This window comes from Erigeron canadensis, chromosome 2 (genome assembly GCF_010389155.1).
Source record: "Erigeron canadensis isolate Cc75 chromosome 2, C_canadensis_v1, whole genome shotgun sequence".
NCBI classification, from domain to species: domain Eukaryota; kingdom Viridiplantae; phylum Streptophyta; class Magnoliopsida; order Asterales; family Asteraceae; genus Erigeron; species Erigeron canadensis.
Genome location: NC_057762.1, coordinates 17031820 through 17103908, shown reverse-complemented (window position 1 = coordinate 17103908; position 72089 = coordinate 17031820). Strand labels below are relative to the sequence as shown.

Genomic DNA, 72089 nt, shown 5'->3' with positions numbered 1-72089 from the left:
AACCAAGGATAAAGGAAACACTCCAACCCACCACTATGTTTGATAAAGGTCTAGCCACCACAAACACAGATAATGGAATTGAAGATTTAAGATCTCACCACTATAATTGATAAAGGACGAACCACCACAATTATAAATAAAGGGGTCACTCCAAACTACCAAGATCAAAGATCTATTAAGGTAAATAAAGATTTTTAAGAAATAGAGGCTGCTCTATTAATTTCATTCAATTCAATATCAAAAACTAATTTTACAATGAGAAATAAAGCTTCTATATATAGCCACGGAAACGATCTCCTAGGAATTAACGAAATAATAATAAAATAAACAAAAGGCTGTCATGGGTAAAGGACAACCACTAATTTATTGGCTAATAGGAAATGGACAGACAAAGCTTCTAGAAAGATTCCTTCTGCGCATGGACCCACAAACGGTTAGAAATAACGTTGTCACTCCTTCCTTCCTTATTCCTGTCAGCAGCTATCATTCCTTCTTTATTGGACCACACGAACACGCGCAAGGACAAACTTTATTAAGGTAACTGGAAAAACTGAAATCTGGACTTCCACTGGTGACGTACATCTGGAGCATCCATCTGGAGACTGGAACTGGTCACCGGAGAGCTTCAGTGGAAAACTTCACTGATGGAATCTGATGGTTGTATCTGGAGTTTCTTGCCACTGGAGAAGTGTTACAACTGATGGCTGAACTGGTTCAGCGAGCACTTGTCTGAAGTGGGCTATCGCTGGCAGAATAAGCATGGCTTGTTCAGATGGCATCACTTGCTCAGAATATTGATCCAGTTCAGATGACCCCTTCAATTCAAAATGGACTTCAGCTCAGAATTTAACTTCATTTCAGAATCTTCTTTTATTTCAGAAATTCCGATCAGTTCATTTGACTCGCTCAGTTCACTGGTATCGATTAGTTCATTGAATCTGGTCATTTCTACATCAGCATTCTTTAACCTTTTTCTTTTTAGACTTTTGTTTATTCTTTTTTATTTTCTTTGAAAAAGTTTTTGAGTTTTGTTTAGGTTAAAGAGGAGTAGTTTCAACATTTTTCAAACGAGCATTACAACTCTGCACTTGTCTAGCTAATAGTTGAAATTGACTTTCTAACCTTAACAAAATTGATTCTGCATTAGACACCTGAGCCACCTGAATCTGAGGTAGATGGCTCAGTGGGGGAGACATTTTTCTTCTTCTTTTAATTCTTAGGAATCTTGGATGAAGACTAAGAGGATGACTTTTTAGATTTTGCCTTCTTGTCTGAAGCAGTGGTCTGAGCTGCTTCAGATATGCCTTCAGATTGTTCCTGCGCCACTTCAGTCGTAGTTTTCAGTTTGCCAACTTCAGGAAAAATAATTTCTGGTTTCATTTCTTTTGGAAGGGCATCTAAATCAGTGAATATAGATGCCAAATGAAGATCACCAAACTCATAAGATGCCCTTTGGTTTGCAAACGTATTTTTAATAGCAGCATCTGGGTTTGGTGCTTTCATCCAAGATTTAATTATTTTCTGTTCTTTTTCAAGGATGGTTTTTAATTCTTCCTTTTCCAATTCTAATCCTTTTCCAATTCTAAAGTGGCAACCATAGACTGATAACTTTTTAGGGCCAACTGAACATCCTTCAATTCTTTTAATCTAGCCTGACTGGCATTCAGTTTAGAAGTATTATTCTCAAACATTTGTAAACTTTTTGAACCGCACAGTCTCGACAAATGAAATGTCTACCTCTAAAAGAACCAAAAGTTCCAGTTTGTGTTCCTCATTACTTCAAAACATAAATCACTAACCTTCTTCATTATTATGTCCTCCCAACGACCGGATTCAACATTAGATTTGACCAAATGACCTTGATCTTCTCAAGCCTTGAAACACATGTCCCTTACCTCTTCTTCATCATCTGATGAATCATCATAATCTTCCCATTTTTTAATTTTGGCAATCATGCAGCTATTGTTGCTTGAATCTTCTTGTGCCATGAGAGCTATGTGGGCCTTCAGCTTCTTGTACTTAGCCTTATAACTCTCATTAGAATTTTGAAAAATAGAATGGTTAGGAACAGATTGTGATGATGAGGGTTGACTAGATCTGCATTCCTTCATGAAATGTCCTTTCTTGCCACACTTAAAGCATTCAAGATTGGACTTATCAATCGAAGCAATGGAAGCATTTTTGCCAAATTTATTAGATTTAGCCTTAAAACAATTGAACGTTTTAGCCAGCATGGCAACCAGATCATCATTATCATCTCCATCACACTCATTTGATGCAAAATTAGAAATACCAATTTTCATTAATTCAGCCACCATCCTCTTCACTGAGTCAGAATGATCACTCTCAGAAGATAGTAAAGCAGTTCCATGTGGCTCAAAATACTGAACTACACTTGAATTGGAAGAGGCATGATTTTTTGCATCTTGCTCAGCCACAGCTCCCTCATCTTTATTCTCTTCAGTGTATCTGAAGGCTCCATATAAGGAAGCAAGAGTGTAACTGTGCAAGGCTTTTCCTTGTCTCAAAACCAAGATCAGATTTTCCCATCTGGAAGGTAAAATGTCACAGAATTTTTCCAACAAAATTTCTTTATCTTTTTCAACACCCAATGCTTTCAATTGGTTCACCAGATTTGTGAATCTGATATAAGTCTGAGTTAAAGTTTCATTTGGGTATGCAAAGAAAGATTCATATTTTTTATTCAAGGCAACTTTTCTTGTGACAAAGGTTTCCTTTGTTCCTTGAAACTGTTATCATCGAGGTTGCATATCCATTTCCACGAGGGTTCTACGTGTTCATTAAAGCTAGGTTCGAAGACTGTTCGTTCTCCAGTTGGTAACCATGCTTGTGATGTTGAAGCGTCACTAGAATGCACTACATTAGAAGGGAAATCTAGAATTTGTGGAATCATTTATTGCGAGGTATTTGGCTCGGTTACTGGTTGTTCAGGAAAATGACGCATGTAACCGTTAAGTGCTAACTCATCCAAAATGTTTGTTAAATTGCCATCATCCTTGCTCGACAGCTAGGATTCATTGTTATCTATGATCGGTTTGTTTTTAAAAGTTATTAGTGTGAATGTGAAGAAATTAAGGGATAGAAAATGCGAGAAATTCAGAAGAAGGTGAGAAGACTAGTTCTTTAAGGTTTGCTAGTTGAAAAGACCAACAAAGAAAAAGATAAAGAAATGAAAAGTCGGGTTGCCTCCCGCAAGCGCTTGTTTTTGTTAGAGTCACTAGCTTGACTCCAAGGTTATTTTTCAGGCATTAGCAAATCCTCTCCCATACTTGAGTTCAAGTGGAGATCAAAAAGATGATTTGCAAAGATTTTCTTTGACCAACAATGGCAAAGGATGTAGTTGTGATTTAGTGTGCGTAACACATGATAGACCATTCCTTTCAATTTCTTAATTTGAAAATGTAAATCGAACCATTCATTTTTCTTTAAAATGAGAATGGGTAAAGAGTTTAAAATGTTTTTCTTTTGAAACAAATATTTTAACGATTCTGATTTTATTTCAATTTTATCCCACCAACATGTTATGGAAATCATTTTGTGTAATAGGTAATTGCACATATTCCAAATTTTTCTTTAAATCCGGTAAGATTTTTGACAATCTCACATTTGAAATATCAGGTGGTCTAAAATGTATTGGTGAGAAAATCATAAATCTAACCTTTGTCATGACCCAATGGTTATACTTTATCTTCTCAGGATTCGAGCATTTGTCAATAAGGAAAGTAGCCAATGCTTCCTCTAGCTTACTTTTGGGTAAAGGGATACCCCGCTTAAACTTTCATTCCAACAAACAACATATAACAGTTTACATCAAGTAACATGGTAGTGTACCTTGTTAGTTCCTCGTATGACATGCCATACAAGGTTAAACAAACAAAATGCATTATAAAAATAAACCAAACAAAGCCAAAGCGTCTACAAGAAAATTAATTAAATCAAACAGATGACTCAATCATAAGACTTTGTGGGAGCTTCCACTTAGCGAGCAGATTTCTAGTCTTGTCACTTCCTTTGAACTTCATAGATGCGAGCTTGAGCCGAACTGAATCCAGAATGATGTTCTTGAGTATCTCTGGAGGTCTCATAATATGACCAAACATATGAGCATTGCGTTCTTGCCAAATATAATAAATCGATGCAGCAAAGACAAGTCTTCCAACAATACTTTTCGTGCTTTTACCTTTGCAGATTGGACGAAGAGTGTTAACAATGTTGACCAGCTTATTAGGCACTCCATCCAATGCCGCCATGCTTTGTACTAACAGCCAAACTTGTGCAGAATATGGACACTCAAAAAATAGATGATCATGTGAGTCAGGAACTGTTTTACACAAGGAACAAACAACCAAGTTAAGATTAACAGCCCCCCCCCCCCCACATCCCAGGGACGCATTATCATGGGTTTTCAGTTTTCGCTTCATAACCAGCTAAAGGAGGAAAGCGTCTCTAGGTATACATTTAGCAAACCAAACAATATGAGCCCAGTCCACCACCTCACCCTTAGTATGAATGGTATCCCAAACAGAAGTGGCAGAGAATTCCACTTCCGTTCCATCACCATTACACCATATAGCCAAGTCATTACACATGGGATAGATAGTAGGAACATTACAATCTATAAGGACCGGAAATAAATCTAGCTTACTTTTTCTACTCTCAACTTCATCATATACCTTGACAGTAGATAATAGCTAGAGTTGTTATGACAGGAATAACTTGAATTTGAATAGATATTAATGATAAAATAACGAAAGGTAAAAGACACTCGCCTTGAAATTTTTGACTTCCAATGTTGATGGTTCTTCTAAGGATATTTTTATCATTATGTAAGTCCCAACTCAAGAGATGGTACTAACTGAAGGCACTTCTATGTCGATGGTGAGATTACTTAGCAATATAAACACTGAACTGGAGATGACCAGTTGCAATGAATGTATACCAAGTTCTTGGAAAGATTACTTATGGTGACAATAAGTAAAAGACAATGCAATATGTAAATACAATAAAGTAAATATGGTGAGACCAAGTTGTAATTTTTCTAGTGTATTTTATTTATTGATGTTATATAAAATACAAGGTTGTTGCGGAACCAAGATAATACATAAATGTAATTATCCTAACAACCTATAAAATACAATCAATCTAATACTTGGAAATTCTCTTTTCAATTGAAACACTTAAAGTTGTGAAGTGTTCCTTTTTGCGATTGAGAAAATATTGCACAAGTTCACCAAGAAAATATGCAAGTCTGGTTTTTGTATAAGTTATTTCTTGGTTGTGCAAAGACCTCTATTTATAGGCAAAGTTGGTACTGGGATTCCAGCTTTGCCGCCTAAATATGGTTACTAGCATTTAAGGATTCAATTTGAAATACTTTGAAAATGCTAGATAAAGTAAGACATAAAGTCACTTTATCAACCTACTTTATGCACTTTAATCGAAGAAAATTGATAATGTCAGTATAAAGGTGCATAAAGTGAAAATGTCTTCCCCGTAGTCAGTGTAAACCTTTGTAAGTTTTTTACACTGACACACTCCAGTCTTGATCTAGGTAGAAAGTCAACTAGGTTTCGCTGCCATTGACATTCTCTTTCTTCCACTTGATGTCTTTGACTTCAACTGGAATGTCTTCAGATATATTGGTCAGATCTTCAACTGGAGGAAGTCGTTAGTTGCATAAACTGTACATTGCAACTGGACTTCTATATATCTAGACAAATCTTCTGGTCTCCAGATGCAACTGGAGACTGGCCAGTTTTAAGCAAAACCGGTCCTAACACATTAGTTCATCTTTCTCCTTCAATTGTTCAGCTGACTCGTCCGACAGAAGTTCATCAAACCATTGCTCGAACTTATCAATGCTCATCTCCAAGATTTCATCAAGCTTCATATTTGTGATTTCTTGATGATTATTTCCAGCTTCTTCCAAATCACAATCAAGTAATTCTTGAAATTGTATATCCAACTCTTCATCATCCACAAAATTTTCATTTGCTTCAAATGCAAATTCCTCTACTGTTTCTCCATCTGAAAAGTCGTCTTCAACCGGTTTATTCATAAGCATATTATATTGAATGATGCCAGTTGGTTGATAATTTATTTCACTTCCTTCATTTTCACTATCTTCATGAGTGAAGTCATAATCAATAGGATTTGGTACAAGTTCATCTTCTTCTTCGTAGATGGTGTCTTCATCTGTAGAATCATCATCACTGATAAAGCCGATTCTTTGAAAAGTTTTTACGAATATGCCTTGATTAACTAGAAATTCTTCATCTTCACTATCTTCATCAATATCTTCCGACATCACATTTTGAAGTGAAGTTATACTTTGCTTTTCTTGAGTACACCATGAATTATTGTGGTATGAACTTGGACTTTCATTCCATGAGTCATATTGATAGGAATCGAATGACGATGTATTTATATTTTCGGGACATGGTTAAATATTTGGTAACGGGTCGTTTTTTATTGAATCATCCAAACTTAAAAACTCTTTATTTTCTAATATTTGAAGTGACTCCTCATAAGAGTTAGACAAAAAACTTCTACATGATGCATCATCTAGAATATCCTGTGAATATTTGTAAGGACCACAGTAAAAGTTTTTGAAAATATCTTGTTTGCGTAAACTATGGTAATTACAATTTACAAGGAGTTCTTTCATAAATAATCATGCTTCCTCTAGGCTCTCATCTTCCCCTTTTAGAAAAGAGATCACGTTAAGTGTATGTATTTCTATGAGCCTATATTGTTGGTATTCCATTGCTATGATTATTTTGAAAAATAATTTTTTAACAGAAATTTTGAAAGTTGTCCTAACAATTAAAAGTGATCTACTTAAACTAATACGTATTTTATTATTATTTTATTACTATTATTCTAACTAAATAGTTTTAACTACTAATAACGTGTTGATGGTGTCGGTGATGTCCGATTCTTTTTTCTTCTTCACATATGATTTTGTAAAAGAAAAACAAATAAACCTGTGAAAAACACCTATTCTACACATTATAAATTATATTAAAAGTAACTAAAACAAAAATTGAAATAACGAAAAGCAAAATCATTAAAGTTGAAGTATTGATTTATTGTTAGAGTTGGTCATACATATATATATTTTTAGTCCAACAGTCCCTAGTCCAATAATCCAATTTTATTTATTTATTTATTTATTTGTGTCTACTTGAAACTCATAGGTCAAGAATCAGAATAACTCAAGTAAGCTTAACCACAATCCTAGTCAAGGTTAACAGGATTCGAGGTAACCACTCTGGTCATGTCTCATTTTCCTTACCACAATCACCCAAACAGTCTTTATTAAAAGTGTAACGGAAGAATATTATTTATTATTTATGTCTTACATATTTATAAAAATAAATGAAAATACAACTACTTAATATGGATGAATTAATAACTACTTTTAACAGATTAAGTTTAATTAAACTAAATTACACTATTTTTTTTTCCTTTTCAATATTCAATATGAACAAGATTATATAAACAAACAAGTAATGTAACTTTTCAGAAATAAAATTCTAAAAAGGATCGATTAAATTTAATAATATTAAAAACGACTAATAACTTAATTCCCCGGCAGTGGCGCCAAAAACTTGGTGCGTGCATTTTAGTGAATATTTTATTAAATCGTTTTGCTCGTAAAAATCACCCAAGTTTTAAATTTATAAAACAAGGATATACTAATAAATATATTACACACATGGGCAGTGTACCCCGTCGCGTATAGTATAGCTAGTAGTAAGTCCAGGATCGTCCAAGGGAATTAGTTTAGTTGTTAATAACAATATTAAATTTAGTCTAAAAAAGAAAGTGTAAAATTGGAGGGTTTGTGACCGAGTTGTCACGTTGGTTAACAAACTACAAGTGATCTTTTTGAAAACTTTTAAATGACTGAAAAGTAAATTTTGGCGTAAGAGGAGCAAAAGATAAATCTTAAGGTCATTACAGAATTATAACTTGTTTCAACTAAGTAGTTCAATAAACATAATTGTAAGTTGTTTCAACTAAGTATTTAGATTTCATAGGCGCTTCCGTTCCAGAACTACTTGTAATTCTTTCCATTTGTGAATACAAAAATTAGTTGAAAATTAAAACTTCTGATCTTATTCTATAAGTATTTAGATTTCATGTCACCTTACTTATTTACACTAGTTACTTATTTACACTAGTTATGGAGGTTCTTTATTTGCTTCTCCAACGAGCTTCTTTGGAGAACCCATTTAAGTTCCACGCTCAATGTAACAAGCAAAAAATTATTAGTGTTTGTTTTGCAGATGATCTGTTTCTGTTTGCTAGGGGTGATATTAATTCAGCTAAGACCCTTATGGACGTTTTGAACCACTTTCAAAGGATTTCTGGCCTTTCTCCGAGTCTTACAAATAGCACAACATTTTTCTGTAATATTGCTGATCATACCAAGCAAGCAATTTTAGCTATTATGCCATTTGATGAAGGTAAGCTTCCTGTTCGTTATCTAGGTGTGCCGCTTATCTCGACTAGACTGGTTTACAAAAATTGTAAGGTTTTAGTTGAAAGAATGGAAAAACGTATTGATGATTGGAAAACTAAAACCCTTTCTTTTGCTGGAAGACTCCAACTTATCAACTCGGTTTTAGCTTCAATGCACATTTACTGGGCATCGGTCTTCATTCTTCCTACTCGAGTTATTAAATAATTAGAACAAAAAATGAGAAACTTTCTATGGGGTACGGGACCTGGTGGGAAGGTTAAATCTAAAGCTTCATGGAAATTAGTGTGTCTACCAAAATATGAAGGCGGGCTGGGAATCAAAAGAATTTTAGATTTTAATAAAGCACTCATCACTAGCCATATTTGGAGCATTGTGACTGATAGGGAATCATTATGGGTTCGGTGGATACACTCCTATAAACTAAAAGGTAGAAACTTTTGGGATGTTACTCCTTGTGGATCAATGAGTTGGGGATGGAGGAAGATCCTTCCATTACGGGACACTATCCGCCCTCACATATGGAAAAAGATTGGGAATGGTCTATCTACTTCGGTATGGAGTGATACTTGGAATGAGCGCTGCCCCTTAAGGAACTTCATCTCTACTAGAGACATCATGCGAGCTGGCTTTCGATTAGATTCTAATATTACTGATGTTCTTAGTAATGATCAATGGACCTGGCCTCAAGAGTGGTATAATACTTACCCTGTCCTCGATCAGATTCATCCACCCGTGCTTCATCATAACATTCATGATCGAGCTGTTTGGAAGGATTTGGATGAAGTGGAGCAGGAGTTCTCTGTTAGCGAGGTTTGGAATGATGTTCGGTATAAACAGGATAAAGTACCATGGGTGAACAGTGTGTGGTTTTCTACATGTGTACCAAGGCACGCGTTCCATCTATGGCAAGTTTTTCAGAAATTGAAGACCCAAGATAGATTGAAGGCTTGGGAAGTTGGAAGTGCCACAAATCTCAACCTCATGTGCTGCCCTCTATGCCAAAGAGGAATAGATTCTCGCTCACATCTATTTTTTCAGTGCTCTTTTTCTTTGCAGGTTTGGGGCCAAATTAAGCATATGGCAAACATGTCAGCAGTTGTGGAATCATGGGATAGTATTGCTGGATGGCTAATTTCTAGATCTAGCTCTACTCAGAACTCAGCTGAAAGTGTAATCGCAAGACTCCTTGTGGCTGTTGCCTCATATTTTTTGTGGCTGGAACGTAATTCAAGATTGTTCTCTAATACCAAGTGCTCTGAAGCTCAAGTAAGAGAAAAAATCGTGACCATCGTGCACCTGAAGCTTCTCTCACTCAAGTTTAAGGCTACCAGTAGTAATCGTCAGTTATTGAAGATGTGGGACATCCCTACGTCCAACATCTTACATGCTTCGGATTAAGATCTAGGAGGAACTGTCTCATGTCTTGACTAGTTCTAAGTTTTGTATGCGTGACTCACTACTGTTTGTAGCTTGATATCTTGTTTTTTTTTCTAGTTAACTTGTTAAATATATGGTGTGCCATATATTTTTTGAATGTGACAATCAGTCACATTATTTTGTACCTAAACAGTGATTATTGTTAATGTGTCATCAGGGGTGACGGCCTTTTACGAAAAATAAATGATTGTTAAATCTTGTTTTGGATTTGAACAATACTTCTTAAGATAAACAATATCTTACTAAAAGTTTAAGAGTCGTATCAACCCCACCCACACTCTAGAACTTTGGGTTGACTTGTGAAAACAAGTCATCATTTACCTACAAGACCTATCAGGTCGTATAAGAGCGGTTGGTTTTGTGATATACTAGATCCTCAACTTTATTTGTAGTCTTGTTTTCACTATGTCTAAATCGATAATGGTTCTTCAATCAGATCAACCATGTTTGACAATAATGATTTTAGTGGGTGGAAAGGAATAATATTTATGTTTCTTGAGTCCATTGACATTTATTTGTGTGCACAACGTTTTTTAAATAACCGGAGTTGGACCCATGTTAAATAACTATTTTCTTATATACCACTATTCACTTTTCGTTATAACTTTTTTTTTATAAAATGTCATTTACGATGAATTACATAGAAAATAAAATAACTTGGTGTAGTTAACAATAATATTAAATTTTTGATACCTATACCTCAAAATGCTCATTTTTTAAGTCCTGTTCCATATAAACATAAACTTAAAACTAAAAATATCCAAACTCAAAAAACAAAAAATTGAGACTCTTAACTTGTAAAAGCCTTAAAGCAATGGTCTGACCCATTAAACTAAACGACCACCACACCCTATTAAAGGGAACGTATTTAGTTTTTGTCTATTTAAAGGACTCCATTTGTAAAAATTTCTCAATATAGGGTATCTCGTTAGTTTTGGACAAACGACCCCCATTAAGTGTCACGTCACTAACGCCACGTCATTAGTTTTGCTAACATGGCAGTTGACTTTGACTGACATATATATATATATATATAGGAGAGAGATCAAATAAGAAGGTGTCTTAAGGAGAGAAGGAAGAGAAGGTCTTATGAACCAATCAGAATGTGACATGTGGATTTAAAAAAAAATGCGGTGGCATTTTTGTAAATAAATCAAACTTTTGTCAGCCTGGTTCTGGATCAGCCTGGGTCTGGGTCAACTTGGGTTATGATCAGCTTGGTTTGTCAGCTTGGTTGGGTAAGCTTGGTCAGCTTGGTTGGTCAGTTTGGGTTCTGGGTCAGCTTGGGTTCTGATCAGCTTGGTTAGTCAGCTTGGTCAGCTTGGTTGGGTCAGATTGGTCAGCCTAGGATATGAATCAGCTTGGTCAGCCTGGAATCTAGGTCAGCTTGGGATCTACATTTATGTAAATTATGTGTAGTTTTGTGTCAAGCTGACACAACCCAAGCTAACCAAGCTGACCTAACCTGACCCAGACCCCAAGCTGACCCGACCCAACCCAACCCTAAGCTGATCCAAAACCCATTATCTACATTTGTGTAAATTAATCTACATTTGTGTAGATTGTGTCAAGCTGACCCAACCCAAGCTAACCAAGCTGACCCAACCTGACCCAGACCCCAAGCTGACCCGACCCGACCCAACCCTAAGCTGATCCAAAACCCATTATCTACATTTGTGTAAATTAATCTACATTTGTGTAGATTGTGTCAAGCTGACCCAACCTAAGCTAACCAAGCTGACCCAATCTGACCCAACCAGAACCAGACCCCAAGCTCACCCAACCTGACCCCAAGCTCACCCAAAACCCATAATCTACATTTGTGTAGATTAATCTACATTTGTGTAGATTGTGTCAAGCTGACCCAACCCAAGCTGACCCAACCTGACCCAGACCGCAAGCTGACCCGACCCAACCCAACCCAAAGCTGATCCAAAACCCATTATCTACATTTGTGTAAATAATCTACATTTGTGTAGATTGTGTCAAGCTGACCCAACCCAAGCTAACCAAGCTGACCCAATCTGACCCAACCAGAACCAGACCCCAAGCTTACCCAACCTGACCCCAAGCTGACCCAAAACCCATAATCTACATTTGTGTAGATTGTGTCAACCTGGCCCAACCCAAGCTAACTAAGCTGACCCAACCTGACCCAGACCCCAAGCTGACCCAATCCAACCCCAACCTGACCCAACCTGACCCAACCCCAAGCTAACCAAACCTGACCCAACCTGACCACAACCTGACCCAATCAGACCCTGACCCCAATCTGACCAAACTGGTCATGCTGACCAACCAAGCTAATCAGAATCCAAGCAGACCCAAACCTGACCCAAGCTGACCCAACCCAGAACCCAAGCTGACCCAAAACCATGTGTAGATTATGTGTAAATTGTGTCAAGCTGACCCAACCTAAACAGACCCCAACCTGACACAACCTGACCCAGACCGAAGCTGACCAAACTGATTATGCTGACCAACCAAGCTGACCCAGACCCAAGCTGATTAGAACCCAGGCTGACCAAGCTGACCAACCAAGCTGATCAGAACCCAAGCTGACCCAGACCCAAGCTGATCGGAACCCAGACTGATCACTTCTAGAAAAGTTTGATTTATTTACGAAAATGCCACCGCGCATTTTTTTCATTTTGACACATGTCACGTTCTGAATGGTTCATAGGACCTTCTCTCCCTTCTCCCCTTAAGACACCTTCTTCCAAGATCTCTACCCTATATATATATATATATATATCTGTTTTTATATATCAAAAAACATAATTTCATTATTCTGTTTCTCAATCCCCGCTTCTTTTTTCCCTCTTTTCTATTTTCCTCCCAAAACATAAAAACCCTAATTTTTTCATTCTCAAATTCATTTGATTTCTTATCAACTAAACACTATTAAATGTCTAATATATTTGGACGACGTGTTTCTCGTTGTTTTTGTGGCGATGTAGCAAGAAGATGGATGTCGTGGACTTCAAGCAACCCAGGTAGACGATTTCTTGGTTGTCCTAATCAAGAGTCACTGGTTTGTCACAATTACTGCCAACCCCATCTTTGGTTACCACTTTGGTTCCGAGCTTCTGATTTATAATCCTTTCTAAGTTCTTTCTTGGATAAACAAATGGTCTCCTTTTTGGTGTCATTTTCTGTCTTGGAGAATAAGAGGTCCAATAGGTGCAGATTGTTGTATAAGTTCATCTTCATGAAGATTAGTCACATTTTTCATCAAGCCCAAATTTTTGGTCCACAACCCCAACTTGAACAGGTGCAGACTGTAGCAAAGGTTTACTTTGACCTTCACCACTTGGACCATCACCTCTGCCACCAAATGTTATAGTTCCACCACCCTTGCTTCCACCACCCTTGCCACGACTACCCCTGCCACCACCACCTCTGCCACCAACACCTCTGCCACCAGCCTATTGACTTGGACCACAACCTCTGCTATTACTGTAACACCAATCGTTTAAAAACTTGGATTTTTAAAACTTTGCCAAACGGCACTTAAAATAAACGGAAAGGATCACTTTTGAAATATGCCCCATCCGTAACCGATGGTACCTTTAAAATTGGTGTTACCATTAATCATCATCAAAACAATAAAAGTAAATCCAAGTATAGCACCAATATAAATGCCCATTATTACAAGTCATAAACATAATTAAAATAGCCGAAAACATAAGGCTATAAGGAAGTCTATGCAATAAATGTCTTTGCTAAGCTTCTTTATTCTTTCTACCCAAGTCTCACCAAGCTAACCTTCGCCTAGCTCAATCTTGAATATCCTGAAGGCACAACATTTTCAAAGAACAAGTGTTAGCTAATAAAATTAGCTAAGTAAGATAACATAGATTTGAAAATATTTGCCAATTAAATATATTAACAAAATCTGCGTTTTAAGTTAATATCACATACATACATAACAACATAACATACACTTTAGGTTCATCATGTCCTAAAATGTGCCTACACTTTCTTTCTTTATCTTTCTTTATTTCTTTGCCAAGACGTAGGCTAAGTGACTTACGCCACTATCATAGGGATGTGGGGTTGTGTGTAGGCGGTCATAGACCATACATGGAGTCCTCACACCCGACATGATGGATAAACTATAAGGTGGTCTATCAGCGTCGTTAAGGAAAGACGAAGTCATTTCCAACTAATTAAACCGTTTATGCCTTTAAGCATTGGTGGTTAGTTACTCCACCCGAAATACTCAAACGTAACTATGCTACGGGAGGTATCATGATTCCCAAACCGCGTGACCACGTACGCACCAGCCCCGAGGAGCTATCACGGGTTAAGCTTAATACAAGACTTTATATATTGCTCGAGACTTTAATCTTTATATTAGTTTAGGTTACACTTTCACTTAAGCTAATCACATATCATCTTTTACTTTAGGGCCCTTAACGTGCATGTGACATGACAATCCTATCATAAGTCTAGTGACTAGGTGTTCAAGCCATGTATACAAACATATAGCATTATCACTTCATCTTTTTCATGATCACATAACATAAACATTTCATCATTTCATAACATGTAGACTTACCTCACACCTTTTCAACCTGCATAAGTATGTCATACATCTTTAATGGTAAGTATAATATCCCTTAGCAGCCTCCCATAGTCACCCATAAACATAAACATGCATTCATATTCAATTGGAAGGTTTAACTTATGAAAACGTGTTTTGTTGTACCATCAGGTGACAAAAGATGCTATTTTACCTCGGTACAGCTTACCAACCAATTATGAGTATCTTACAGTGCTTGCTAAGTGCTCCTGACAACCTAGAACGAGTATAAGATTGAAATATAAGCTAAAAGAAGTGTTTTGTGCAATCTAGGCATCAGGTGCGTCGCACCTCCCTCGTAGTGCGTTGCACCAATCAACTAAAAACTCAGATCAGATACAGGTGCGCCGCACCTCCCTAGTAGTGCGTCACATATCGGGCATCGATTGAAAATCCCTTTTCCCATCCTGGGCTATGGTGCGTCGCACCGGGGTGTCGACTACCAACTCAATTTTTAAACTTGCTCTAAATGATTCCCATTCGATCTGAAATCCTTAGCCCGACCTGAAGACATAAAATTGACCTCTTTGACAACACTTTTGATGGCTTTAATCCATCAATCAATCCTTAAATCCTTTACAACATAAATCATTCATTGAATCACCCGAAAAACATGAAATCGGTAAACGTTTAATCGATTAACCCAACCTAAACCCCATGACCTGGATTGAATACTCATCTATGACTCATAAGATCAGATTTCAATGGGAAGATTACCTATATTACCTGTAGTTGACTTAGGGAATTCAAGATCTTAACAAAACTTGCTAGAAACACCACGAAACAGAAGAATTCGATGAAGGATTGCTATGGAAGAGGGAAGGGGGCGACTATGGGGTCTCAATCACGTAATGGTGCAGATGAATGACAATTAGGGATGCCTAATTGCCACTTAACCCTTGGCCATCAACTCCTAAAGTTCTACTTTAGGTCCCTCAACTTATAAATGTTACTTTCATAACTTAACTTTCTTACCGGGAGTCTTAACATTCTAACAAGCACTTAATTACTTAACTTTACTTCAATTACTTTCATTAATCATCACATTGATCATATCATAATAACCACATATGCATTTATTCACATAATCCCTTATAGGGCACATAAACATAACGGACCTAACTTTAACTAACAGAAAGTCAAATAGTCAGAACCTGCTACTTGCATATTACTTGAGAACCCTTATTCTCTCCCACCTTACTATGGGCGATTTTTTCTTCTTTCTATTCCCTGCTCGATCAACATACTTTCTGATCTCCTGATTATGATCATTCATGATTATAGTTAGGTGTCTAATGTGTTTGTTTCGATTAGGTCTTATTTTGTTCGCCACCTTTTCAATCTTTCTTATGACTCTTGTTGATTAATTGGGTTCTGATCGCGGCTAATTGTTTAGTTCAACTAGATCACCTGAATTCTCTTAATCGATTTAGACTTTGTGAGTTGTGATTGTTACGGTTTTATAAGGTGCTAGGGTTTTTTTTATTTGCTTGTTCCGTATTTTAATTGGTGTTTTCTATGGTTTTTGATAATTAGGGCTTGTGTTTCTCATGTTTAATTAAGTTATGGAGGGATTGAATGCTAACAAAAACACTAATATTGGTGCTGGGTTAGCTAGTAAAGTCAAGAAAATTGATGGCAAGGTTCCTGCTCCGATACGTGGTATATCGAAAAACCCTAAAACCACGTCTGGCAAAAGTAATACAAGTAATAGTGACAAGACAACATCTATGCGTTCACCAGGTGGTAGCGTGCATGCTACTGTTCGCGATGTTAATCTTAGCAATAGGTCTGCTGATGAGGTTAATGAAGCTAGAAAGGAAAAATCTGCTAGTGATAATGTGGAAGTTGTGAAGGAATATGAGAAACATGGTTATCCCAAGATTCTTGTTAATAATGTCTCATCGGATGTAAACACTGAGTTTGTTATTCCAGCGAAGGTAGATGATGATTCTGGATCGGCACCTCTGAAGGAGGATCGAGATAAACAAGCAAATGGAGCTGCAGCAGCTCCTGTTGGTAAGGATAACAATAATAATAAGTCATATGCTTCCATGGTTAACTCTGGATCACAAAAACAGCAAAGACCTGTTAATTTTTGTTTTCTTGAAACCAGTGAGCAACAGAAGAATGTAGACATAGTTCTTCCAAAAGAGGCTGTACGAAAAGTCCAAGATAAGTATGATAATACTCTTTTCGGGTATTTTCTAGGGAAACGTATTGCTTTTCCAGTAGTGCAAAACTTTGTCACTAATAATTGGGGTAAACATGGTTTGCAACGAATCATGATGAATGCTAATGGTTTTTCTTCTTCAAATTTTCGAACTCAAAGGGTTTAAAGGAAGTATTGGAAGGAGGACCGTGGATTGTTAGATATTCGCCTATTTTTTTTTAATGTATGGACACCTTCTACTATATTGAAGAAGGAAGAACTTAAAAATGTGGTGGTTTGGGTTAAAATCCATAACGTTCCTCTAGCTACTTACTCTGATGATGGTCTAAGTATGCTAGCGTCAAAAATAGGCAAACCAAAGATGTTAGACTCTTATACTACATCTATGTGTAATGAGTCATGGGGTCGTAATAGCTTTGCAAGGGCCATGATTGAAATTTCAGCGGATTAAGCTCTTAAAGATGAATTAAAAATTGCTATTCCTATCATGGAGGAGGAAGGATTTGTTAAGGAATCTATGCGAGTAGAATATGAATGGAAACCTCCGCGTTGTGCTAGTTGCTGTATTTTTGGTCATTCGGATGCTCAATGTCCACGAAATGTTAAGGTTTATACAAAGGGTTCGGATGTGGATTCTGATGGTTTCAAGGAAGTTAAAGGGAAGCGTAAAGCTAAACAAGGAGTACCTATCAAACAACATAAAACCAGATTTAAATACAGGCCAGTGAACAAAAATAATACTACAAGTGTTGCTGACCCAAGTTCCTCAAAATCAGCTGTAAAAACGTCTAATGCTTATGAGCTGCTATCTGATTTTGGTGAAGGGGTTAACGAGCCAGTTAACACAGCTGCAACTAGTAGTGAACAACGAGATAAACCAAAGGCATCGACTGAAGATGAGGATGATGATGAAGTCGAGGTTATTTGGGACGAATCGGCTCAATATATGGCATCTAATACCAAACCAAACAATTCTTCTGAGGGGGCAAGCACTCCCGGTTTAGATGGTTTTAATGGGTAGTTTAGCCGCTTGGAATATAAGGGGTTTGAACCGACCCATCAAACAGAAGGAGGTTCGGCAGGTGGTTAGTGAGAATCATTTGAATTTGTGTACTATTTTAGAGTCCCATGTAGATGTATCTAAGTTGTTTGATGTCTGTAAAAAGGTGTTCAGATCGTGGGACTGGACATCCAATGGTAACGTTTGTGATAAAGGTACAAGGATTATTATGGGTTGGAATACTGATGTGGTAGATGTCATGGTCATTGCTCAATCGGATCAGGTTAAGCATACTCAAGTTATTTATAAACTTGATAATAAATCTTTCTTTTGCTCGTTTGTTTATGCTGCTAATCATTATAAACAAAGAAGGGATCTTTGGGCTGATCTTTGTAAGCATAAATGCTTTGTTGGTGATAATCCATGGGTTTTACTCGGGGATTTCAATTCCGCCTTATTTCTAGAGGACTCGGTTTTTGGTTCTTCATGTATGAGTATTGGAGTGCGTGAGTTCAAAGAATGTGTTCAAGACATTGAGGTCATGGATATCAATAGCTCGGGTTTCCACTATACTTGGACTCAAAAACCCAAGCATGTTTCGGGAGTCTTGAAGAAAATTGATAGGGTCATGCGTAATATCCAGTTTTGTCGAGATTTTCCATCATCACATGCCATATTTCAGCTGTACAGAATTTTGGATCACTCCCCATGTATTTTGAAACTTCCTAATGTGCAAAGAGATCGACCCAAACCTTTCAAGTTTGCTATTTTTTTAGTTCACAAGAAAGAGTTTACTGAGATCGTTAAATGTAATTGGAATGTAAGTGTGGTTGGATGCAAAATGTATAAGGTGGTAAAGAAACTCAAAAAGCTAAAACATCCTATACTTAACCTTCTTTATAAGCAAGGAAATTTGCACGAGCGTGTTACCAAACTCCGGATTGAACTGGATCAGATTCAAAAAACTATTGATTTAAATCCTAGTGGCGAGAGGTCTAGGGAGCTAGAAACGGAGGTTTTGAACAAATTCAGGGAGGCGGTGCTTGATGAGGAGAGATTTCTTAAACAAAAATCCAAGATTGAATGGCTTGAGGTTGGCGATTCCAACACAGCGTACTTTCACAATTCTGTCAAAACTAAACATCATAAAAGTAGAATCATGTCGATTAAGGACAACCATGGTGTTACTCATGATGGAGGTGGAGTCGCAAAGGCACTGGTTGCACATTATGAGGCTTTTCTGGGCCCGAATGGTCCTGAAACCCAATTTGATCCTGGTGGGGTTTTTAACAGTAAAAGAACTTCACAGAAAGCACTTGAAATGGTGAAAAATGTTACTGATGATGAGATTAAAGATGCAATGTTTTCTATTGGTGATAACAAAGCACCGGGGTCGGATGGTTTTTCTTCTCTTTTCTTTAAAAAGTCTTGGGATATTGTCGGCGGTGAAGTTTCCAATGCTATCCATGACTTCTTCAAATCTGGTAGATTGCTTAGAGAGGTTAATCATATGTTTTTGGCTTTAATTCCTAAGGTTACTACCCCTTCTACGGTTACTGATTATAGACCAATCTCTTGCTGCAATGTTCTTTACAAATGCATTAGTAAAATCATAACTGATAGAATTAAGGATTGTCTTGATGATATTGTTGACATAAACCAATCAGCATTTATTCCGGGTAGAAGGATTTCTGACAACATTTTGCTCACACAAGAATTAATGCATAATTACCATAGAAATGTTGGGTCGCCTAGGTGCGCTTTTAAAGTGGATATACAGAAGGCTTATGATACAGTTGATTGAAATTTTTAAGGGCTATATTAGAGGCTTTCGGTTTTCATCAGGTAATGGTGAACTGGATTATGACGTGTGTAACTCACGGTATCATTCTCTTTTAGCATAAATGGCAATATTCATGGGTTTTTTAAAGGCAAAAGGGGGTTAAGACAAGGTGACCCTCTATCACCATACTTGTTCACACTCGTGATGGAGGTGCTGTCTTTGCTATTAAAGAAAAAGATCAGGGAGTCACCTCAATTTCGGTATCATAACCAATGTAAAGAGGAGTTTATTACTAATCTTTGTTTTGCAGATGATTTGTTTCTCTTTGCTCGGGGTGACTTGCATTCGGCCAAAGTCTTAATGGAGGGTCTTCGTTCTTTCACTAAGGCTTCTGGTTTAACGCCAAGTTTAGCTAAGAGTACATCTTTCTTTTGCAATGTTCCGGAGCATACTAAGCAAGCAATCTCGTGCATTATTCCTTTTGAAGAAGGACAACTTTCGGTTCGTTATCTTGGTGTTCCTCTAATCTCTTCAAAGCTGCTGTATAGAGATTGCAAAGTTCTTATTGAAAGAATTGATGCTAAAATTGGTGATTGGAAGAACAAAACTCTTTCTTTTGCTGGCAGGTTACAACTTATAAACTCTGTTTTATCTTCAATGCACATATACTGGGCGTCTGTGTTTATTCTACCGGTTAGCATTGTTAGGGAGTTGGAGAAAAAGCTGCGTGGATTCTTATGGTGTCAGGGACCCATGGCTAAGGGTAAAGCAAAAGTCTCATGGAATGATTGTTGTCTTCCGAAATTTGAAGGGGGTCTTGGCATTAAACGTATCCGTGATGTTAATAAGGCCCTAATGACTTCTCACATTTGGAGTATCCTAACTAAACGTCGCTCTCTTTGGGAGAATTGGGTATACTCTAATAAGCTCAAAGGGACGTAATTTTTGGGACATAACTCTTAAATCGGGGAGTGCATGGGGCTGGTGGAAGATACTTCAGCTTAGGGACTTGATTAGACCCTTTATTCAGCATCGAATTGGTAATGGACAGTCTACATCTGCATGGTTTGATACATGGATGTCGACTGGTCCATTATGTAAATTTATCTCTAATCGGGATATTATTCGCGCCGGTTTTAAGGTTGATTCCTGTGTGAGTGAACTGATTTAGGATGGTAATTGGATATGGCCTACGACATGGCTTGACTTGTTTCCTGTTCTTATAAATGTGCAACCACCGGTTATCAAATCAGAAATGGATTCTATTTGCTGGCGGATGGGAGATGGCAAAGATGAAACATATTCATCAAGTTCTACTTGGGAATCGTTACGTCTTAAACAAGATCAAGTTCCATGGGTTGAGATGGTGTGGTTCCCTCATTGCATTCCTAGGCATTCTTTTCATGTATGGCTTATAATGAAAAAGAAACTGAAGACGCAAGATAAGATGCAACAATGGGACACCAGCGGTTCAACGAACTTTAATTTGATGTGCTGCTCACTTTGCAAGCATGGCCCAGACTCTCATGAACACTTATTTTTTGAATGTGATTATGCTATGCAGGTTTGGAATCTAGTTAAACCCTTGGCGGCGATGGAACGTGTTTCCAACAGGTGGGACGACATAACGAGGTACTTATTGTCTCTTACAAACAAGAAAAGTGCAAAATATGTCATTCGAAAGTTGCTGGTGGCTGCCACAGCTTATTTAATTTGGCAAGAGCGCAATAATAGACTTTTCTCTCCTGTTGGGAGACCTGCTACCCAGCTTCGAGATATTATTGTTTCCACGGTTCGACTTAAACTTGTGACTATGAAGTTCAGACGGAAGACTAGTGGAATGAGCATCCTGGAAGACTGGAAGATACCGAAGTCTTAGTCATTTGCAGTACCTATGTAATCGAGTCTCATTTGCATATTTATGTTATAGTAGCTAGTATGCGATGCAGTAGCTTTTTCTTGATAGCTTTTAGCATGATAACATACATACGGGCATGTCGTATGATGTGAATTAGCATAGTACTCTATTATGCTACTTGTACTTAACAGTTTTTGGGTGATATACAAAGCTTACCGGGGTTTAAATTCCCCTTTACCCAAAAAAAAAAGTCAAATAGTCAAACATAAAATGTTTGGGATGCTACAATTACCTCCCCCTTAAGAGGATTCCGTCCTCGGAATCTCCTCAGAAATGAATAGATCTGGATACTTCTCCTTCATCACGGACTCGGTCTCCCAAGTTAAGATTTCTCCATGATTATGCTTCCATTTAATCAACACGAGATCAATCACCTTCCGGCGAAGTTTCTTTGCTTTCTTCCAAGTATTGTTGCTGGTTCATCAACTATTCTTCTATGCGGATCAATACTCACATCCTCAATTGGAATAACACTAGAATCCTAAGGCAAACACTTCCTCAAATATGAAACAGGAAATGTGTTGTGAATTCCATCCAATTCTAGAGGCAATTCCAACTGATATGCTTCAAAACCTTGAAAGGTCCAATGAAACGTGGACTTAGCTTTCCTTTCTTTCCAAAACGAATCACTCCTTTCCATGGGGAAACTTTTAGCATCACCAAATCACCAACTTTAAACTCAATTGGCTTCCTTTTCTTGTCGGCATAAGCCTTTTGTCGTTCTTTTGCTACACGAAGTGCCTCCTTCGCAACATTAACTTTTTCAGCTGAGATTTCAATGATTTTAGGACTCGTAAACTGTTTTTCACCGGGTTCCATCCAACAACTTGGAGTCCTACATATCCTACCATAAAGCATTTCAAACGGTGGCATTCCAATGCTTGCATGATAGCTGCTATTATAAGTGAATTCAATGAATTTCAAGTGTTCATCCCATGTTCCACCATATTCCAAAACACAAGCTCTTAACATGTCTTCTAATGTTTGTGTAGTCCTCTCGCTTTGCCCATCAGTTTGAGGATGATAGGCGATGCTTAAGTTAACTCTAGTACCCAACTCTCGTTGAAGACCCTTCCAAAAGCTAGACACAAACCTTGTGTCTCGATCGGAAACAATGGATAAAGGAACACCATGCTTTGAAACGGTCTCATCTACATATATCTTTGCCATCTTGGTTAGTGATACATCTTGTCGTGTTGCCAAGAAATGAGCACTCTTCGTCAACCTATCCACAATAACCCATACCATGTCGTTTTCCCTTGCTGTTCTTGGTAGCTTGGTCACAAAATCCATGGTGATATGATCCCATTTCCATTCCGGAATCTCCAACTGCTGTAACAAACCATATGGCTTTTTGTGATCAGCTTTCACACGTGCACATGTCAAACATCTTTCAACAAAATGAGTAACTTCTCCCTTTATGTTTGGCCACCAATAGATAGACTTCAAATCTGCATACATCTTTGTAATACCGGGGTGAACCGAATATCTTGACCTATGGGCTTCTTCAAGGATCAACTCTCGATTACCACCAAGCAATGGTACCCAAATTCGACCCTTATAGGTTTGCAATCCACGGCGGTTCATTTCCATGACAAGGCGCTTCGTCTTCTTACCGATACTTTCTTTGTCAACATTCTCTTTCAGAAGAGCCTTAGCCTGGGCTTCCTTGACGCGCTCAAGCAAACCAGACTTGGCTTGGACAACCATACTCATCAATTTGTAAGAAGAATTCTGTACCTTCCGACTTAAGGCATCTGCAACAACATTAGCTTTACCGGGATGATATTTAATCTCACAATCATAATCTTTCAGAAGTTCCATCCATCTTCGTTGTCTTACATTCATATCTTTTTGAGTGAACACATATTGTAAACTTTTATGATCAATGTACAATGTACACTTAGTGTCATATAAATAGTCTCTCCATAGCTTCAATGCAAACACCACAAAAGCTAACTCTAAATCATGTGTCGGGTAGTTCTTTTCATGAGGCTTCAACTGACGTGAAGCATAAGCAATGACTTTGTCCCTTTGCATAAGAACACAACCCAAACCTAAAATAGAAGCATCACTATAGACAACAAGATCATCGGTACCTTCAGGTAAGGCAAGGACAAGAGCTTCACATAACTTTTTCTTTAACATTTGGAAGGCCTTTTCTTGTGCTTCAGTCCACACATACTTCACTCCTTTCTTTGTCAAGTCGATCATCGGTTTAGCTATACGAGAGAAATCTTGTATGAACCTTCGATAATAGCCCGCTAAACCAAAAAAACTCTTGATCTCCGTGGGTGTCTTTGGTTGTTCCCATTTGGAGACAACTTCAATCTTTGCGGGATCAACTTTAATACCTTCAGATGAGATGACATGCCCGAGAAACTAAACTTCTTGAAGCCAAAATTCACACTTTGAGAACTTTGCATATAACTTTTTCTCCCTAAGAACCTCAAGAATGGATCTTAAGTGCTCACGGTGCTCAGCTTCAGACTTTGAATAGATAAGAATATTGTCTACGAAGACAATCACAAAATGATCTAAGAATGGATGACATACCCGATTCATTAGATCCATAAAAGCGGCAGGAGCATTTGTCAACACAAACAGCATGACAAGGAACTCATAGTGCCCATAACGTGTATGTTTTTGACAAAGAGAACCGGAGCTCCCCAAGGCGAGGAACTTGGACGTATGAAACCCTTGTCAAGTAGCTCTTGGAGCTGAGACATAAGCTCCTTCATTTTTGTAGGAGCCAAACGATATGGTGCTTTTGCAACAGAAGTAGCACCGGGTACAAGATCAATCTGAAATGTAACCTCACGGTCGGGAGGAATACCGGGAAGATCATCAGGAAAGATATCGGGAAATTCATAAACCACATCAACATATGAAATAGGAGATTTTCCTTTTCGTGCATCAAAAACATAAGCAAGGAAGTGGTTCTTATTCTGTCGAATACATTTGAGAGCCTTCATCAAATTAATGATTTTTAAGCTCCCTTTCTTCTTATCTCCATAAACTGAAATAACTTTACCATTTGGAGAAGAGAAACGCACGATCTTTTGGGAACATAAAATATTAGCATTATGTTGAGATAACCAGTCCATGCCAATCACCACATCAAACCCAGCAAGAGTAGTAGGCAATAGCTGGACCGAAAAGGAACGACCCTCTATCTCTATGGAACAATCATCATAACCCTCATGAATGTCACAAATAGTACCGTTAGCAATTTCAAATTCTATAGAACAATCTAGGGGAGTAGTAACTTTATCGAGCTTAGGGGCAAACAAAGTAGACACCATAGACCTATTTGCACCCGAATCAAAAAGAACAGAAGTAGGTTTAGAATTAACAAGAAAAGTACCGCTTACTACCTCATCGTTATCCTTGGCAGCTTCAACTATCATCTGAAAGGCTCGAGCTTTAGGCTTTTGGGTAGCCGTCTTCTTTCCATCATTTTTTTCTTGTGGGCAATCCTTGATGAAATGACCAGTTTGGTGACACCGGTAACACTTTGGCTTATCTTTGCATTCTGAAGCAGGATGACCCGTACCACCACAAGTATCACACCTTTGGGTTTTCTCTGAACATGGACCCGAATGAGGTACTTTACAAGTATCACACCAATTCTTCGGCTTTCCATTATTGCTGCCCCCACCCCTTAAAGATGAACCTTTCTTGAACTTCCTATTCGACCCATTTGATCCATCATGCTTCCTTTTTGAACCTGATTGCTTGTCATCATTAGCTTTTACTGCAACCTTTTCACTCTTGAAGTCATCATCCAGCCTCTTGGACTCCTTAATCGTAGCAGACAATGTAATATGTTGCCTACAAAGACCACGATAGCTAGCAGGGAGACCATCACAGTAAGCTTCAACCTGATCAACATCTCTACGAACCAAATGACCAACAAACTTAAGCTTTTCCATAAATGAGTGAGCATACTCAGTTATGGCGTCGGGCTTAGCGGTTAAAGCTCTGAATTCCTTCTCAACTCAAGAGTACCCACATATTCTTCCAAAAAATTCTCCTTAAATGTTCCCCAAGTCATAACAGCTAGCACCTCGGGAGTCAAATAAACGGTAGTAGCCCTCCACCAATTACGAGCATTCTTCATTAACATACGGGAAGCACACAATACCTTCATATCTTCAGGGCAATAACATGAAGCAAACACATCCTCGATATCATCCAACCATTCCATGGCACCCACAGCATCTTGAGTTCCATCAAACGCTTCAGCACCACACTTCTGAAAGCTCTCATACTTAAACTTATTAGCACGAGGAGCAACCAAAACACAAGGCTCCACTACATTTCCAACACTATTTCCATCAACAACAACATTTTCTGGAGCAACCGGTGACCTTACAATGGATGGTTCGGCACGGTTTGAGTGGTTGGAATAGTTTCCATCAGTATGCTCATCCCGATGCAAGCTAGCTTCCTTTTCAGCTCTCACTAGGGCAAGTTCTTGTTCAGTTCTTTTGTAGTTGAGCTCGCATTGCCCTTATTTCTTCAAACATTTGGGCTTGAGTCAGAACCTGCTCAATAACCGGGTTTGCTCATTCAATTTTGGATCTAGTGGGTTGTTCACCGGGATAAGGCCTTCGAATAGGCGGTTGGTTGCCCGGATTTCCAACCCCGTTTTGGTTATTAGGAGCATTACTAGTGACAGCTCCATCACGTTGACTATTAGCACGAGTGTTAACCATTTTGTCTACAACAAAATGACGATGATTAGAGATGAATCGAGTGAAATCAAAGAAAGGTAAAGGCCTACTTAGCAACATAAATACATCATAACATATTCAAGCCTCTAACCTACACTCACATTCATCCCAACCCGTCCTAGAGGCATTTCATCATAAAGCTGAAGCATCACTACTTAAGCCTATCATATCTCATACGGTTGAAGTCCAAAATCCTAAGGTCTTGGTCAAATTTTGGTTCACTTAAACCATTTCTCTGATACCAACTTGTAACACCCGTCGTATAAAAACTTGAATTTTTAAAAACTTTGCCAAACGGCGCTTAAAATAAGCGGAAAGGATCACTTTTGAAATCTGCCCCATCCGTAACGGATGGTACCTTTAAAATTGGTGTTACCATTAAGCATCATCAAAATAATTAAAGTAAATCCATGTATGACACCAACATAAATGCCCATTATTACAAGTCTTAAACATAATTAAAATAGTCGAAAACATAAGGCTATAAGGAAGTCTATGCAATAAATGTCTTTGCTAAGCTTCTTTATTCTTTCTACCCAAGTCTCACCAAGCTAACCTTCGCCTAGCTCAATCTTGAATATCCTGAAGGCACAACATTTTCAAAGAACAAGTGTTAGCTAATAAAATTAGCTAAGTAAGATAACATAGATTTGAAAACATTTGCCAATTAAATATATTAACAAAATCTGCGTTTTAAGTTAATATCACATACATATATAACAACATAACATATACTTTAGGTTCATCATGTCCTAAAATGTGCCTACACTTTCTTTCTTTATTTCTTTGCCAAGACGTAGGCTAAGTGACATATGCCACTTACATAGGGATGGGGGGTTGTGTGTAGGCGGTCATAGACCACACATGGAGTTCTCACACCCGACATGATGGGTAAACCATAAGGTGGTCCATCAGCGTCGTTAAGAAAAGACGAAGTCATTTCCAATTGAATAAACCGTTTATGCCTTTACGCAATGGTTAGTTACTCCACCCGGGATACTCAAACGTAACTATGCCACGGGAGGTATCATGATTCCCAAACCACGTGACCATGTACGCACCAGCCCCGAGGAGCTAGCACGTGTTAAGCTTAACACAAGACTTTATATATTGCTCGAGACTTTAATCTTTATATTAGTTTAGGTTACACTTTCACCTAAGCTAATCACATATCATCTTTTACTTTAGGGCCCTTAACGTGCACGTGACATGGCAATCCTATCATAAGTCTAGTGACTAGGTGTTCAAGCCATGTATACAAACATATAGCCTTATCACTTCATCTTTTCATGATCACATAACATAAACATTTCATCATTTCATAACATGTATACTTACCTCACACCTTTGCAACCTGCATAAGTATGTCATACATCATTAATGGTAAGTATAATATCCCTTAGCAACCTCCCATAGTCACCCATAAACATAAACATGCATTCATATTCAATTGGAAGGTATAACTTATGAAAACGTGTTTTGTTGTACCATCAGGGGACAAAAGATGCTATCTTACCTCGGTACAGCTTACCAACCAGTTATGAGTAGTATCTTACAGTGCTTGCTAAGTGCTCCCGACAACCTAGAATGAGTATAAGATTGAAATATAAGTTAAACGAAGTGTTTTGTGCAATCTGGGCATCAGGTGCGTCGCACCTCCCTAGTGGTGCGTCGCATATCGGGCATCGATTGAAAATCCCTTTTCCCATCCTGGGTTGTGGTGCGTTTCACCACCCATTTGGTGCGTCACACCTGGGGTGTCGACCAGCAACTCAATTTTTAAACTTGCTCTAAACGATTCCCATTCGATCTGAAATCCTTAGCCCGACCTGGAGACATAAAATTGACCTCTTTGACAACACTTTTGATGGCTTTAATCCATCAATCAATCCTTTAATCCTTTACAACATAAATCAATCATTGAATCACCCGAAAAACATGAAATCGGTAAACGTTTAATCGATTAACCCAACCCAAACCCCATGGCCTGGATTAAATACTCATCTATGACTCATAAGATCAGATTTCAATGGGAAGATTACCTGTATTACCTGTAAATGACTTAGGGAATCCAAGATCTTAACAAAACTTGCTTGAAACACCACGAAACGGAAGAATTCGATGAAGGATAGCTATGGAAGAGGGAAGGGGGCGACTATGGGATTTCAATCACGTAATGGTGCAGATGAATGACAATTAGGGATGCTTAATTGCCACTTAACCCCTGGCCATCAACTCCTAAAGTTCTACTTTAGGTCCTAATGTGTAAAATCTAGTCTTAAATTTATAAACAAGAAATACCCTCGAACTGACTACTACACACTCTCGGGCAGTGGACCCGTTCGTATGCAATATAGTTTAAAGGTAAGTCCAGGTCGAATCCATAGAGACTAATTAAGAGTAAGCGAGTTTTAAGTAGTTTAAAAAAAACTTTGGATTTTAAAGACTCCCGTCATATTGGATTTTGAAAAAGTTAGTTAATTAATAAAATTAGTAATTCCGAAGAATTAAACGAAAAGAGAGTTTTTAATATCAATATTAATTAAAAGATCATCTACTTTCGACTCCATGACACATTAACTCCGGTTGCATTTAAATTAGGACCCAATTCAAATATGTTGACAAGATAACCTAGATTCGAATAAAGAAACTTACTTGGTGGCCGACAAGCTTATAAATCTATTCAATTCTATTAACTAACTAGTTCAGTCATAGAAAACTGGCAGCACCAACGTTTAATATAATCTACCCAATTAATCAATTTGTTTTGGCTATAAATTAACAATCATGCCTACATGAAACTAACGTGACACCATCAACCGCTAATCCCATTTAACAAATTACTTCCTATTATTACTATGTTGTTTACTATCACACCATGAACTAGCACCAACTACTCATAGACAAGTAATTGAAATCATACTTATATACTTCCGACACCATCGACAAAGCATACATATATCACCAACAAACATAATAATAAGTGACAAGAAAACAATTCATTAACGTCGCGGCATAACGTTAATAAAATCAACTTGGATTAAAATCATGCAACCATCATCAAAGTATCACTTCATCTTAGTAGATGACAAAAGATTTAGCTACTCATGACAAGATTAATAAAACTAACAATCATTATATAAATAAAATCCATAATAATAATTGTATAGTGGTATAGTCTAATAATAAGCAGCTAAAAATATAAGAGTTTAAGAATCGAACGAGAATTTGTTGGCTGTGATATCGAAGTCGAAAAACAGGTTGATGTCGCTGCTCCTTCAAATTCGACCGACCCCACTTGCGAATAATAAATCCCCCCAATTAAGAACTCCAAAGACCTTTTTATTATTTATTATTGGTAATAGATTTCATAATCCCTTTGAACATATATTGACTATATATATATAGGATTTTCTTGCTTAGAGCCCACGTAAGACAACAAAGGCGATGTCCCCGCTCTTTCCTTCTAATCCAGCCGACTCACAAACAAAGGCCCACATGACTTCTTTCTTTCAGCATTAGCCCACGAAAATTATGGACTTCACTATTGTTGTTTCTTGCTTTGTTGATTTCGCCTCTCACATAGTACCATTGCTCCTTAAATTACAAAACTAACAGATAGGACACGTCCACTCATTTTAGTCTTTAAATCTTGCAAATAATATTTATGGACATTATAAAGTGTCACATTCTGCATCTTTTAAGCTCCAATCTTTTTTTCTTTATAAATGATCTTTATTCAATATGTTTTCATCAACTTTCATCTCGTAGACCTATAATTATATAAAATCATATATTAAGTATAAAAGTCCTGAAAAGTGACAATAATACAAACATAAAATAAATAAAAAAAACGATATCGCGTAAAATAAATATATATAAAATAGGCGATATCAAATTCCCCAACACTTAAGCCTTGGTTGTCCTCAAGCAAATTCAAGAATTCAAATCAACATTCCTTTGGTTTAAGATCGCAAAAACATGACAATTATCAAAAAGAAGCTAAACCATGAAAGTTAGAAAACAAATGAATAATGGTTAAGTAGTTTTAATCTTAAATGAAAATTGAAATGTTTGACAATATTTGAATGATCTACAAGTCTCGAAAACACGACTAAGCACTTTAATCAAATGAGAGAATAATTTCTCAACTAACCTACTCCAACTAACAAACTATTAGGGTTGAAATATTGTATCAATCACTCGAAGCCTAATCGTGATGCATATATTTTAACCATAGGCTTGTAATAGAATCATCCCTACGTTACCATGGCGCTAGCACCATATAACGTCTATCAAAAGAGGTAAATAACACGGCTGTAACATACAAATCTGAAGGCTTACAAGGGTCATTAAAATTGTGTATGGACGTTTTGGGATATAATTGGTGTTAAAAGGAAATAACACAACAATTAATAAAGTTTTTACATATAGTCTAGTCCAACACAACCCATATCACTAGTTGCCATCTAACCACAACCCAAAAGACGTTCTCCCGACTCTACTCCCCCAATAGACCGATACAAACCGACACCATTATGGTGTATTACCTTCAAACGACTTCTAACCACCATATCTTACCAATATTGGCTTACATGTACTTGCCAACTCCAAATGAAGAATACCACCATATCTTACCAATATTGGCTTACATGTACTTGCCAACTCCAAATGAAGAATATAAACAATTTAAGAACATTTTGTTGGTTTTAAACACATGTACCAACTCATCTACCAAAAGATTTAATCAATGAAGCAATTGTTGGTCTACTAACTTACCAACTTAACTTGATTTGACAAAAATGAGGGAAAATACCCAACTGACAATCCAAGTTCTTTTTCATTCTTTTTTTTATATATATTATTTACTATTTTTAAATTCTTTTTATTCTTTCTCTTTTTTTCTTTTTTAATGAACTACTTTTACCCTGCGTAATTGGTACCCCCTTTTTATAACTTTAAAAGACGTTAACAAATCATAACTCATACTAATTAGAATAATCTAGACTTTATCCATAATCATGACGAAATCAATCTACCCCCAACAAACGGAAATATACCAACCCGACACAACCAAGACAACCCCAACTCATCCCACTAGCATAGGCAACTAATGACCAACCAAGGATTTCGACTATCGGTATGGTGAAGAAAAGGTTATATATTTAGGTGGATTTAAACACAAACGAAAAGGTAAGGCTTAACAAGTTTTCTAAGTGTATCTTGCATTAAAAATGAGTGCAACAAGGGTTAAAACAAGGAAATTCACTAACCGATGTGATTAGTTACTAAGCACATGCACATAAACATGGTTAAGCAATGATGAACATAACAAAGGGTGAATAAACAAAGAAAAAGGGTTTAATCCTAAATTTACCTCTTTATCATCTAGCAAACTACTGGACGATCAACTAAGACAAATTCTAGAATCAACGCTATCACCGGTACACTCATATCAAAGAAAGAAATGCAGAAATGGAATAAATTAACCTCAAACTTGCACGTCATAGTTCAAAGCTCTAAAAGAGACTCTTATTTCCGGATAAATCCAAAAGTCTATGAGAGGGACAAATTTACAAGGCAACTAAACCAAAACCGTAATACGTATCAAATCTATAAATGAATCAAGATCTCACATATTGGGTGTTTTGTGGTAGAGTGTGCTAGTAATGTTATCAATCCAGAAGGGATTTGCTTGATTAATCATTCAAAACACATTTCATAAATTTAAAATTTTGACCAAAGGAATTATAGTTCAATTACTTACTAAATATGATTAAATCTAGGTGACAAAGTAATTCAACTATAAGGACAAGCAAGCAAAAGTTTCAAATTTACCCAAAATAACCCGGCTTTTTCCTATTGACCTCTCCCCCCACACTTGAATTGTACAATGTCATCAATGTACAATGAACTAAAACAAAACTATGGGAAATAGGAGAAAGAAAATAAAAGAGTAAAAGAAAGTGAAACTTCCCAGGTTTAATGGTTGCTCCATGATGCTCGGTTGATTTCAAAGATAAAATAAGTGCTAACTGCATTTCAACCGCATTTAAATCCTTTCTTTAAAGCTCTAACACAAACTCAACAAACACATTAAAAATACTAAAATTAAAATAAAAATAAAAATAAAAGATAAACTAAAAACTAAAATAAATGACTAAAATCCTAAATACCAAAAAGAAACAAACTAAACTAAAAATCAAAATCTTTTTGGATTTTTTATGTTTTTCAAATGTTTTTGGATTTTTAAACTTTTTCAATTTTTTTGGATTTTTTATATATAGAAAAATGACATTATGCTAGACAAAAATTTAAAAATAAAATTACCTAAATTTGCATCGTTTTGACTTACCTCCCCCACACTTAAGACATACCATAACGTGTGTGGGCACCTCGAAACCTGCAAATCTCAACAAAAAGCTATAAAAATGCAAAATAACAAGCAATAAAACTAAGATAAACAAAAACAAAAAATAAAACACGAAACACGGGTTGCCTCCCGAGAAGCGCTTAATTTATTAACGAGTCGTTAGCTAGACTCGTCCCTACAATCATTGATCAAACTCAAAGAAAGGGAGTTCGTCCACCACAACTCCCATCACATCCTCTTCCTCATGAAAAACTTTCAACCTTTGACCATTAACAATAAACGACGTTCCATCCGACCTAAATAATTCCACATAACCCGTAGGATAAACATGCTTAATCATAAATGGTCCGGTCCATCTAGAGGTCAACTTAGGTTGTTTAAACTTATATCTAGAGAGGAATAACAACACTTTATCACCAACCTTAAATTCTTTCTTACGAAGCTTACGATCATGCCAAACCTTAGTTCTCTCCTTATAGAGCCTAGAATTGTCGTAAGCTTGTAATCGAAATTCATCAAGTTCATGCAATTGTAAAAACCTTAACTCACCTGCTTCTATCAAATCCATATTACAATTCCTAAGAGCCCAATATGCTTTATGCTCTACCTCTATCGGCAAGTGACAAGTCTTTCCATACAACAACCTATAAGGTGTAGTCCCAATTGGAGTCTTATACGCGGTTCAAAACGCCCATAAAGCATCATCTAACTTACTAGACCAATTCTTCGGGTTGTCACCTACGGTTTTCTCCAAAATTCGATTTAAAGCCCTATTTGTATTCTCTACTTGACCACTATTTTGAGGATGGTATGAAGTCGAAAACCTATGCTCTACCCCATATTTCTTAAGCACCTTAGCAAGTTGAAAATTAGCAAAATGACTTCCTCTATCACTAATCAAGGCTTTAGGACATCTAAACCTACTAAATAATTGCTTCAAAAAGTTTATCACTACTCTAGCATCATTTGTTGGCAATGCCTTTGCCTCGGCCCATTTTAAAACATAATCTACCCCCACCAAGATATACAAATTCTTATTGGAAGGTGGAAATGGCCCCATGAAATCAATACCCCAAATATCAAAAATTTCGCAAACCTGAATATAATTTTGAGGCATCTCATCTCTCCTTGTGATAGTACCTTGGCGTTGACATGCATCACAAGTCTCGACCAAAGTTTGAGTTTCCTTAAAGATTGTTGGCCAATAAAAACCTGCATCAAAAACCTTTTTACCGGTGATAGATGGTCCATAATGACCACCGGTAGGTCCATGGTGGCATTCATCCAAGATTTTCCGGGTTTCACCACCGAAAACACATCTTCTTATCATTCCATCTGCACAAACACGAAAAAAAAAATGGTTCCTCCCAAAAGTAGTATTTCACATCGGAAAATAACTTTTTCCTTTGTTGATGTGTCCACCCCTTTGGAAGTATTCCTGCAACAAGATAGTTAGCCAAATCTGCATACCATGGAACATTAATATCATCAACACTCATCAAATATTCATCCGGGAAGGCATCATCTATATCCTCTTCCCTCAATTCCTCACGGTGAGGATTCTCAAGTCTACTTAAGTGGTCGGCCGCTAAATTTTCAGCCCCTTTCTTATCCTTTATCTCGATGTCGAACTCTTGCAAAAGCAAGACCCAATGTATGAGACGAGGTTTAGCATCTTGTTTAGAAAACAAGTACTTAAGGGCTGAATGATCAGTAAAAACAATGGTCTTACTAAGCACCAAATATGACCTAAACTTATCAAATGCATACACAACAACAAGCAACTCTTTTTCAGTAGTAGTGTAATTTTGTTGAGCACTATTAAGAGTCTTGCTAGCAAAATAAATAGGACGAAAATGATTACCTTCTCGTTGTCCTAAAACAGCTCCAACTACAAAATCACTCGCATCACACATTAGTTCAAAAGGTTGAGACCAATCAGGAGAAACCATAATGGGTGAGTGAGTTAAACAATCTTTAAGCAGTTCAAATGCCTTTACACAATCCGAATTAAACTCAAAAGGCACATCTTTTTCAAGCAAACGGGTCATAGGTGGGGTTATCTTAGAAAAATCCTTAATAAACCTACGGTAGAACCCGGCATGACCTAAGAAACTTCTAACGGCCTTTACATTAGTATGTGGGGGTAATTTAGCAATAACATCAATTTTAGCCTTATCTACCTCAATCCCCACACTAGACACCTTATGCCCTAAAACAATGCCCTCTTTAACCATGAAATGACATTTTTTTCCCAATTAAGAACAAGGTGTGCCCGCTCACATCGCTCAAGCATCTTATCCAAGTTGGAAAGACACTTGTCAAAAGAGTCACCAAAGACCGAGAAGTCATCCATGAAAACTTCCATAGATGTCTCCAACATGTCTTGGAATATCGCGATCATACACCTTTGGAAGGTGGCGGGAGCAATACATAATCCAAAAGGCATCCTACGATAAGCATAAGTACCAAAAGGACACCCAATAAGAGAAGGTGGATGACAGCTGTGATAAAGACAAAAAGAGGGGCGTGTGACAACGTTATTCCTAACGGTTTGTGGGCCCGGCTGCAAAAGGAATATTTCTAGAAGCTTTATGCGTGGTCTTTCTATTGGTCCATTTTGTTAGTGGTTGTCCCCACCATGTGCCAGCCTTTTATTTTTTTTATTTCCTTATTATTTTTTATTATAATTTCGATGATTCCTAGGCAGGTAGTTTATCTATAAATAGGGGCTCATTTCTCATTGTATCACAGATTACGTTGAGTTGAATGAAATTAATAGAGTAACCTCTATTTCTTAAAAATCTTCATTTACCTTTATAGATCTTTGATCTTGGTGGTTTGGAGTGATCCCTTTATCTATAATTGTGGTGGTTCGTCCTTTATCAATTATAGTGGTGAGATCCAAAATCTTCGATTCCTTTATCTGTGTTTGTGGTGGCTAGACCTTTATCAAACATAGTGGTGGGTTGGAGTGTTTTCTTTATCCTTGGTTCCGGTGGCTTGGCCTTTACGAATCTTGGTGGTGGATTCTTTTATCTATCATTTTATTTATTGTCTTGTTTTGTTGTTTATTTCATAAAATCCAGAAAATACCAAATATAGTCATTTTGAATTCCGTTGTGCTTAGTTTTTCGCGTGATTTACGCATCAGGCACCTTAGTGTCCTCTTCCATCTCAAGAATCACAAAATCGGCCAAAAAGACAATATGGCCTACTTTAACACACAAGTTTTCAGCAATCCCCATGGGACACTGAAATGAGTGATCGGCGAGCCTAATGCTCATTCGAGTTGGCTTCAACGCCGCTAAATATATCCTTCTATAAACTGAAAACGACATCAAATTTATGCTAGCACCAATATCGGCTAACGCATCACAAGTAAGTTTAGCATCTAATGAACAAGTAATCAGAAAACTCCTTGGATCTTCAAGTTTAGGAGGGATTTGATTTTGCACAATTGCCGAACACTCCGCGTTGAGGAAAGTAGCCTTAGCTTTCCTCTAGCTTCCTCTTATCCGTCACAAGATCCTTGATGAACTTGGCATAAATCGGCATTCCTGAAAGCAAATCAACCAAAGACACATTAATATAAACCGATTTAATTATGTCCACAAACTTACCGTATTGTTCCTTGAGCTTATCCTTCTTCAATCTCTGAGGGAAAGGAATCTTAGGCTTGTACGCCTTCACCTCAGGTTCAACAAACCGCCGGTTTAGCTACCGTTGTAGCAACCGGTGTAGTAGATGTAGATGGAACGGCCGGTGATTTCACGGCTGGGTTCGGCTCCACTACTATCTCTTCATCAACTTGATCATCTTCTTCGTCCACACTATCAACCTGCGTGGAAACATTAGTAGCACTAGAAATAGGAGTAGAAATAGGAGAATTAACTACCTTACCGAACCGAGTAATAATGGCATTTACATGCTCATTCCTACCATTTGGGTGTTGATACTTATTACCTCCATCATTTGAACCGAAAAGCTTAGGATTTTGTTGGGTATTACTAGGCAATGAACCTTGTTGACGATTAGAATTACCCATCCTATCAAGCCTCACACCTAAATCCTTGATTGCCGCTTGTTGATTCTTGATATTTTGATTCATCTTATCATTCAAAGCGGTGATATCGGTGCGGTAGTTATCATTCTTCTTAGCTTGATCAATCATGAACTTCTTCACAAGATCCCTAAGCTCGGCATTAGGATCAACAATTTCAACCGGTTGAACCGAAGGACATCCTTGATTGCTTCCTTGCCATGAAGCTCCCAATATAGACCTATAATTTCCTGCACCATTAGAATTAAAATTAGAAATAGAACTACCTTGGTACCGGTTTTGATAAGCTCCATTCCTTTGAAAAAGTCCTCGGTTTGCAAACGGTGGTTGGTATTGGTTTTGAACATAATCAACTTCTTCCTTTCTTGATGCTTCATCACAATCTTCCGTGTAATGTCTATCACCACAATTATCACAACCCGCAACCGCCGTCTTTAAATCCTTCTCAATCAACCCGAATCTTCCATCCATACTCGCAAATTGCTTATCCATGTGGCTCGCCAATGCCTTAATTTCAGCCACCACATCATCATGTCCACCACTATCAACCCGAGCAACACTTCTTCTTCCCGTTTTGTCAAGATCCGATTTAGTTCAACCTGCTTCTCAAATCACACTTGTACGAACCATATCTTCCATAACCTTATAGGCTTCATTGTAAGCAACATTATTAATGTTACCTCCACAAGCCCAATCCAATTCCCTTTGAGTGTGGCTATCTAAACTCCGGACGAAAACGAGAATGTGCTCATTCAATTGAATACCATGCCTGGGACAATTCCTCATCAACTCCTTCAACCTTTTCCATGCTTCAACCAAATCCTCACCACTCCTTTGCTTAAAAGCCCGGATCTCCAACTTCACTATTTCAACCAATTGAGCCGGAAAAAACCGCTCAATAAAACCTTCTCTCAATTCTTCCCATGTTTCAACTATATTTTCATCGAGATTCTTATACCATGTCACCGCCTCTCCCGTGAGAGACAACGGAAACAATTCAGGCTTAACATGTGGCATTTGAGTCTCCTCATACTTGAACAATCGACAAACCTTTTCAAACTTCTCCACATAATCATACGGATCCCACTTAACAACCCCGTCAAACTGATTTTCCTCAACCAGAGATAAATGATTACCCTTGACATTGAAATTCGGAGCGGTGGTTGGAGGAAGAATAAACGAGCCCCTATTAGGTGCAATGACTCGAGTACTCTCCCCAATAGTCCTATCAAACAGATGAACCATGTCTTCAGCCATGTTTCTAGATGTAGTAGGAGGTGTAGAGGGTGGAGTGGAGTTTGGTGTTGAATGTGGTGAATCTCTAGGTGAAGTTTTCGGTGGAGTTGGTTGTTTATTTTCCGGTGGTGTGGAATGGGTAGAACTTTCAGCTTCAACGTTTAAGTTTAAGGAACCTATTTTGCTAGGTGAAAGGTTATCGGTTTTAGAAGGTTTCTTCCCACGTCTCTTCGTCTTTCCCGGATTAGATTGAGGACTTACTAGTGGTACACCAGCAGCCCTTGTGGTCATCAACTAAGAAACAAACCTGAAAACACAAACATAGAAAAACCGTCAAACGCACTAGGTTACACAAACAAAACAAAACAGAAAATTAAGACTAAAAATCGAAAATTAACCTAAGAAAACAAGTAACTCTCTTGCACGTGAGTACAAGAAAGGATCAACTACGAAATCTCAAACTAAAACTCTTAAATTGTCCCAGGCGACGGCGCCAAAAACTTGATGTGTAAAATCTAGTCTTAAATTTATAAACAAGAAATACCCTCGAACTGGCTGCTACACACTCTTGGGCGGTGGACCCGTTCGTATGCAATATAGTTTAAAGGTAAGTCCAGGTTGAATCCACAGAGACTAATTAAGAGTAAGCGAGTTTTAAGTAGTTTAAGAAAAACTTTGGATTAAAAAGACTCTCGTCATATTGGATTTTGAAAAAGTTAGTTAATTAATAAAATTAGTAATTCCGAAGAATTAAATGAAAAGAGAGTTTTTAATATCAGAATCTAATTAAAAGATCATCTACTTTCGACTATATGACACATTAACTCCGGTTGCATTTAAATTAAGACCCAATCCAAATATGTTGACAAGGTAACCTAGATTCGAACAAAGAAACTCACTTGGTGGCCGACAAGCTTATAACTTTATTCAATTCCATTAACTAACTAGTTCAATCATAGAAAACTGGCACCACCAACGTTTAATATAATCTACCCAATTAATCAATTTGTTTTGGATCATGCCTACATGAAACTAACGTGACACCATCAACCGCTAATCCCATTTAACAAATTACTTCCTATTATTACTATGTTGTTTACTATCACACCATGAACTAGCACCAACTACTCATAGACAAGTAATTGAAATCATACTTATATACTTCCGACACCATCGACAAAGCATACACATATCACCAACATCCATAATAATAAGTGACAAGAAAAAATTCATTAAGATCGTGGCATAACGTTAATAAAATCAACTTGGATTAAAATCATGCAATCATCGTCAAAGTATCACTTCATCTTAGTAAATGATAAAAGATTTAGCTACTCATGACAAGATTAATAAAACTAACAATCATTATATAAATAAAATTCATAATAATAATTGTATAGTGATATAGTCTAATAATAAGCAACTAATAATAAAAATAAAAGAGTTTAAGAATGAAACAAGAATTTGTTGGCTGTGATATCGAAGTCGAACTACGAACTCCAAAAACCTTTTTATTATTTATTATTGGTAAAAAAAATAGATGTCATAATCCCTTTGAACATATATTGACTATATATAGGATTTTCTTGCTTAGAGCCCACGTAAGACAACAAAGGCGGTGTCCTTGCTCTTTCCTTCTAATCTAGCCGACTCACAAACAAAGGCCCACTTGACTTCTTTCTTTCAGCATTAGCCCACGAAAATTATGGACTTCACTATTGTTGTTTCTTGCTTTGTTGATTTCGCCTCTCACACAGTACCACTGCTCCTTAAGTTACAAAATTAAAAGATAGATATTTTAGTTTTGTTGTTCATGTAAGCATCACAAGTCTACACGTCCACTCATTTTAGTCTTTAAATCTTGCAAATAATATTTATGGAAATTATAAAGTGTCACATTCTGCATCTTTTAAGCTTCAATCTTCTTTTTTTTATAAATGGTCCTTATTCAACATATTTTCGTCAACTTTCATCTCGTAGACCTATAATTATATAAAATTACGTATTAAGTATAAAAGTCCATAAAAGTGACAATAATACAAACATAAAATAAAAAAAAAATGATATCGCGTAAAATAAATATATATAAAATAGGCGATATCAGGTCCCTCGACTTATAAACGTTACTTTCATAACTTAACTTTCTTACTGGAGTCTTAACATTCTATCAAGCACTTAATTACTTAACTTTACTTCAATTACTTTCATTGATCATCACATTGATCATATCATAATAACCACATATGCATTTATTCACATAATTCCTTATAGGGCACATAAACGTAACGTTAACTAAAGGAAAGTCAAATAGTCAAACATAAAATGTTTTGGGATGTTACAATTATCAACTTGACTTGGCCCACTATCTTTGCCATCTATCCTTGGCCTACCTATCTTTTTGGGTATCTTTGGTTCTCTTGGTAATGGGACTTTTGAACAACTTATTGAGTTATAACCATACTGGCAACATTTGGAACATTTTTTTACTTTGTTGACATTATAGGTCCATCCTCATTGCTTGCTCTTTTTCTTTTCACTATTGGTCTTTCAGACATTCTTCTTAAAGGTGGTTCCAAAGGTGAAATGTGGTTTGTACTTGGCCACAAATTTTACCACCCACAGATCTAATATTATACATGTAAGTAGCCATGAACTTTCCTTTCCTTAGGCTATCACTTACAAATGGTTGAGGTACTTTGTAATGAGCATATATTGCATTGACTGCATGTAAACATGGTATTCCACTTAACTGCCATGCTCTACCGCTACATTCCTTCTTAACCAAGTTAACAACAAAGCTTTCAGCTGAATATATCACTTCAAACTCTTGAAAACCACTATTGAATACTTCCCAATCCCTAAAACAAAATTATAACCACTTAATATAAAGTCATAATCATAGAAAATACTAAACAAGAGAACTTTTAAGTTCATACCTGTGTGTTACTTTGCTTTCTTCCAGTTTAAGTCTCACATTGGGGCATATATCATCAGTACATGACTGCCCTATAACTCTCAGATCATTAAGTCTTGTCATGACTTTCCTTCTGATCTCTTAAAACATATGAATAATTGGCATCTTCCTAACTTCTTTGATCATTAAATGCTCTAGTCCAACTATATGGCTGTTTGTTAAGAAGATAATTGTATGCTTTGTTCATTCCCTTGTCTGATTTTATCCAAAATATACATAAAATTTTCTGGATAAGTTGACTTTGCATCTTGCCAAAAGTAGTTCTTAAAATACACCCCAGCCCACTTCTTACTAAAGTTTGCATATACGTGCCTGGCAAACTGTCTATGTTCACAATTTGGTAAAACTTGAGTATCTGCCTCAATCAAACCCTATTGTTTAAGCCAAAATGTACAGAATTTAAAGACAGTAATATAGTATAATTACATTGTTTTCATATAATATTGCGGAGTATAATAAAGAGTTTATCAAAAGCTAACCTTACGCTAATCAGATATTATTGCAATCCCAACACCATTTCCTAGTCCACCTTCACCCTCACTTTCTAACTGACTCTCACCTTCACCCTCACTTCCTGTCACACTCTCACTATCTGAATCACTTTCCCTATCCCTATCTCCATTATAGTCGGGATCTTCACTATCATCATCACCTACCCCATCTAGTTTATCTTCCTTCATACCCTCCTTCACTTCCTCATCTTCATATTCATCATCACTTTCTTCAAAAAAAAAAACTTGACAAATTAAATCTAATTTTTTTCAAAATCTACATACATATCAATAGGCCCATCATGTGCAATAGCATGCTTAACAAAATTTCTAAAATCACAATCACATACCATGTAACGTAAGCCCTTACTTAATTTTTTCCCAGGTACACAATAATCAGGCCCAACAGATTTTCCTTTGGTTGCTTGATATTTCACTTCACCCATAGTAACCAACGCTCCACCTTTGTATCATAGTGGATTTTTCAAAAACCCACCACAATAATGAACAACTACGGTACCTAACTTATCCATTGACTCCATTTTAACAAAAATAAAGCAAGATTAAACACTTACCTGTGCGAATGGTACATTGCGGTACAAGTTTTTCCTTCCAATTTAGGGAATAATCGAACGAATTTTGATCAGAGAAGAATTAGGGTTCTTGGTTTTGGGGGGAAAAGAGAAAAGGAGGAAGAAAGAAGTGGAGAGAGAGAAACAAAAAAAGAAAATAATTATTTTCTATATATAAAAGTGATATATATAAGTCGGTCAAAGTCAACTTCCACGTCAGCAAAACTGATGACGTGGCCTCGGTGACATGACACTTAACACGGGCCATCTGTCAAAAGGTAACGAGATATTCTTTATTGAGAATTTTTTAGAAATTGAGTCCTTAAAATAGACGAAAACTAAATAGGTTCTCTTTAATAGAAAATTTGTGTAAAAATGTTTTTTTTTTTTAATTTTATTTTATAGATTGTACCTATTTAAAATTAACACATGTAATATCATCAAAATAATTCTCCTTTTCTCCATTATCACAAATTGTTTAGGGATTTAAGAGAATGAAAATTATTCTCATATCTCTACCTCATTTTCCGAGGTTTTGTTCATTCCTTTTTAACCTTTATCATGTGTATAACACTCTCCACATACTAAGTTTTTTAAATATATTTTTAATAAAATAAATAAATGCTTTAAGACCATGTGAGAAAAGTTGACCCTTGGATAAATTTCACCTTTAACTTAGAACCCTTAGATCAAATTTAATTATTTCATATTTTGTTAAATGACAATATTAATACTTATATTTTAATAATTAGACAAAATACCCTTTTTAAATCATGCATACGTAAATAATAATTTGTAAATTCAACCCCTATTTTCTTCTTACCAAAAAGAATGGTTTTAATATTTTTTCTTCTCAATAACACATCATCAAAAATAATTTTCTCATATCATTTTCTATTCATGGTTCTTGGCAATCATTCACATAACGGGACTTAATATGGCGATAAACCTTAATGGCGGCGACAACAATTCCAAGAAAAAGGGAGAAGAGATCGAAGACAAAAATGACAACAATGGATGGCAACATGTAGATTGAAGGAAGAGGAAGGACCGGAAGATCTCAACGACACCTGATAGTGCGGTGCTTGGACGTAACACCGAAACGAAGAAAGATTCAAAAAACCCTAAAACAAAATTAAACATTCTTGCAAGACTGTCCATTTCCTACTATATAACGAATTTTCCTAAACACATCATGAATAAAGATATCTGGAATCGCTGCACCAAATGGGGAACGGTGGTAGATGTTTTCATTCCCAATCGTCTATCAAGAGCGGGGAGACGATTCGGGTTCGTAAGATTCATTAAAGTTAGTAATGCTGCAAAATTACTAACTGGACTCAGATCAATGTGGTTTGGCAACTATTTCGTTTTCGCCGATCTGGTAAGGTACAATCGCAGGTTTGGTTCTCAGAAAGTTGACGCGCGACATGATGAAGGTGAAACAGTGGAAGTGAACTTTAACAAAGATACAAGTAAGAAGGAAAGGAAAACTTCTTTTAAATACGCACTATGTGGTGATAAAGACACATCATCTGAAGGTTCTTGTATCTCGAATTGTGCTTCTGGTAATACTCCACCCTTTTCATCACGTAGATCTATCAACGTTTCTAGTAACAAATTATTTGATTTGGAAACTTTAGCAAGGTCCACGTTATGTAAAGTCATAGATCCTTGCAATATTCCTAAGATTGGCCAATGGCTCTTAGAAGAAGGCTTTTCTGATTTTTATGTATCATATATTGGTGGTCGATGGCTTTATATCAAGTTTGATTTGGCTGAAACTAAAGATTTATTTCTTGCAAATGAAAATCTTAAATCTCGATTTTGCGCTTTCAAAGCACCATGCTCTTCATTCATTCCAGATGAAAGAATGGTATGGGTGAAGCTTCATGGGATACTCTAAGTGCATATCTATGTCAATAGCAGTCTAGATTGTTTAGGCTTATATTGTAATATGTCTTTGTAATGTGATTGTCATTAATGAACTTTGTATTTTGCATTGAATACTAGATTAAGTTTAAGTATTAAATGTGTAATAACCTGCTAAGTGTGAATTGCGATCAGAACAGGAATACGACCTCGTATTTGCAGGGACAAATACGAGGGTAGAGTACAATTACGAGGTCGTAATTGGGTCGAGATGGGCCAGAAATACGACCCCGACGTGCTGAAGCCTTTTCGGGTATTTTCCTATAAATACCGAACCCTAACAGAGATTGAGGTTGAACATTTGTCGAAATTTCGAGCTGATATCGAAGGTTAAGTCGTCAAAGGATTGTTCTGCTAGCTCGAAGAAGATCTGAGAGGCAGCAGGTGATCTAGGGGTTTCGTTGTGAATCACCAAGTTATAGAGAGAGATTTCGCACCTCTGGATAACTGGAGCAAACTATTAACGATCCGATTCAAGGGGACTTACAAGTGGTATCAGAGCCTCTTGGTTCAATACCGGAAGGTTATAGTTTGTTGGTGATAGACAACATCGATTTAGGGTCGTTTAGACGTGATTCTTTCACGAGTTTACGACCGAAAATCTTGTTTGTGTTATATTTTGGCATTTGCAGCAGTCGAAGGTGTTAATATCGGCTTTTAGGGTTCGATTTCAAGAGAATTAAGGGTTCAGCATGGTTTGCGACCTCGTGGACTCGTATTACCTCATCCAACTCATATTTCGACTTGGATTGCTAATTACGACCTCGCCAGCTCAATTGCGACCTCGTGAGCTCAATTACGACCTCACAGTTCAATTACTACCTCGAGTTTTAATTGCGACCTTGTTTTTCTTTGACCTTGTGAACTTTGCGACCTCGTTTATTTTAAACAGCTCGTAAACTTTGCTAGCTCGGAGAAAATGATGTCTCAGTTACCCGCAAACTATCAAGCTTTGCTGAATCAAATGATTCTGATGGGTCATGAAACCCGAAAGGCCAACTCACCACCAAAGTTGATAAGCCTATACAAATATTTCAATTGGAAGGGCAGATTCGAGTCATACTGTAGACTGATGGATTTGAGAATGTGGATTTGCAGTGTAAATTGTTATACTCCTCCTACAGTGCCATGTGATACTCCAGGTTCTAGCAGTGCTAGGCTAGCTTCGTATGAACAAATGGAAGTTGATAAAAAGAAAGACTACGAGGCTGAAAGCAAGGCTTTAGGATCACTTCGAATGGCTCTCCAAGGGGAAGTTTTGCATCTGTTTGAAAAGTATGCTACAGCTAAAGGCTTATGGGATGCACTCAAAGAGCATTGTGAAGGTGACGATGATCTCAAGAAGAGTAGGAAAGACTTGTTGAAGAAGCAGTATTATGTTTTTACTAGCTTCAAGGATGAATCTCTTGATGAGATGCTGGTTCGTTACAGTCATTTGCTAGATGAGCTTGCCTACTTTGGATCACTGTTCATAACTAATAATAAGAGAATTATTTCTAGCTTGTGGGCTTATGTAACATGCTAAGCTGGTCTAATCAAAGCAGTACTTTAGCTCTTGTGTAAAGATGTGAATTTGAGCTTTACTGTGTGTTTCAGTGAGAGTTAATGGCGGTTTAGTGTGTGTAAGTGTGTGTGTGTATGTGTTGAGAGAGAAAGTAAGAGCGTAAGGAAAGATTAGATTGTATTATGGGTGTAAATGTTACAAAACAAAGCTATGGAGGGGGTTTATATACTTCTATACAATTTACACTTATCCCCCTTCCATACTTATGAATATTGCAATACAAGTACAAAGATGTTTTTAATACAAATCAACTACTACAAATAATATTTCTAACAATCTTCCCCTTAGTAGTGATTTGTCAAAAGATATCCTATAATCAAAAGTCTTTTAGCTCAAGTATTTGGTCTATTCTTATTTGGATGCCAGAACCAGTTGTCACCTTCCGGTCTATCATCAGGAACCACCATGTTTGCTTCATAATCTTTTGGAGGAAGATTTTGTGGTCGTAAAACATTACTAGGCTCATACTTAATCCAGCATCCTCCTTTTCGACGAACAACATACTTGGACTTCTTTACATTCTGATGCTCTCTCTGAAACCCAGTCTTTTATCAATCTTGTCGATTACTCGATCAAGTAGTGCTTTCTTCCGTTCAGATTCTCTATCTTCTTTTAGACATAACAGCACATTCTTACAGAATTCCAAAGTTCCATCAGAGTATGAAGCAAGGTCACACATTTTGATGAAAATCTTCTTCTTTCTGCTGTTAAGAAAAATCACTCCAATTGTTGGTTTTTCAAGAAAATGACCAATATTAAGCTCTTCAATATCTGCTATATAAAGACTTTGATCAGGATAGGGAACATTAATCTTCCTTTTAACCAACTCAAAACCAATCTGAAAATCTTCTAATGATGCATGTTGAATAACACTTGACATATATCTTCACTGCATCAAAAGCAATAAGATCCTCACGATATCTTTGAATAGCAATGATGTAATAGTTGTAGAGAAAGATTATGTCATATACAGGTAAGAGTTTGAAATGAGCTTCACTAAATCTGTATATCACATCATTCTCTCTTTTCACATGAAAGCAAGGAACAAATATATGTGTTTTTCTTATCAAAATTACTCTGACAAGCAGCAAGATCCTGAACTTCCTTTGATCTTCAAGAATATTTGGATTGTAACTATTTGTAAGTTTAAGGAGAGCTTTGTATTCTTTGACTTGTCTTGGATCCTTAAACTTATACATAGCAGCAAATTCTGGTCTTTCTACTTTTGCAATCTTAGTAGCTCCGCAGAAGATAGGAAATGCTCTTTCCTCCAAAAATCTTGATTTGATTGCAACTTGCTTTGGCTTTATGCCAAGTGCAACCATTCTTGCTTGATCCTTTAGGAAGTATCCCCTATTTACAAAATTCCACTGCTCTTCAGTCAATTTGGTAGGGAAATAGTCAGGAAGTGGTTCTTCTTCAAATATGATTGCTTCTCTTAACACTTGCTTGAATGTAGACTTCTTGAAGTCTTGAGAAACAGCTTCGAGAGTTTTCCTCAGCTCATTTAACCCATCAAAATCATAAAAAGTATAATGCTTATGAGTTGACACAGAAGGATTTAACGACTCTCCAGCTTCACTTCTACTTGATGGACCAGTTTTAAAGTAATGAAGATCTGCAAATTCTTCAAACACTGGTTCATCGGTAGTTTCTACATTTTCTAGTTCTTGAGTCTCTACAAATTTAGGCTCATCTAAAATAATATTGTCTTTGATAGCCTCTGCATCAGCCTCTCCTTCAACAAATTCAATGATAGCCTCATCCACAACATCCTCATCAATCAATCTTCTTCTTTTTCATGATGTACTTCTTCCTTTTCTTCTTCTACACCAAAAACTTCTTCAATTTTCCTATTAATCTCAGCTAATCTTTCAACATCCTGAACCTCATTCACATTTAAACCAAGCCCTTTCCACATTTCATCCGACTTAGCTCTACATTCAGCTAATCTGTCAATCTCAGCTTGATCTTTAATAGCTCCTTGATTTCCACCTCCTTTCTCCCATTTCTACATAACCACTAGTCACATTTCCTTCAACTCTTGCCGAAATGTTCACAGTAGATTGACCTTCTCCTTGGTTCTCCCCCTCGGGGTGATCATCAGAGTTAGGATCATCCCGTCTTGTAGAAACTGAGGTCGGTCGGCAAGACTCAAGAGCAAGTAATCTTAGCTCAAAAGCAGCAAGTTTAGCATCATATTCTGTCTTCTGACTTTGCACTTGCTCTTTTAAAGCTTTTACTTGACGCTCATGCTCAAGTTCTCTATCCCTCAACTTCAAAGCATTCAACACTACCCTGTCAATCATATTAATCATATCTCCTTCAGACCGCAAGATTTGTAATAAACGGTTACATGTGTTATTATTTTCTTATTGGTGAGAAGTTGATGAAATTTGTTGGGGTGTTTGTGTTGTTTGAGTTGGTGTTTGAACAGATGGTGAAACCAACCCGTAGGTTGTTGGCACACTGGTAGTGTGACCAAATCAACCGAAGCTGTTTCAGGATTTCCTACAGTTCCTCGGGTTAGACCCTCACCAGCAGTTTCAAATTCAGTGGCTTTGCAACCAGAATCGGGTTGTATCCTAGACTGTGATAAATCACTGCCCGGGACTTGTTGTTGGGTAACACCACTAACAACACCGGGGTCAATGAGAATGCCCGTTAATACAGTCTCAAGTTGATCATGAGAAACAGCAGTGTCACATTGGCGTTCATACTGTCTCTCAGTCTCGGTTTGAGAACTGTTGCCTGCGGCTAAAGCTGGCATAATGTTAGCTAAGGCAGGGCTTCCAAGTTGTCCTAGAGGGTCACACAAAGTGGGTCCCCCTTTGCTTGTTTCGGCATCAATACTCAACTGAGCTTGCAGGTTCGTGTCCCTAGGAGATCTAGACTCAAGTGCACGAAATGAAGGCGAGAGGTGGGGCTCGTCCTCTCTTGTTTCAACACTCTCATCCTCCAAATGAGGAGAGTGTGGTGAGCGTGGCTGTTCCCCGTGCATTTCTGAGACTAACTCCTGCTGTGAGGAGTCAGAATGGCGAGGAGAATTTTATGCATGCGAGAATGGGGAGCTCTCGACTTCTATCCTAGGGTTTTCATCCTGGCTAGACTTATTGGTATCATCTATCGGAGGGCTAACGTTTTATTTTTGCCCTTGTCTTAGCTCGGACCTCTCAACCTCTCTGGTATTTTCAACTCCTCCCTCATTCCTGCCTTGTTCCTCCGGCACAACATCATCTCCAGTGCCTTGATCCTCAATAACATCAGATATAACACTTTCGATGGTTTGTGTGATATGTTCATCATCAAAATCTGTTGAGCTACCAAAAGTTTCATCAATATCAATTGTACCCGACTCCTCTCTTTGAATGCTAGAAGATGAAGCAGAATGTTTCTTTTTATGCTTCTTCTTTGTTACTTTCAACAAACTAGATTTTGTTTTAACGGTTTCTATTTTTCTGGCACGCATTTTCAATTGTCTCCCAGGTATTGGACTGGGAACATTTGGTGGAGCTGAAGCGATTGGTGTTGGTGCAAGAATTGTTGATGATCACGGTGGAGAAAGAATTGGTGGAATTGGAGAAGAAACGGATGGAAGTGGTGTAGAAGGTGTAGATAGGATTGATGGTGTTGATTGAGATGATAGGTGTGATGGGAGATTCATGAACATATTCTTCCTCAAAAGTTACTCTTTTTGATTTCCTTCTTTTTGGCACAACAGTCCCCTCTCCACTAACCCCTCTTTTTCTTTTTGTACTCCTAGGACCCTCATTTGGCGACCTATGCACAGTTTGGGTTGGAGTCTGTCGGCTTTTAGATCCCGTAATCGTGTTTAACCACTCTCTATAAGTCCTAAGGTGGGGACTGTTAGCCGGTACCAAATTCAACAAGAAAGGTGGAATAGGGAAGGATTTTGCAACTTCACTACCAGTGCCTCTGATATTTGACTTGTACATAACAATGACACATTTGAAACTGTCTTCCAATTTTGGAATTACATCAATGGAATCAAGAACATCTTCAATCAGCAAGGTGAAGAATCTAATGTAAGGGATGTATTTTCTATCTTGTTTTTTGGTTAATGGGATATTCCCTGTGAATTGTATTCCATAACCAAACATTACAAATTAAGTAGTATGGCTGAAGTACCATACTAGTTCAATGCATGACATGCCATGCAATGTTTACAAACAATAACTCAGAAAACGATTACACTCGCTAGCTAGGCGCTAACTTAACTAACATAAGTGATACATAATACAAGGAATTGAAGCAGTTTACGTATCATATATCACTAGCACTCTTGGCAAATTCCAAGCTTCAACAAATCTTCCAACTTGAGACGAGTTCTTGAAACGTAATGTGACAAGCTTAAGACGAACATTAGTAGCCACAATATCTCGAATCTGTTCGATCTTTCTAATATCATTAGAGAACAGTCTGCGATTCCGTTCTTGCCATATAAAATAAGCAGTCGCTCCCACAAGTAATTTCCCAATTACACTCTTAGCTGAATTTGAGTTTACACGTGGAAGAAGCCAGCAACAAATATCTTCCCATTTACTACTGATTTGATGCATTTGAGCAAGATGACACGCTTGACTCCAAACCTGCGTAGAGAAATTACATTCAAAAAGCAAATGGTTATGAGAATTAGGTCCCTTTTTGCATAAGGGACAGCAAACCAGATTATAATTCATGTTTCCTCCCGAACGCCATTGAAGCATCTTGTCTTGGGTTCTCAACTTACGCCTCATAATAAGCCACATCAAGAAAGCATGTCTAGGTATCATTTGAGAGAACCAAACCACTTTATGCCACGCAACAGTCTCCTGTCGAAAATGTAAAGTATCCCATAAAACATTTGAGGAAAACACACGTTCAATACCATCAGAATCTTTCCAAATTAAAGAATCAAAAACGTTAGGACGGAAGTGAATGGAGGGTAAACTGATTAACACAGGGAACAAATCTAACCAAGCAAGGAATAGCCACACATAGCTGCTTTTTCAATTCTTTTTCAGCATCTAATTCAATAAAAGCACGTGCGTAACTACACCACCCCCATGATTCAAAACACATCGCAGCAGTATAGCTATCTAACATCTTTGGTATACCTAGTTTCGAAGCTGATAAGCTAAGACCATCATCAGAATAAGCTGCTAGAGGAACATCATGCAAATTCACCCAAACAGACACCTTTTTTATATCTTCGCTTCCCATCTATATTTGTCACTTTAGAGGCAACCCCCGGAGGGTTACCCGAAGCCTTCGATCTCTCCATAATCAAATAAACTCATGCAGACAATAGAACAAGAATCGACAAAAAAAGGTAGCCTCAATGAAGAATAGAAACAGAAAGAAACCCTAGCCCTAAAAAACCCTAAGTGATAAATCAATCACCTTAATCTGTTAACAAGTTCCAGTGATCTAGCTAAACTACACAGGTAGCCGCGATCAAAACCTGGTAACAAATCAGGAAGAAAGAAATATCAAAAATAGAGTTCAAACGAATCGACAAAAGAGAAAAACCTGCAAGAATCAAAATAAAGAATCTCTAACATGCACATCAACTAATTCAGAATCTAAAGGAATACCAGAACCAGTGAGAGGGACATATTAACAAGATTAATTAGAACAATTCAAGCAAGAAATCATGGAAAAAAAGGAGGAGGTCGATCGCCATTAGGGAGAGAGAAAAAGGGTTTTATTTTTTTTCTTTTATGTGTTCCTCTTTCTATCTTGTTTGTCTTTAACAACTTGCCAATAGTGAAGACTAATGCAACCTATGCAGAGGTGTCCACAAGTCGAAACCAAGGGAAGGTACCAGGTAAAGAGCAGGCTAAATCAACTTCTGACCCGACATCATCTAGTAATCCGTTTGATGTTTTAAGTGAATTGGATAACACTGCTGAACTAAGTAACAAACAGGGAACAGGTGCAAATAATGATTATAAAGTTGAAATTGATTCTGAGGGTGATGAAGTTATTGAGATATATAATGAAACTTCAAACTTTATGGCATTTGATAAACATTTGTTGGGTTCTAAAACAGGGGCAGGCACTCCTGAAGTAGACAGTTTAAATGGGTAGCATAGCCTCTTGGAATATAAGGGGCTTGAACCGTCCCCTGAAAAAACAAGAGGTTCGTGTCCTTATTCAAGAAAACCAGCTTAATATATGTGCTATTATGGAGACGCATGTGGATATGTCAAATGTTTTTGATGTGTGTAATAGAGTTTGTAACAAGTGGGATTGGTTGTCTAATGGGAATGTTTGCTCAAAGGGTGCAAGGATAATTCTTGGGTGGTTCACTGATGTGGTTGATGTTATGTTGCTCTCGCAATCTGATCAGGTTGTTCACATTCAAGTTTTGTTCAAATCTGATAATAAATCCTTGTTTTGTTCATTTATATATGCAGATAATCACTATAAAAACCATAGGTTGCTGTGGTCTGATCTTGAAAAACATAAACTGTTTGTTCGAGATAGGCCATGGGCTTTACTTGGAGACTTTAATTCAGCATTGTTTTTGGAAGATATGGTGTTTGGCTCATCTTCTATTACTATCAGTATGCGTGAATTTAAAGAATGTCTGGATTCCATTGAAGTGTTCGACGTGAATTGCTCTAGTTGTCGTTATATATGGACACAGAAACCTAAATAGGGTGTGGGGATATTGAAGAAAATTGATCGGGTGCTTAGTAATGTGCAATTTATTTCTGACTTTCTGGCTGCTCATGTATTTTCCTTCCTTATCGAGTTTCAGATCACTCCCCATGTGTTTTGAAGCTACCATTGATTACTCGTACTCAGCCTAAACCATTCAAGTTTGCAAATTTTCTTGCGGATAAGATGGGTTCATTGAACTAGTTGCTGATGCATGGAAACAAGAGTTCATGGGACATAATATGTTTCGTCAAGTAAAAAGGTTGCGGTCTCTAAAAAAACCATTTCGTAAGTTGCTATTTGACCAAGGTAATTTACATACTAAAGTTATTGAATGCCGTCAGGACCTTGATGATATACAATTTGCCATTGATAAAGATCCTACAAATGTATTTTTACGTGAGCAGGAGGTTAGTAAGTTGAAAGCTTTTAATGATTCTGTTTATGATGAGGAAAGGTTTTTGAAACAAAAAGCTAAGGTGGAGTGGTTGAAATGCGGTGACTCTAACACTAAATTTTTCCATAACTCTGTCAAAAGCAAGAATCATAGAAGTCGTATTGAGATCATTACATATACTAATGGGGTCACTTATGAAGGTGGTGCGGCTGCTATGGCATTAGTTACACATTATGAGAAGTTTCTCGGTCGATGTGGTGATACTTCTCCGTTTGTGCATGCTGGTCTTTTTCAACGCTTTGTTGATGCCTCTAAAGCTGTTGATATGGTTCGAGAAGTAACACGGGAGGAGATTAAATCTGCTATATTTAATATTGGTGATAACAAAGCCCCGGGTCCTGATGGATTTTCATCAGCTTTCTTTAAAAAAGCTTGGTCGATTGTGGGCGGTGATGTGTGCCTCGCTATTGAAGATTTTTTTCAGAATGGTAGGTTACTTCAGGAGATCAATCACACTATTATTGCTTTGGTGCCAAAGGTGTCTACACCAAATGGTATCAATGACTATCGACCCATCTTTTGCTGTAATGTTATCTATAAGTGCATTAGTAAGATTATTACTAACATGATTAAATTTGTTTAGATGATATTGCTAGTACTAACCAATCTGCGTTTGTGCCTGGTAGACGTATTGCAGATAATATCTTATTGACACAAGAACTAATGCATAATTATCATAGGAAGTCTGGTCCTCCTCAATGTGCATTTAAGGTAGATATCCAGAAAGCGTATGATACTGTGGATTGGGAGTTCTTGAAACTGGTGCTGCATGGTATCAGATTCCCTGAGCAAGTGGTTAACTGGGTAATGGCTTAAGTTTCTAGTACCTCGTTTTTTATTTCTATTAAGGCAATCTGTGCGGTTACTTTAAGGGTAAACGAGGTCTACGTCAGGGGGACCCTATTTCTCCTTATTTGTTCACACTTATTATGGAAGTTCTTACACTCAAGCTGCAACAACTTGTTCAAAATTCTTTGAACTTTCGATATCATAATAAATGTGAAAAGCAAAGACTTGTGAACCTTTGTTTTGCTGATGATCTGTTTCTTTTTTCTCGAGGTGATGTTGATTCAGCCCGGGTTATTTTAGAAGCTTTGTCTGTCTTCAAAGACGTTTCTGGCCTTGTACCGAGTATTGCTAATAGTACTGTCTTCTTTTGCAACGTGACGACTCATGTAAGGAATGCCATTATGGGTATTATGTCATTTGATGAAGGTCAGTTGCCTATCAAGTATTTGGGTGTCCCTCTTATCTCAACTCGTCTTGTCTATAGTGATTGTATGATTTTGGTTGAAAGACTTGATAAACATATCGATAATTGGAAGAATAAGACTTTGTCGCTTGCTGGTCGGATCCAACTTATTCGGTCAGTTTTATCTTCTATGTATATTTATTGGGCGTCTGTGTTTATTCATCCTGCACGAATTGTAGTTGAACTTGAAAAGAAGTTGTGGGGTTTTTTATGGAATCAGGGGCGATTAGCTGATGGAAGGGCTCGTATTTCATGGCAAAAAGTATGCCTTCCTAAATGTGAGGGTGGGTTGGGAATTAGGAAGATTTCTGATGTTAATATCTCTCTAATGGCCTCTCATATTTGGTGCATTTTATGTAAGAAAAATACACTTTGGGTTGAGTAGGTGTATTCTTATAAACTAAAAGGGTACAAGTTTTTGGGAAGTAAAACCACAAGCTGCTATGAGTTGGGGTTGGTGGAAATTGCTTCAACTTAGAAACATTGTCTGCCCTCATTTTATATCTAAAATTGGTTCGGGGGAAATGACTTCGGTTTGGTATGATATGTGGCATCCTAAAAGTCCTTTGAGCCGTCTTATCACTCCTAGAGAGATAGCTTGAAATGGTTTTTCTTTACAGTCCACGATTAAAGATGTTATTTCGGATGGTGTTTGGAGATGGCCGATTGCTTGGTATGACTTGTTTCCTGTACTTATAAATGTTCAGCCTCCTAATCTAATTGGTGATAAAAAAGATGAACTGGTTTGGATGAATAGAAGTGGGAAAGAAGAAGTGTTCTCGACTAGAGCTGTTTGGGATACTATCCGTGTTTATGAAGCTTGTGTTCCTTGGGTTAAACTTGTGTGGTACTCCCAATGTATTCCACGACACTCGTTTCGTGTGTGGATTATTCTTAAGAGAAAGTTAAAGACTCAGGACAGATTGCGGCCATGGGAAGTGGGTGGTGCCATGAATTTGAATCTTATGTGTTGCTCGTTATGTAATCATGGGCCTGATTCCCATGATCATCTATTTTTCGAATTTTTTTTTCGTTTCAGGTTTGGTCACAGCTTAAATCTGTTGCTGGTATGCATGGGGTTGGTTCTAAATGGAGGGATATTGTGGATTGGCTCTTACCTCTCTCTAAATCGAGTTCTATCAAGAGTGTTCTTGGAAGATTATTACTTGCAGCCACTGCTTACTTCATATGGCAGGAAAGGAATGCTAGGTTGTTAACTGACAGGAAACGGAGTGTTAACCAGTTGGTTGCTATTATTATGGATATTGTTTGACTGAAACTTGCTTCACTCAGATTCAAAAGGAGTGCTAAGGATGCGCATCTGCTCGTTGATTGGCAAATTCCATCTTCAATTGTTGTTTAGTCGTTGTAATTATTTGTGAGTGTGTCATACGGTTTGTTATGTAGGATAGCGGTTATTAGATGTGCCATATATGGCTTGTTTGACACCCTTATGGCTTGTCATAAGTTGTGAATTACTGCGACACTTCAGTCGCATTACTTGTACTTTATTGTTTTTAGGTTATAATAAAATTCACCTTTTACCCAAAAAACATCTTGAGCCATTTTCTCCCAGACAATCTTTGCATAGTCACACTCCACATTGTGAGTGACTGCATAATATAATGACAAATAATGTTTCGTCATAGCATCTATTCCTTTCTGAGAAGGCATCAAGCAGGTACTTAGAACATTATACATTGTGTGCCATAGAGTAGCCACATATCTTCTTCATATCCCAAAGATGCCAACTCTCCTTCATATCCCAAGGTAGACTGATTTGAAGTTTTCATAACTTCAGAAGTAGTTTGCTCAGTTGCATTTACAATTTCACATATAGAACACCTTGGTTGATCACAAACGGTGGAGGCTATCTTGGATGGGTCTCTTTTGTTTACACAATGATTTTGAGTCTTCAAATTTTCTATAAATGCTTGTTTTTCATCAAGAGACTTTTTCAAATCGTCAATTTCTTTTCCCAAAACACTTTTAGGTACATAAGGTCTAACTTTTGCAGGTTTTGGAAATGAAATAGGATTGTTCAAAGGTTTTTCCATAAAACACTCAAGTATTTCATGAACTTCAACCTCATGATTATCTTTATTGCTTTGACACACAGGACGAGTTAAAAAATCAAATGACTCATCAATTAACTCATAATTGAAATAAACATTTGCACCCTTCTTTAGAAAATCTTCTGCCTCAAAATCACCATGACTTGGTCTAACAAATTGGTCGGTCGTCCCACTTTTCATATGAGATTCTATATATAAGGGTGGAACTTCTTCTTGTGCTTGGAGCAAATGTTCTGGATTGACATAACCTAACCCTGAGTTTTGTTGAGTTTTTGAATTTCTTGGCCTATTCAAATAGATTTGTTGATAAGTTCGATTAATCTTGTACAACTTTTCTTGATAAAAATCTATCTCAGTTTTGAGTTCCTCATTTTTCTTTTCAAGTTGTTGATAAAGTGAATCTTTTATACAACAATCATATTTTAGGTCAGAAGTTTTATCCTCCATTTCTTTCAAATTAGGGTAGACTCTTTCAATTTGACATTTAATGATTCTATGTCCTCAACCAAAGCATTTGCTTGAAGCATCTCATTGGTCTTCTCAACTTCCAATTGTTTCATGGTCTTGTTCAATTCAAGGACTTTGGTTTCAAGTTCTTGTTTCTCAAGATGTAACTTGGAATTTGGAGTAAAAGTGACTGTAGCTTTTTCAGATTTCAAATTGTCAAATTCCTTTTGAAGTAGATCAAATTTAACTTGAAAACCATGTAAAATTTGGTCTTTTTCTGACAAATCTTTATTTATTTTTGAAATCTCTTTACTTTTCGTTTTACCTTCTTGAATAGCTGCTTCACTTTTATCCATGTAAAATCCTAAGAGTTTCTTGGGTATTGTGATTACCTCATTATCCTCTTCAGTAGAACCTTCAGCATCACCACCTAGCTCCTTTGACTTCTTGATTTTCGTCATAAAGCACACATTTGCTGCAAGTTCATCAGTTTCTTCATCAGTGAGGTGAAGCTATTTATCATCCTCAGCCAGAAGAGCAATCCAACTTTCTTCTTGTTTTGCTAGCATGAGCTTGTATTTGTAGTATTCGGAATTCTTTTGACGAGGTTTGGTGCAATCTGTGGCAATATGACCTGGAATACCACAATTATAACACTTTTTATCCACATTCTTCTTTTCCATGACTTTCCTCTCAAACTTTTTTTGATTATCAAACTTCTTTTCACCACCAACAAACTCCTTGTAAGTCTCAAACTGAGGAACACTTGCATTCTTGGCATATGAGGAAAGTGAGGAAGTCCTAAGCTGATTGTTGGTGGGTTTCTTCTTGAAAATTTTCTTTTTAAAAGCCTTTGTGAAGTAAGCTAGTTCCTTGTACATTTCAAGATCCTTTTCATCTCGCTCAGGATCACTTACTTCACTTGAATCAGAATTAGTTTCAACTTCAACAGTACTTTTTCTTGAAACTCTTGAAGACTTCTTCTCAACCACTAGGGCCAATGGATCAAAATGAATACTTTCTTCTTTCATCTTTTGAGTCCTCAGAACTTGATCAGTATTCAATGTCAACTTTTCATACAAAGTGTGAATGGTCAGGTTCCCAAAGTCTGCTTGTTTATTTAGCTGAGTGCCATAAACTTGCCATTCCTCAAGATTTTTGATGAATTTGATGTTCAATTCCATGTTGGTTCTTTTGACATCATTCTTTCGCAACTCATTGATGATATTGCAGAATCTGATATAGACATCACTGAGAGGTTCTCCTTTCTGTTGTTTGAATGTCTCATACATGTTCAAAATAGTTGACAACCTTATGGTGCTTGAAACATCAGAACCTTCCATTTGTTTTTCAACTTCATCCCAAATGTCCTTTCCAGTTTCATATGAGTCAACATTGCAATATATATCATCTGGAAGAGCTTGATAAAGATAAGCAATGGACATTTGATCCGCCTCAACTCGATTTTTTTGTTCAGCATTCCAGCTTTCTTCTGGTAGAGATTCATTATTCACTTGATTTTTGGGAGTTTCAGGACCATCTTTGTAAGATTTTCTGATGTTCTTTGCATTCTTTTGACGATCAATCCAATTCAAAAACCTTTTCTTCCACAGAGGATAAGATCCTCTAAACAACACAGGAGGTCTACCGTCAAAACCAAGAGCCAAAGCTTCTCTTGAAGACATTGTTAAAGATTTAGAAAATTTGAAGAAATTTTAACCAGAATTGTGGAGAGTGCCGAGCTTAGACTTCGGCAGATACAACAAGATGATTTTGAAGAATTGAAAATTTTTACAACTAAAAGAAAAAACAGATTAAATTCTAAACTTGAAACATTTTTTCTTAAAAAAAGGTAGATTTGTGAAGAATGTCGAGCAAATATCTTGGTAAATAGAACAAGTGTCCTTCCAGTATACTGAATCAATGTCAACTTTAACTAAGTGCTGAGCTTATACTTCGGCAAATAGTACAATCACTGACACTGATCACCAACACTTAGCCAAAATATCACACTCCACTTATTTGCCGAGATAATATCTCTGCAAACAGTATAACTTGTTCAAAGTCTAAGCCAACTCCAAAGACTTCACGTATTTGTCGAGCAAACTTCTCTGCAAATAGAACAACTCGTCTCACTACTTAACAATTTTCAGGGAATACAACTATTTGCCGAGCAAATATCTCTTCAAATAGTACAAGTCTTCTCAAAACTTAACCAAAATTACACAACTTAATGATTTGTTGAGCTTATATCTCTGCAAACCATACAAGTCATCCAACACTTAGCCAAATTTCTCAAAACTTGTATTTGCCGAGCAAGGAGTTCTGCAAATAGAACAAGTTCAAGACCAACCACCTCGGTAAACACTAGAAATCACAAAACGACAAAATAGTCGGTTTGCAGTCTTCTTCTTCGTTCAGAACTTCACTTATACGCCGAGCTTACTAAAAATCTTCAATTTCTCCTTCAATTTTGTGAACTAAAACTTCAAAATTGTACCAAAGTACTCAGAAACCAACTGCAAACAAATCCTAAAACAAATTAACCACAAAAATCAACTAGAATTCAATCCCACTGATATTGCCATTTGCCGAGCTCAAATGAAATCTAATCAAATGATGAAATTGAAATCTAAAATTGATACTGAATGAAGAGAAACTAGATCCTAATCGATCGGTGAACAAATTTTGAAGAAAAACACACTAGATTTGCGGAAATCAATAGAACAGTGATCTCGGCAAATAGAACAAATAAAGAACCGGCTCAAAAACAACAAAATAAGAACAAATTCAGCTTCTAAATTGCTTCTGGATCTTTCAGAGACTGATTGTGCTCTGATACCAAATGTAAAGATGTGAATTTGAGCTTTAGTGTGTGTTTCAGTGAGTGTTAATGGCGGTTTAGTGTGTGTGTGTGTCGAGAGAGAAAGTAAGAGTGTAAGGAAAGATTAGATTGTATTATGGGTGTAAAGGTTACAAAACAAAGCTATGGAGGGAGTTTATATACCTCTATACAATTTACACTTATCCCCCTTCCATACTTATGAATATTGCAATACATGTACAAAGATGTTTTTAATACAAATCAACTACTACAAATAAAATTTCTAACATCTTGTAACTATGTTATTCGTTTATGTTGGTGTGTGTGTGCTATGTTTTTCGTGAAATGTTTGTTTTTTTTATTATTTCTGTTGTTGTTGTAAAATTAAAAGTTCCTATTGCATGAGAGACAAAGTCAGAATAAAATATAGTTTCCAAGTGGACTCAACTACGTTCTATGAACACTGAATAAACGAGTAGGGTAGTTAAGCAATAGTGTTGTGATCGAAAGCTAAAAGAAAGTTTGTCATATTAACCTATATTCTGTTAATAGGTTAATGTGCTAATATGCTAATATAGGTTTAAGGAAAAGAACACAGAGATGTTAATTTCAATAAACATATATTGAGTTAATAAATTTTTTACTCTTAGAGAGAAGATTTTCATTAGAATGAACATAGAGTTGTTCATAATTTTGATTTTTATCTTTACAAGAATTATCTGTTTCTATCTTTTGAAAGAAGATTTTTATTAGGATGAACACAGAGATATTCAAAGTTTTGAATCTGGTCTTTGAAAAGATTTTGGTTATATCAAAAGGATTTGGAACAGAGATTCCAAATAATTTTGATTGTATATGTGCAAGGATTGAAAGTGCTCAACAGTAAATTATTTGACCTAAATGACTTAGGTTTATAGTAGCTTGTTAAGTATATTCATATTATCTTGCTATTTTATTCATTTCTTCAGATTGTATGTTATTACTTTGAGAAGATTTGATACTTTTGTTGAGATGTGCAGGTTAACAGGACAACCTACAGAAAGATGTAAGTTGTGAAGTTAAAGTGCCGAGAACGACAAATGCACAGAGTTGTATAGGTTGTTGATGTTTTACATTTGGTATCAGGTCTCTTATGCAAAAGTATAAGTGATTAGGTTTTAGTCAGATGAGTTTAATGAGTTAAAATCAATTGGCTTTAGAAACTAAATTGTTAGTGCATGATTCTCAGTGACATGAACATTTTAGATATGTGAAGTGATATGTCCATTTATATATACATTCCCATATCGTTTCTAAGTCGTTTTAAGCTTAATTATGTGCAAATTATATGTATATTCGATGCTTTGATGGTATTGTTAGTGATTTAAGGCTTAGAACAGGTACAATGGTTAGAAATGGCATTTGGAAGGTTAAAAGACGCATTAGGATTGTTCTTGGACGAGTATGAGTGAAGACGAGTTGAAAAATACAAGTTTCGCAAGTTCTGACACTCTGTGCGGCGCACAAATGAGGTATGCGGCGCATGGAATAAAGGAGTTTTGATCAGGGAATTTGGCAAAAGCTCCTGTGCGGCGCACAGGAGAGGCATGCGGCGTATGGTGGGCTCTCAATATTTGGAAAGTGGCTTTTGTGCGGCGCATAGCCATTCTGTGCGGCGTACAAACTAGGTCGACAGATTTTCTTTTGAGATTTCACTATAAATAGAAGACCAAAACCCTCCCATTCGATACACATTCGCTTCCAGTCGATTTTAGGGTTCTTTGAGGCACTTTTCAGCAGCTTTTACGTTCTCCAAGTTCTAAGGGTTGCTCGAGGGATTCAAGGAATTCAAACATCGATTTTCTTAGCTTTTCATTGTCTTTCACACTTTGGTACAAGATGTTTACTCTTTCTTTTTCTATTTGTGATTTATTAATGATTATGTCTAGCTAAATACCTTCATCATCCACTGAGATGAAGTACAAAGACGATGGTTGCATACTTTTTAATCCAAGATGATTTTAATTAACGTTATGTCGTGATTTTAATGAATCGTTTTCTTGTTCAATATTATTATGTTTGTTGGTGATATTTATATGCTTTGTCGATTGTGTCGGAAGTACATAAGTATGATTTTAATTATTTGTCTATTAGTAATTGGTGCTAGGTCATGGAGTGATAGTAAACGACATAGTAATTATAGGAAATGATTTGTTAATTGGGGTTAATAGTTGATGTTGTCATATTAGTTTCAAATAGGTATAATTGTTAATACTTAGCCAAAACAAATTAATTAATTAGGGTAAATCTTATTAAACGTTGATGGTGTCAGTTTTCTAGGATTGATCTAGTTAGTTAATGGAATTGAATAGAGTTATAAGCTTGTTGGCCACCAAGTGAGTTCCTTAGTTCGAATCTAGGTTACTTGTCAACATATTTGGATTGGGTCTTAATTTAAATGCAACCGGAGTTAATGTATTATGGAGTCGAAAGTGGATGGTTTAATCTTTATTGATATAAAACAATTCTCTTTTCGATAAATTCTTCGGAATTTCTAACCCTTTTTCATTAAACTAACTTTTTAAAAAAATTCAAGTGACGGGAGTCCAAAAATCTAACTTTTTCTTAACTACTTAAAACTCGCTTGCTTTTTATTAGTTTCTGTGGAACTATCCTGGACTTACTTTGAACTATATTGCATACAGACGGGTCCACTTTCCGATTGTGTGTAGTAATTGGTGCGAAGTATTTCTAGATTTTAATTTAACTAGATTTTTACACATCAAGTTTTTGGCGCCGCTGCCGGGGACTAATTTAAGAGTTTAAGTTTGAGATTTCGTAGTTGATCCTTTCTTGTATTCACGTAAAAGAAAGTTACTTGTTATCTTAGTTTAATTTTCAATTTTTGTCTTTAATTTTCTGTTTTGTTTTTGTAATCTGGTGCGTTTGACGTGTTTTCTTTGTTTGTGTTTCAAGTTTTCTCTCTTAGTTGATGAAATTGAGGTATTCTAGCCAACCACTAGTGAGCCCTCAATCTAATCCCGGAAAAACCAAAAAGCGTGGTAGGAAACCTTCTAAAACCGTTACCTCTACATTTAGCAAAATAGATCCGTTTAATTTAAACTGTGAAACCGAAAATCCATCCCGTTCCACTCAATCGGAGGGTAAACAACCAACTCCACCGAAGTCTCTACCGAAAACGTCACCACCCACAACACCCACTACTCAAACGGAAATGGAAACGAAAACGGCAATGATGAAGTTTACCCTTTTGACCGAAACATTGGAGAGAGTACCCGAATCATTGCACCTAATAGGGGTTTGGCTATTCGTCCTCCAACTACCGCTCCGAATTTTAATATCAAGGGACCTCATTTGACACGTGTTGAGGAAAATCAGTTTGATGGGGCGCACAAGTGGGATCCGTATGACCATATTGAGAAGTTTGAGAAGGTATGTAGGTTGTTCAAGTGTGGGGAGACTCAAATACCACATGTTAAGCTTGAATTGTTTCCGTTGTCTCTCACAGGAGAGGCTGCGATTTGGTATGAAGAACTTGATGAGAACATATTTGAGACTTGGGAAGAATTGAGGGAAGCTTTTATTGAAAGGTTATTTCCGGCTCAATTGGTGGAACTTCTGAAGCTTGAGATAAGGGCGTTTAAGCAAGAACCGAATGAGGATTTGATTGAAGCTTGGAAGAGGTTGAAGGAATTCTTAAGGAGATGTCCGGGTCATGGTATTCAATTAAATGAGCACATTCTTATCTTCTTTAGGGGTTTGGATAGCCGCACTCAAAGAGAATTAGATTGGGCTTGTGGAGGAAATATTAATAATGTCACCTACATTGAAGCTTATAAGATTATGGAAGATATGGTCAAGACTAGTTTGATTAGAGAGGTGGGTAGAACTAAACCGGAATTTGTTAAGGTAAGTAGGAGAAACGTTGCTCGGGTTGATGTTGGTGGAAGTAATGATGTGGTGGCTGAAATTAAGGCTCTATCATTTCAATTGAGAAGAAGTTTGCTAGTATGGATGGTAGATTTGGAATGGTTGAGAAGGATTTGAAGACGGCGGTTGCAGGTTGTGATAATTGTGGTGATAGACATTACACGGAAGATTGTGATAAAGCACCACGACGGGAAGAGGTTGATTATGTTCAAAACCAATACCAACCACCGTTTGCAAGCCGAGGACTTTTTTAAAGGAATGGAGCTTATCAAAACCGGTATCAAGGTAATTCTAATTCTAATTTTAATTCTAATGGTGTAGAAAATTACAGGTCTAGATTGGGAGCTTCATGGGAAGGAGGCAATCAAGGAGGTACTCAAGTTCAACCTATTGAAGTTGTTGATCCTAATGCCGAGCTTAGGGATCTTGTGAAGAAGTTCATGATTGATCAAGAGAAGAAGAATGATAACTACCGAACCGATATCACCGCTTTGAATGATAAGATGAATCAAAACATCAAGAATTAACAAGCGGCTAACAAGGATTTGGGTGTAAGGATTGATAGGTTGGGAAATTCTAATCGTCAACAGGGTTCTTTACCAAGTAATACCCAACAAAAGGCCTTCAAGTTCAAATGATGGAGGTAATAAGTATCAACACCCGAATATAAGGAATGAGCATGTGAATGCCATTACTACTCGGTCCGGTAAGGTAGTTAATTCTCCTATTTCTCCTCCTATTTCTAGTGCTACTAATGTTTTACGCAGAGGAAGATGATCAAGTTGAGGAGGAATTTGTAGTGGAACCGAACCCAGCCGTGATTCCACCGGCCATTCCATCTACATCTAATCCACCGGTAGCTACACCGGCGTTTGTTAAACCTGAAGTAAAGGCTTACAAGCCTAAGATTCCTTTTCCGCAACGGTTGAGGAAGGATAAGCTCAAGGAACAATATGGTAAGTTCATGGACATGATTAAATCAGTTTATATTAATGTGTCTTTGGTTGATTTACTTTCAGGAATGCCGAATTATGCAAAGTTCATTAAAGATCTTGTGACGGGTAAGAGGAAGCTAAGGCTACTTTCCTCAACGCGGAGTGCTCAGCGATTGTGCAGAATTAGATTCAACCCAAGCTTGAAGATCCAGGGAGTTTTCTGATTACTTGTTCTCTTGATGCTAAACTTACTTGTGACACTTTAGCTGATATTGGTGCTAGCATAAAATTGATGCCATTTTCAGTTTATAGGAGATTGTCTTTAGCGGCATTAAAGCCAACTCGAATGAGCATTAGGCTCGCCGATCATTCATTTCAGTATCTCATGGGGATTGCTGAAAATTTGTGTGTTAAAGTAGGCCATATTATCTTTTTGGCCGATTTTGTTATTCTTGAAATGGAAGAGGATGCTAAGGTGCCTCTTATTTTAGGCCGTCCTTTCTTATATACGGCCGATGCCATCATTCGTGTCAAGGATAAGGTTATTTCGTTAGGAATAGGAAATGATAGAATTTCGTTTTCAATTGATAAAGCTTTGCAACATCCTTACTCTAATGATGATTCATGTTTCAGGATTGATGTGATCGAAGAAGATGAAGCTTTGGAGACGGAGTTGATGAACTTTTTGGACACGGATGAAGGAGAAGCTTTGCTTCCTTTTAGTGAAGAGGAGCATGTAATGGTTGTGGAAATGATAAGATAAATCATGGAGCTAAGCACTGATGAGTCACCACCGGAGGATCAGACTTTTGAGGAGATTGAAAGGGATGGTATGAAGATTGAAACTTCGGTGGATAATCCACCAACCGATTTGGAACTCAAGCCACTTCTCGTGCACTTGGAATATGCATTCCTCGAAGGTAAGTCACTTATTCCTGTTGTCATATCATCATCACTTTCGGATGATGAGAAAGATTAGTTGATGACTGTTTTGAAGGCTCATAAAAGAGCCTTTGCTTGGCGTACATCGGACATACCCGGAATTAGCCCCGAATTTTGCAAACATAAAATTAATTTGCATGAAAATTGTAAACCGAGTGTTCAAAGACAAAGGAGGCTAAATCCGAATATGAAAGATGTCGTTAAGAAAGAGATAATTAAACTTTTAGATGCTGGAATCATTTATCCTATCTCTGACAGTCCATGGGTAAGTCCGATCCATTGTGTACCAAAGAAGGGGGGAATGACCGCTGTAACAAATGACCGTAATGAACTTGTACCTACTAGAACGGTTACCGGGTGGCGTCTTTGTATTTACTATAGGAAATTAAATGATGCAACCCATAAAGACCATTTCCCTTTACCCTTCATTGACCAAATGCTCGAATGGTTAGCCGGTAATGAGTATTTTTGTTTTCTTGATGGTTTCTCCGGGTACTTTCAAATACCCATTGACACCAATGATCAAGAAAAGACGACCTTTACATGTCCTTTTAGCACATAGGCTTATCGTAGGATGCCATTTGGACTATGTAATGCTCCCGCCACCTTCCAAAGGTGTATGATCGCGATATTCCAAGACATGTTGGAGACATCTATGGAAGTTTTCATGGATGACTTCTCGGTCTTTGGTGACTCTTTTGACAAGTGTCTTTCCAACTTGGATAAGATGCTTGAGCGCTTGTTCTTAATTGGGAAAAATGTCATTTCATGGTTAAAGAGGGCATTGAGGTAGACAAAGCTAAAATTGATATTATTGCTAAATTACCTCCTCCTACTAATGTAAAGGACGTTAAAAGTTTCTTAGGGCATGCCGAGTTTTACCGTAGGTTTATTAACGATTTTTCTAAGATCACCCGACCTATGAACCATTTGCTTGAGAAAGATGTGCCTTTCGAGTTTAACTCGGATTGTTTAAAGGCATTTGAATTGCTTAAAGACCGTTTGACTCATTCACCCATTATGGTTTCTCCTGATTGGTCTCAACCTTTTGAACTAATTGTGATGCGAGTCATTTTGCAGTTGGAGCTGTTTTAGGACAAAGAGAAGGTAATCATTTTCGTCCTATTTATTTTGCTAGCAAGACTTTTAATAGTGCTCACAAAATTACACTACCACTGAAAAAGAGTTGCTTGCGGTTGTTTATGCATTTGATAAGTTTAGATCATACGTAGTGCTTAGTAAGACCGTTGTTTTTACCGATCATTCAGCCCTTAAGTACTTTTTGCCAAACAAGATGCTAAACCTCGTCTCATTTGTTGGATCTTGCTCTTGCAAGAGTTTGACATTGAAATTAAGGACAACAAAGGGGCTGAAAATTTGGCGGCTGACCACTTAAGTAGACTTGAGGATCCTCACCATGAGGAATTGAGGGAAGAGGACATTGATGATGCCTTCCCGGATGAGTATTTGACGAGTATTGATTCTAATGTTCCATGGTATGCAGATTTGGCTAACTATCTTGTTGCAGGGGTACTTCCAAAAGGATGGTCACATCAACAAAGGAAAAAGTTCTTTTCCGATGTGAAACACTACTTTTGGGAGGAACCATATTTGCTTCGTGTTTGTGCAGATGGAATGATTAGAAGATGTGTTTGGGGAGGTGAGACTCGATTGATCTTGGATGGATGTCACCGAGGGCCAACCGGTGGTCATTATGGACCATCTATCGTCGGTAAGAAAGTTTTTGATGCATGTTTTTATAGGCCAACAATCTTTAAGGAAACTCAAACTTTGGTAGAGACTTGTGATGCAAGTCAACGCCAAGGTACTATCACAAGGAGAGATGAGATGCCTCAAAATTATATTCAGGTTTGCGAAATTTTTGATATTTGGGGTATTGATTTCATGGGTCCATTTCCACCTTCCAACAAAAATTTATATATCTTGGTGGGGGTAGATTATGTTTCAATATGGGCCGAAGCAAAGGCTTTGCCAACAAATGATGCTAGAGTAGTGATAAACTTTTTGAAGCAATTGTTTAGTAGGTTTGGTTGTCCTAGAGCCTTGATTAGTGATAGAGGAAGTCATTTTGCTAATTTTCAACTTGCTAAGGTGCTTAAGAAATATGGGGTAGAGCATAGGTTTTCGACTTCATACCATCCTCAAACTAGTGGTCAAGTAGAGAATACAAATAGGGCTTTAAATCGAATTTTGGAGAAAACCGTAGGTGACAACCCGAAGAATTGGTCTAGTAAGTTAGATGATGCTTTATGGGCGTTTTGAACCGCTTATAAGACTCCAATTGGGACTACACCTTATAGGTTGTTGTATGGAAAGACTTGTCACTTGCCGATAGAGATAGAGCATAAAGCATATTGGGCTCTTAGGAATTGTAATATGGATTTGATAGAAGCGGGTGAGTTAAGGTTTTCTACTTCGTATCATCCTCAAACTAGTGGCCAAGTTGAGAATACAAATAGGGCTTTGAAAAGAATTTTGGAGAAAACCGTAGGAGATAACCCGAAAAGTTGGTCTAGTAAGTTAGATGATGCTTTATGGGCATTTCGAACCGCTTATAAGACTCCAATTGGGACTACACCCTATAGGTTGTTGTATGGAAAGACTTGTCACTTGCCGATAGAGATAGAGTATAAGGCATATTGGGCGCTTAAAAATTGTAATATGGATTTGATGTAACACCCCACCGTTGGCGGAAATATGAGGTGTCATGAAAAGTACAACACGACATGGAATTACATAGATACTACTAAATGAAATAGAATATAATGAATATATTCCCAAAACATGAGTTCAAAGTCATAATGATGCTAGAACAACTTAATACAATAAGTCCATAAACGGTATAGTCCAAGGCATGTAGCCTTAAAGTCTGACAATAAGCAATGGAGTCTAAATCTTCGAAGTCCAGTCCTTGCATAGTAGTCTTTATCCCTGATAAGCCTGAGTACCTAAAAAGTATACTAAAACATGTCATCACAAAGCTTGGTAAGTTTGTAGGTTTTGTCAAAAAGTCTAGTCGAAGAAATAAGTCGTTTGTCGATTCTTTTAAGTAAAAATAAGTATTTGTTCAATATATAATGAGCAGAGTTATGCCATATAAGTCAAGTACTCGAGTCTCAAGTCAAAGTCTCAAAGTCACAAGTCTCAAAGACCTCAATGTCTCAATGTCACAAGTCTGAAAGTCTCAATGTCTCAATGTCTGGCCTTACGATACCTGCCTTAGTCCAAAGTCTCAAGTCTCCAATACACATAAAAAGCACGTCAAATAAGCAAGTCATAAAGCACAACAACAAACACATAATCACACACATACAACAAGACAGAAGCACTTCAAATGGCATAAGTAACTCTATACGCACAGACTCAATATTGAACATAAACAGAAATCGACAAACTATTTAAAAAAAAAACATAAGTATACTTTCCACTACAAAACGTGTAAAAAGAGGGGCTACGAAACTCACCTGAAAGCCGCACAAGTATAAGTACCCTAGATCACTGAACAAGAACACAAACAGTCAGATACACCTGAAATAAGCTCACTATTTGTCCAAAAGTCCTACATTGTCCACAAGTCACCCAGTAAGTACTTACTTAATTGCACAAGCCCATGTCCTATACTAGTGTATTAGGAAATGTCATTATATCTCGTCAACGTCATAATATTTAATAATAGTCTTATTTGTTCTTATAAATTGTCCAAAAGAAATACTTCTTTTAATAAAATCATATTTTAATATCAATGTCATCGATTACTATTATACCAATGTATAATTTATTTGGTCTTTTCGAGTCCATTGATCTTTGTATTATGTATATATGTATACATATGTTCTTATTAAATTAGTCCTTATATATATATAAATTGTCCATTTTAATTAATCCGTATATATATATACTTAGGTCTAACGTCCATATTAACTCCGATGTCACGTTTTATTATTTATATCCCTTCAAGTCTTCGTATGAAACGTCATTATAAAATATATATTAAATTCGGAATGTCGTATAACTTATATAGTCTTTACCAAGTTTATATATATATACATACATATAGTTATATTTAGTCATATGCCCATATTATTAATATTTCGACAACTTTGAATGGATTATAACATGACTCTAATTGATAAAAATCCAAATCTGATTTTGACCAAGAAAGTCCCAATTTTGACTTTGACAAAAATTCAATTTTTACTAGAAAACCCTAATTTTGACATTTCCAAAATCCTCAATTAATTTTGACTACAAAGTCCAAATTAAATCAAACCCTAATTTAATTTTGACTCTAAAAGTCCAAATAAGATCCAAAATAGACAGAAATACAAATCTGCCCCCTTTGACCACGGTTGATCGGCGTTGACCGGCAATTGACCGAACCAAAAACCAAATACAAGTCTAGATTCAAAAACAATAACAATCCAAATCACTTTTATGACCCGGATTTAAGCTAGATCTAATCAAAATCAACCAAATATCTCTTTTTCTCGCGGATTTAATTAATTTCGAATATATATGTATAAGAACAAGAATAAAAATATGCAAAGATGATAGATTTCGGGTATATGATTTCGGATTTAAAGGATTTCGGCTCATAGTTTTCGAATATGGACGATTTTGAGTTATACATATCGGAGTCAAAGGATTTCGGACCAAAAGGGTTTCGATTTGAAGATTTCGGTAACCGGTCTTCGATGTCTAAAAGATTTCGGATCATAACTTTCCTGATCTATACATATATATACTTATATATAACTGAAAAGCATATATTTTTGTCAAGATAATCCGGATTTGAATGATTTCGCATATATATGTTTACATATAATTATAATAACCGAAAATATATATATTTGTGTGCAAATATTCGGATTTGAATATATATATACATAATAAAAACCGATCTATATCTATATATTGAAACACTTTTCAGATCCATACATATATATACATATACATGGCCGAATATATGTATATATGACAGAAAAATGTGATTTTCGTGAGGAAGAACCGATTTTATACTTGGATCTAAGAAAATCTTACCATAAACTCAAAGATGATAAGAAGATGAAGAAAAGGTGAAAAGTGGTGGTGGTTTAAGGCGGCCGGCGGTGGTTCTCAGTGGATGGTGGCGGCTGGCCAAAATTGAGAGAGAGGGGCGGCCAAGAGGAAGAGAGGGAGAAGAGTGAGAGAGGTGAAAAGAAGTAATGGGGGATTAGGGTTAGGAGTTAGGTTTTTGTTGCCCTATTCCCTAGTCTTGACCGACCTTTGACCATATTTGACCCTTCCAAAAACCCATTAGACTCGATCATTCAAAAAGACTCGAGACTCGCAAATTCATTTTGTCGACACATTTAAATGTAACTTTTCAATAGCTTTCAAACGAATATAAATATGACCATATTTGTTCATTAAATCTTTAATTGGTTAAATTTTAAGTATGTCACTTAATTCGGCATTTCCACAAGACAACTAGTATTCCTCCTGTTCTCGAGTTGAACGGAATGAACTAAAGACGACCAGGAAAAGTACTTCGGGAAAATACGCTCAGATGATGGTTGTCACATTGATGGAGGCGGGTGAGTTGAGGTTTTTACAACTGCATGAACTTGATGAACTTCGATTGCAAGCTTATGACAATTCTAGGCTCTATAAGAAGAGGACTAAAGTTTGGCATGATCGTAAGCTTCGGATGAAAGATTTTAAGGTTGGTGATAAAGTGTTGTTGTTCCTTTCTAAGTACAAGTTTAAACAACCTAAATTGACCTCTAGATGGACTGGACCGTTTGTTATTAAACATGTTTATCCTACGGGGTATGTGGAATTATTTAGGTCGAATGGAACGTCATTTATAGTTAATGGTCAAAGATTAAAAGTGTATCATGAAGAAGAGGATGTGATGGGAGTTGTAGTGGGTTCAATGAGTGATTGTAGGAATGAGTCTACCTAACGACTCTTAAATAATTTATGCGCTTCTTGGGAGGCAACCCGTGTATTTTTATTTCAATTTATTTTATTTTTCGTTTCTTATATTGAAAAATCCAAAAACATTTGTAAAATTGAAAAAAACCAAAAAAGATTTTTGTTTTGTTAGTTTAGTGATGTGAAAATGACCCCGGTCCATTTCCACATAAAAGGTTGGTTTGTATATTTGCTAATCGAAGTTCAGCAAGCAACCAATTACCCTTGGTTATCCTTTATTAGCAATATACTTGATACAAGAATGCCTAAGTCATCTGAACCGAAAAGAATTTCTGAGCTGAAAGAAATTACTGAGCTGAAAGAAATTTCTGAACTGTAAATTTCTGAGCTGAAAGGATTTTCTGAACTAAAAGAACTTTTTGAGCTGAAAGGAAATTCTAAACTGAAAGGAATTTCTGAGCCGAGAGAAGTTTCTGAACTAGAAGAAGGTTCTGAACTGATAACTCCATCTGAACAAACCTCATTGAAATAACTTCAACTGACCACGTTCATTAAAGTAGTCATCACCAGATGTGATCAGCCACTGCTCAGATCAGAAAGCAAAACACTTCAGAAACAAGTCTTCAGTAACTTCATTTCAGAAGTGCTACTAACTAGTGACCAATTGCCAGTTACCAGTTCTCAGTCATTCACTTCAGTAGCCGATTTCATTTTGAGTTTCAAAAATAACTTGTCTCACATCAGTAATGAAGCGTATTGCTCTTGTTTCAACAACCTTTTAGCTAACAACTCTAGTGAAGACTCGTCAGATAAAGCTATAGTAACTTGCTCCAATCACGAGGCTTCGGAAATGGATTTCAGATTTACTTCAGTAAAGTTATCTCAGTCACACTCCAGTGAACCATTTCAGTGGACAGCTTCAGATGATAACTCCAATGAGTTGCTTCAGATTCACGCTCCAGATGAGTTGCTTCAGATTCACGCTCAAGATGGGATCCTTCAGATTCATGTTTCAGTAAAGATCCTTTAGATTAGGCCACCAGATCCACTTTAGAATTTTGTCACCTAGTTACTTTCATCCAATAAGAAGCAGATACATCAGAATGTTCTAGAAGCTTATGGATAAGAATAGACATGTGGATTTGACACCTTTTCTAACGGTTTGCATGTGACAATTGTGGGGACCATTTTCAAGGGAATAATTTTAGAAGTTGCACATGCCTTTTTTCTATTGGTTGTCTAAAAGTAATGGTTGCCATTGAT

General features: G+C 36.9%; 2 protein-coding genes across 5 annotated transcripts; one reads left to right on the top strand and one right to left on the bottom strand.

Moving 5' to 3' along the window:
* Positions 1 to 13477: 13477 nt before the first annotated feature.
* Positions 13478 to 29255, bottom strand: LOC122586537. 4 transcript variants are annotated; one of them, XM_043758523.1, is made up of 4 exons: positions 28193 to 29255; positions 27667 to 27732; positions 24789 to 26732; positions 13478 to 13743 (listed from the first exon to the last, which is right to left on the bottom strand). In XM_043758523.1, exons 3-4 carry the CDS (start codon positions 25344 to 25346, stop codon positions 13729 to 13731), a joined length of 573 nt encoding a protein of 190 aa, XP_043614458.1. In that variant the 5' UTR covers positions 25347 to 26732; positions 27667 to 27732; positions 28193 to 29255; the 3' UTR covers positions 13478 to 13728. The 4 variants fall into 4 exon arrangements, with proteins under 4 accessions (XP_043614458.1, XP_043614459.1, XP_043614460.1 ...); XM_043758524.1 differs by having other exon boundaries at positions 28202 to 29255; XM_043758526.1 differs by lacking the exon at positions 13478 to 13743 and adding an exon at positions 19238 to 20033.
* A 41218-nt stretch (positions 29256 to 70473) lies between these two features.
* Positions 70474 to 70854, top strand: LOC122587791. Its single transcript, XM_043759957.1, has one exon. The coding sequence runs from the start codon at positions 70474 to 70476 to the stop codon at positions 70852 to 70854; it is 381 nt and encodes a 126-aa protein (XP_043615892.1).
* Positions 70855 to 72089: the final 1235 nt, after the last annotated feature.

What these genes read in the sequence shown, in the direction of transcription:
- LOC122586537 (XM_043758523.1), bottom strand. Translation starts at nt 25,346, where the DNA reads ATGGAAAAGCTTAAGTTTGTTGGTCATTTGGTTCGTAGAGATGTTGAT.
- LOC122587791 (XM_043759957.1), top strand. Translation starts at nt 70,474, where the DNA reads ATGGAGGCGGGTGAGTTGAGGTTTTTACAACTGCATGAACTTGATGAA.